This window comes from Neovison vison, chromosome 3, assembly GCF_020171115.1.
Source record: "Neovison vison isolate M4711 chromosome 3, ASM_NN_V1, whole genome shotgun sequence".
In the NCBI taxonomy this organism is placed as follows: domain Eukaryota; kingdom Metazoa; phylum Chordata; class Mammalia; order Carnivora; family Mustelidae; genus Neogale; species Neogale vison.
The window spans coordinates 51,556,503-51,628,591 of NC_058093.1; the positions used below are offsets into that span (position 1 = coordinate 51,556,503).

At 37.4% G+C, this 72,089-nt stretch overlaps 1 long non-coding RNA gene across 1 annotated transcript; it reads left to right on the top strand.

Moving 5' to 3' along the window:
- Positions 1-30,023: 30,023 nt before the first annotated feature.
- Positions 30,024-55,271, top strand: LOC122901811. Its single transcript, XR_006383679.1, has 3 exons — positions 30,024-30,069; positions 54,597-54,624; positions 55,243-55,271. It is a non-coding gene; the product is annotated as an uncharacterized LOC122901811 (long non-coding RNA).
- Positions 55,272-72,089: the final 16,818 nt, after the last annotated feature.

Consider the following 72,089-nt stretch of genomic DNA (forward strand, 5'->3'; position numbering starts at 1 on the left):
TTGAACATAATGTTATCTCTAGAAGTGTCCTCTAAAATAAGAGAATAACACAAGAAAACTTAGAATGGCAGTTTTTGCCTGAAAATAATGCCTTTGGGGCTATAGTCAAATTTGGGGGTTTAAGGGCCTGCTCATCTAATTTATGAAGAATCCATCTGATATCTCTTATTCCATATGGCTCATGATCCCTTGTCAGCTTCACTCTAATCAGCCATTTATGAATAAGGATCAAATTGTGAATTAAACTCGTTCTCTTTTCCTTCAAATTTCCTTTAAAGAAAAGTCTGAAATACTGTATATTCCTTGGCCTATTTGACTCCTCAACACTTGGTTTCAGGAGATAGACTTAATGGAGAGGAAATTTATGGCAGACTGGTTCCATTAATGAGCATATATAAGAGGTTGGCAAGGGGCACTTGGGTGGCTCAGTTGGTTAAGTGTCTGCCTTCGTTCAGGTCATGATCCCAGAGTCCTTGGATCTACCCCCACATCAGGCTCTGTGCTTAGCAGAGGGGGTCTGTTTCCCCCTCTCTCTCTCCTTCCCCCACCCCCGCTCTGCTTTCTCTTTCACTTATACTCTTTCTCTCTCAAATGGGTAAATAAAATTTTTAAAGAAAAAAAAGGGAGATGTTGGTCAGCTGTTATGTCCTGAATGGAGTGGGTCTAACTAACCTCCATCTTATAGATGGGGAATATGAGGTCAAGGAAGAGAGCTATTGTTTTTAAAGATTTATTTATTTATTTATTTGAGAAAGAAAAAGAGCAAGAGAGTGAGGGGAGGGGCAGAGGGAGAGAGTATCTCAGGCCGACTCATGCTGAGCATGAAGCCCCATGTGGGGCTCAATCCCATAACCGGAGATCGTCATGACCTGAGCCAAAAGCAAGAGTCAGATGCTTAACAGACTGAGCCAGGATCCCCTCTGGAGGAGAGCTATTACTGAACTGTGACATTTAGCACCCTGCCCTTTGTTAGGTATTCTTTTTTTTTTTTTTTTTTTAAGATGTATTTATTTATTTGACAGAGACAGTGAGAGAGGGAACACAAGCTGCAAGAGTGGGAGAAGGAGAAGCAGGCTTCCCGCTGAGCAGAAGTCCAATGCCGGGTTCGATTCCAGAACCCTGGGATCATGACTTGAGCTGAAGGCAGGCACTTAACGACTGGGCCACCCTGTCGCCCCTTTGTTAGATATTCTGAAACCTGTAAGAAGAAACTCTCCCCAATTTTCCTAATTGTACAAATGACGGAGGAGGGGAACAGCTTCTCCCCAGGGAAACATCACAAATGGGATGTGAGAGTGGTAGCTGACATGGAAATGACTACATGCAACATTAAGTTCAGCTGATCATATTAGGGTTCTGTTGGAAAATCTTAAGAAATAGCTTTATGTCTTAGCACTTTCTTCTATTAATTTCATCTATCCTTTAGTGACATCTAGATCAGAAACACATAAAGCTGGACTTTTGATCTGAGATACTTTCTAGTCCGGGTTTCTCACTAATATCCTCACTTACGTGTTTTAAACACATCCTCCCTCAGCACATATGTCCCCAGAAAGGGTAGACTTAGAATATATCTTCCGTAAACACTGATAGAAGTTGAATAAAGTTGTATGATTCATTTATTTAGGGGGAGGGGGTATTTTGGGGAGAATAATGAAAGGATTAGGTACCCCCCCCAATATAGTTGTTGTTGCCATCAGAAACCTCAGGGTTTGATTCTTCTAATAGACTTTATATACATCACCTTTCCCTTCTTTTAGAGTTATGTTGGTCATTTAGCATTGAAATCTCAGTACCAACCTGACCATTATCCAAACCCCTGCTCAAGATTTATTTATTTAACAATTACCAATCCAGATTCTATGGCTGATTTATTTGACTGCGTATTTTTGATACATAATATGCAATCTAATGTTGATTTCGGGTGTGCAACATTACTCACTGCTCACCATGATAAGTGCAGTTACCATCTATTACCATATAACGTTATTAAAATATTACTGACTATATTCCCTGTGTTGTACTTTTCATCTCCATGACTTATTTATTGGACATTTGTACCTCCTTAGCCCCTCGATCTAGTTCACCCACCCCTTCTCTGTGGCTGTTTAGTAACTGATCTTGGGTTAAAGGCTCAGGGCATGGTACAGCTGTGTTAAAGGATGAAGATGTAAAGATGCTTCTTCCTTTTCTCTTTGTGCAGAGGTAGAAGCTTTTCTGGTTTTGATAGAAAGTAAAAGTTGTGCCACGTTGACAGGACAGACGAGGCAAGGCACAGCATTAACTGTTCCATCTGGTGTTTCTTAAGTAGGACAAACTATTCTTGGAGCTCTGCGAAGTGCTTGCTTCATCTCACAAGAGTTGGAAATGACTGGGCTTTTCAGTGAACTCAATAGGTGGGAGATGTGACTTGTAAAACTAAATGAAGAAAAAAAATGGAGACATAAGGCCTACAGAGAATAAATGTCTAGCAAATGATTCTGTTTCTACAAAAGCTCAGCAAACAGGAGGTTTTACGATAAGCACAGTTCTGTTCCCAATCCACAGGCCTTATTTTTAATAAAAAGCCTCCAATTTCTCTTTAGTAATCCTCCTGAGATTACAACTGCAGTTTATCATTCACGATGATAAGCTCACCAGTCACCAGGTTTTTAGCACCGGATTTGGGGAGGTGAGTAAAATTGAAATTTCAAAGCCACTATCTCTGCATGTGCCTCATAAAACTTTTGGCAACTGTTGCAGGAATAAAGCTTCCCTTCCATCCTCTTCCCTTGGCCCTGACAAAACTAGAACATTGCAATGAGCTCTGTGTAACTGGATGTTCTGAGAAGTTATCTCAGCTTATTTCTTGTTTTTCTGTCTTACAACTGCTGTTTCAAGCTCGATATAAACATTATTAGGTTGCACATATGTTTCTGATCAGGAGGTCCTGGAATATTTTGTTGGGATCACCATCTTCTTATGTAGTTAAAAAGACAAGTTTAAAAAAAGCCCTCCTGGATTGTGGCTTAACCCGATGAGTCATGTTGATAATCAAGTTCAGTAACATTAGATGTTACATATAATTTCCTTTGGTTTCTTGTATCCGTATGTATTTGCAGAAAGAATCCTTTTACCGTGGCACCAAAAACTTTAAGATACCTAGAAATAAATTCAACAAAAATTGTTTAAAGGTACATATTTTCCGAGGAATATAAATCTATACTGAAGGATACAGAAAATACTGAAAAACAGAAAGGTATAACATGTTTCTGTTGTAGATGATCTAGTATTGTAGCCATATCAGTTAGTCGGGAGTTAATCTATAAATTCAATGTAATAATTGTAATAAAATTCCCAATTTGACTTTTGATTACCTTGAGTACCTTGATTATAAAGTTCACATGGAAGAGAAATTTCGTAAAAATAGTTAAGAGAATGTTGAGGAGGAAAAAGAGGAAAGTGCCTTTTAGTTTTCTATTTTGGTGATTGTTGATATTGACAATAATTTTTTGGACAGTTCAGTTTAATAGTAACTCATAAGTTTTTTAAATTAGTGCACCAATTACTTTTTGATGGATTAAATCAAAAGATTAATGTCATACTTCATTGTTGCCTTCCTGGTTGAATTAATTCTATATAAGTCAAATTGCCCTTAAAATCTTATTAATAGGATTTTATGAGAATAGGACTATGGTATGCTTACTACAAAATAATGCTTTAAAGGTTTTATTCTTTTAATTATTTTACTATAAAAATCTCTAAGGCTAAGAAGTCATAGCAGTTTCAGTAATAAACTAAATATTGAAATTGAAGCTAAAATTATTTTTCTAATCTTCTGTACTCTGAGTGAGCCTATGACCAGAACAAATATTGTATTATTTTTGAGAACAGTGAATCCATGAAAAAATGGTCATCCGTTAATGGTCATGCTTAACTATAAGAAAATTAGTCTGTCCCAGTTTCTTAACTCTGTGTCAGTAACATCTTATAAAAGGATTCAAGCTGAGAAACAGATGCAGATTTGTGGTCTAATTCTCACCTAATGGAATGATGGGAATGAAAATGAATCCGTAAACTGCTTTGCTGCTTCCATGACCTATAACTTGACAGAAGGTATCCTGAAAAAAGCTCATGGTTTAAGAGCATGATATATTTATGAAATCTTCTATTGTATGATATCTTAAATTTCATCCTAGGCTGCTTCAATGAACCAACTAAAAATGGGACAATGTGGTATTTGAAATAATGGATGTTTTGCTAAAGATTCTAAGTCAGAGTCAAATTAAATCAAGCTGAGACAGCCTGATGTTCTTCTATATTAACTGAGTTTTTAATGATCACTGTGTTTGCATTAGAAATCTGTCTTGGGATGTGAAAAGAGCATAGCCACCATCCTGTGAGGCTCAGCCTTGTGAGTAAAATACAGTTAATAAGGAAGGATATAGAATTGGGATTTGGGCCAGAATTATAGGTAAGAGGAACTGCAATGATGTAATTGTACTCATTCACTTATTTAAAACTATTGAGCAGCCGCTATGGGCCAGGCATCTTGTTAGATATGGAGCCAGTGATGAGTAATATAAGCATGATAACTTCTTCAAGGAGCTTATAATCTAATTGAGGGAGTAAAACATATTCCATTTCCTGTGAAAATTCCTTGTAATGTTGAAATAAGGTAACATCTGTAAAGTAAGTGACATGCTGGAGCTAAGCAAATGTTAATTCTCTTCTGTTTTGTATTTTCATGTAGAGGAAACCTCACTATATTTAGTTGCGAAGAAGACTTAGCATTCAAGTGATACTGATTACCAATTGAATGTGGGTCATAAATAGTGTGAGTGATGCAGGGAAGAGGTCACAATACAAATGTATTCTCTGACTTGTGAGCAAATAAGAGGGGGAGGCCTGTATCCACAGAAGAAAAGCAGTCATTGCAAAGGTAGACATTTCAGAACTATTACAGAATAATTCTGAGGGAGTAAAAGAGAAGACTTAAGAACGTCTTCTGACCCAGTCAACTGAATATTAATGATGTAGATTTTCTTGCTAATATCAAAATGGTGCCCCTAGAGGTTGGTAGTTCAGATGAGAGTGAACTACCAAGTTTCAAGTTACTGGATTATTTATTTATTTAAGATTTTCTTTCTTGGGGCACCTGGAGGACTTAGTCAGTTAAGCATCTGCTGTGGGCTCGGATCATGTTTCCAGAGTCTTGGGATGGAGCCCTGCATCAGACTCTCTGCTCAGCGGAAACCCTGCTTCTCGCTCTCCCTCTGCCTCCTGTACTCTCTCTCTCTTTCTCTCTCTCTCAACTAAATGAATCTTTAAAAAAAAAAAATTCATTTGAGAGAGAGACAGAGCGAACCAGGGGAGAAGCAGAGGGAGAGGGACAAGAAGACTCCACAATGAGCGTGGAGCCTGATGGATGCTTGATCCACAACCCAGACTCCATGACTAGAGCCAAAATAAAGAGTCAGATGCCCAACCGACTGATTATTGTCGGCACCCCACAAGTTACTAGATTATTTACATTTGCCCTCTGGGTTCTCTATCCTTTCAGAGAAGGCATTGCTTCAAAGAGAAACGGAAACTGAGGGATTATGATCAGAGAATGACTGAAGAATCTTTAAACCAGAGGCAGTGTTTGTGCAGGATAGGATGAAAAGACTAGTGGGTTGACTAGAATGATCTAGATTAAAAAGCAGAAGAGTCCTTCAGGAGCAGTTACTACTGAAGTCTTCAAGTTCTTTTACTCTAACTTGGCCCCTGTTTGCTTCTGTGGCTCTGTATACTCCTTGTGTACCACTTGGCAGCTCCAGACCCAGATGTCCATCTCTGACCTGGGCTTGCTCTTACACTGCATAAAAAACCAATTTGCAGAACAGTGTTCATATCTTCTTGCTTTCATTTGTTTATTTAACAGCATTGGGTTTATTGAGTTTTTACTAGGCACTCATACCGGACACTCTTCTAGACACAGATGAGGCATCAGTGAAAAAAAAACAAAAAACAGATAAAAATTTCTGTCCATGTAGACATTACATTGTAATGTGTGTGTAGGGGCTTGGGATAGATAGGAATACATAAACACAATGGTTAAACTATATGGTATTTAAGACGCTGTTAAGTACTGTGTAAAAAATAGATCAAGGTAAGGTAATCAGGAATGCTGGGTGAGGGGATGGTGACATTGAGGTGATATTTGAACCAGACTTGAAGGAGCACAGGAGCAAGCCTCAAGGAGAGCTGAAAGGAACATTCCAAGCCAAGAAAACAAGTGGAGAGGCCTGAGACATCATTGTGTTTGGTGTGGAAAATATAATCCAGGAGGTGAACTTGGCTAGAGCAGGGGGAGAAAAGGAGACACTCACAATAAATGAGGCCAGCAAGGGACTGGGTTCAGATTTGTAGGGATTTGGAAGCCACAGTAAGGCTTTTCAGTTTCTACTCTTGCCTTGACTATGGACGGTGACCCTGATAGTTGATTGGTTGAACTTCTTTCAGTGCCTAATGAGGGTCCGCTCCTAGGTTCTGACTTGTAAGAAGATGGAGAGAACTATGGGAGAAGAGGAGGAGGGTTTGTGGTCCCACAGCTGATGACTGGCTTGAAGAACGCTAAGGCTGATTGTTCGTGTTTGAATATTGGTTTGTGATTGGATGTGCCCTCTGAAGCTGTGAATGTGCCCTTTGTGCTGTAGGCGTAAACCTTTGGCATGAAAGGATGGTCGGTCCTGCAGAGACTCTCAAAGCAGGAGTTCCCAGAGAGGCTGTCGGTCAGGATATACTGCCTCCACAGCATCTGAAGATGTCATTCACTGTTTAGCTATTTAAACACATCAAATAGTCACTTCTTGCTCAAGGGCTATTTTTGAATTGTTTGATTATGTGTAGTTTTAATTTTTAGTGGTTGGTTATCAAAATTTTCATCCATATTTTAGAATATTATCTACTGGTCTATTTTATTTAAAAAATCATAACCACATTTTAATGTTTTGCTTTTAAAATGAGGAATGAGGGGGGACACCTGGGTAAGTTAAGCCTCTGCCTTTGGCCCCCGTCATGATCTCAGGGTCCTGGGATCGAGCCCCGCATCGGGCTCTCTGCTCGGCGGGGAGCCTGCTTCCCCCTCTCTCTCTGCCTGCTGCTCTGCCTACTTGTGATCTCTCTCTCTCTGTCAAGTAAATAAATAAAATCTTAAAAAAAAAATAAAAATTGGGGCGCCTGGGTGGCTCAGTGGGTTAAGCCACTGCCTTCGGCTCAGGTCATGATCTCAGGGTCCTGGGATTGAGTCCTGCATCGGGCTCTCTGCTCAGCAGGGAGCCTGCGTCCTCCTCTCTCTCTCTCTGCCTGCCTCTCTGTCTACTTGTGATCTCTCTCTGTCAAATAAATAAATAAAATCTTGAAAAAAAAAAAAATAAAATGAGGAATAGGAAGCACCATAATAAGAGAGGAAGATCTGAGGATTTTATCTTTAATCCTAGAAACGTGAGAGACTTCCTCCTCCACCTCCTAACTCTGTAGGGGTTTTTCAATGATATCAAAACACATTTCTCATTCCAAACTTAGATGAAAAAAGGCAATTTCAAGAAGTCATCCCTTTAGGGAGTGTTGCAGATTCACTAAAACTAAATACAGCAGAACAAATAGCTGGAAACTTGAAGGAATCTGCAGACATATCTATTTCTTCATTTTTCTATTAACGCTTGCTACTTTGGAGCCCATAGAAATCTTGATATTAATATGAAGTTGCCATGTGTTCCAGGAACAATGTTCAGATACCATAACTTACACTAATATTGAATTCAGAGGAACCAAATCTAGTGAGATAAATATAAATGAATTAGTTCTGACCATGAGATTCAAATTCTTCCTAAAGGGTTAGGTAATTTACAAGATGAGGTAATGTGTATGTGACTTCGGTGACTTAGAGTACGCTGAGGTGACATGTTATCAACCCATATGAGTACAGATCAGGGCCAAGGAATCAGTTGCAGCTCAGAGAGGCTGGGTCATATGATGCTGTGCAAAATAAAAACTGTAGCATTTGAAAGGGGAATGAGGCCAGAAGAAAGGGCATTTGCAGGGGAACATTTTAAAACACTTTATTCAGAACAAAAATTTGTCCTACAAATTACTGTTTTCTCTATTTCAGCCTCCACTCATACTGCCAATTCTAGAGATTTGTCCCCTGTCTGATGGCCAGTTATATTATGTTCTTCATTTCTGGGAAGGCTGACTCTCTTTATGACAAAACAAGTCCCACTCCTCTGAATCCCGGGCTGCTGGTAAACAGAAAGGAAGCTCTCCTCTGAACTTAACCACCAGGGGGTAGTCTGAATCTAAGAGTTAGTGAATACACCAAACTGAGGTGGGTTTGGGAATTCGGATTTTTTGGTCCATTTTTGGTCTTCAGACTCTGGGAATCCAGTTTTTGGACTGCCTTCTTCCTTGGGAATAAAGAAACTTCTCAAAGCAGTTTTGCCTAATCACATTTTGAGAGGGTTCTTGACTCCTTCCTCAACAAGTGACTTCCTACCCTCTGCAGGGGTACAAACTAGGCTTTAGGTCTAGCCCAGATTACGTTCTTAACCCCAGAACCTCAACCCTTCAGAGTATGACCTTCAGAGTATGACCTTGACCCCAACAGGATGAATTTCTTGAGGTCATGCTAACCTCGAAGCTTTCAAAGCCTACATACTACACAGAAATCCAGAAAAAGCAATTAGCATTCTGAGTGGCAACCATCCTATCATTCATTTTGCCTCCTAAGGACATTTAAAATGTAGGTAGGCTGAGAAGCCAATGTAACTCCATAATTCTAATTAGCATATGACTTTCAGTGTATCTAATTCATTCAGATGAAGTCAGTTTCATTTTCTTATTTCTTTTTTCTATTTTTAATTGAAAAAAAGTGGAAAGGTAAAATTTTCAGATACTCTTAGAAGCTACAGATAAAGAGTAATATATATTTTTACTTCACAATTTGTCTTTCTTTGCTAGAGGTAAGTATTACTCACAGGTTTTTTTGTTTATCCTTCCAGGAAAAGGAAAAAAAAAAAGTGTGTACTAAAACATACATATATAAACCTCCCACTGTTTTGAAATCTCAGCATCTCATGTATATACACCTCTGCTTTGCCTTTTTTGAATTTTTTAATCTGGTATATTTTTGGAGGTTATCTTTGAGAAAATGTCTTTGCTCTGCTGTGTGATTGTAAATCTAAGCAGAACTGCTTGGTCAAGGTTTATGTGTATTTTGATTTTTTGATGGATATTACCAAATTGCCTGCCAAGGAGGATGTCCCAGTTTCTAGTCTCTTTAATATATCACGAGAGTGCCTGTTTCTCCACACTACAGCCAATACAGCACTTGCAAAACAGTGATCTTTGACACTATATTAGATGAAAAGTTATAGCTCACTGTTTGAATTAGTATTTTGCTAGTTAGATATCAAGTTGAGTATCTCCTGACCTGTGTAAAAGCCCAGTTCTCATTTGCGTTGCTGTGCTACCTTCCAGTGTCTTTGAGAACAAGAACAATACGCAACCTTTGAGATCAGGAATTCTATTGTCCTTGGTGTTGCCAATGTCATCTAGTAGTTGCATGTAAATATTTTGTTATGAAACTCTGTTGAGAGACAATGGTACTTTTGTTATTCAGTGTGAGAGACACCTTTTACTTCCCATCCAGCAGGTACGTTATTAATATACAATACAACATGACCTATGCGCTACAAAATGTTTGCACTTTCCTTTGAAATGAATTTTACTCTTTAAGTCAGAATATCCCTCACAATATATACATCATACACTGCTACAGATGGCCAAATTTATTGTTGCCAACTTATATTTGACAGTTTTTTTTTGTTGTTGTTGGTTTTTTTTGCAGCATTATTTTAGTTTTAAGAAAAAGCAAATTAGTTAACATATAGAAATTTCTTTTTGGTAAGCAAACATTTTCATTCAGTATGATCTCTGGCAGTGTTTTTTTATTTGAGCCGGTTGGCTTGCAAATACACAATAGACAATAATTGTGGAAACCAGGAGTCTGGCATTCTCTTACTTTGATAGAAGCTGCTTTGCATAGGTCTATTTATTAGCTATTTTCATGACACACATTGTCTGTGATGAATGTGGAAATTTAACTGATAGTTGATAAGAAACAGACAAAAGGATGTGACTCTGTTTAGGGTCAGTACATATGAAAAGAAATGCAGTCCTTTTCTGCAAACCAAGAGAAACAAAAGTAAAGTAGCAAAGATGTTCTTATCAATATATAGTCAAATATTTTCTTAAAACTTTCTTAAATGGTTTTCCTAGTAAATAAGGAATAATAGCCTCAGGGCAGGGGAGATAAGATGGGGTTGAAATGAAACTGGAGCCCTAATCTCAATGTCTAAGTAATCTTACATGTACAGGGTGCTATAATACAATGTTTTTGGTGAGAATTGGAATATTCTTGGCCATTTTTTAAAAAGATTTTATTTATTTATTTATTTATTTATTTTATTTTTAAAGATTTTATTATTTATTTGAGGGAGAATGAGTGAGAGAGAGCATGAGAGAGCAGAAAGTCAGAGGGAGAAGCAGACTCCCCAAGGAGCCGGGAGCCCGATACGGGACTCCATCCTGGAAGTCCGGGATCATGACCTGAGCTGAAGGCAGTTGCTCAACCAACTGAGCCACCCAGGAGCCCAATTTTATTTATTTATTTGACAGAGAGAGATCACAAGTAGGCAGAGAGGCAGGCAGAGAGAAAGGAGGAAGCAGGCTCCCTGCTGAGCAGAGAGCTGAATGCGGATCTCGATTCCAGGACCAATGATCATGACCTGAGCCGAAGGCAGAGGCTTTAACCCACTGAGCCACCCAGATGCCCGTTGGCATGGTTTTAAAGTGTATATTAACAGTATATTCCCTTGAGGGAGCCTAAAGTTCCCTCACTTATTATCTCTACCTGTGATGAAGAGACTTTAAGGTGGACCCCATGATCTCTGCTGGTGTTTACACCCCTTGTATATAATTCCCTCCCCTAAGTGTGTGTGGAATTGGTGAGTTGCTTCTAAACAAGAGAAGATGGCAAAGATAATAGTATGTTACTCCCATGGTTGCATTATGTTATATGGGAGTTTTTCTTCTTAGCAGACTTGTTTGAAGACTCTCTGGCTCTGAAGCAAGGCATCATACTGTGGGCTGCGTATGTGCAGTGGCCCACATGACAGGGAACCGAGGAAAGCCTGGGGGAAGCCAAGGGCCTCAAGTCTGCAGCTACAAGGAAATGAATTCCACCAACAACTATGTGTGAACTTGAATAGAACTTCAAGGCTCAAAGGACACCAAAACTCTTGATTTCAGCTTTTTGAGACCCCAAAGCAGATAATCCAGATAAACTGTTCCCAGACTCCTCACCTACAGAAACTAGGAGTCAAATGTGTATTATCTTAAGCTGTTAAATTTGTGGTGATTTGTTATACAGCATAGGAAATAACATACCACTAGATAAAAAAACACAGCCTGTGGCATATTGTATCTTTGTTCCAAATAGTCACTTCCCTGTTCTGGGGGCAAAATTTCCTTTCTTGCTCCATTGGCATCATGTAATATATGATGCCCATCCCAATAGGAGTGTTATACTTTCTTGTCCTTTGAACTCAGAAGTGATCATTTGATTTTCTTTGGCTGAAAGTATGTGGATGGAAGCAGAAATTTTAAGAGCCAGCTTGAGGATGTCCATCTTTCGCTTTTTCTTTCTTTGCTTAAGTACATCTGATCTACATTGGAGATATCGTAGTGCTAACAAAAAGTAAACATTTCTTTTTATAAGCCACTGAGATTTTATATTACTGCAACATAATTTAGTCTTTACTTCTGAGGAGGAATAATTCTGTCAGACACAATTGGGTCAAGTTATTGTGCAGAGTTTTAAAAAAATTTTGTCTCAGTGATAGACTCTCTTTAGATGCCTTCCCTCATTGTATTATCTTCCTTTGGTGATTGCTTTGCATTTCATTCTGTGTCTGTGTCTTCTAGGAACCATCTGGTGCAATAGAAAAGTCTGGAAATGGGTATTTTTAGGACCCTGATCTGGGAAGTCTTCTTGGGATTAGGACAGATTTCAAGGAGAAGGAAGGATGAAGTGCACTACTCAGGCTATTAGGAAAAGGCTCTTTCTGTGGGTTGACTTTTGCATCCTCCTTCTCACTTTTGTAGAAGAAAGATCTCAAAGATTAAGGTCAGTAAGGGATTCAGGGGAAAAGATAAAAGGGGATATTTTATCTGCCTCTTGTTTAGAAAATGAATTCCCAAGATCATAAATGGTGCAGCCAAGTTTACCAAGGCAGGGAACCAGTCTTAGTTGGTAATAAAGAGTGTTTCTCTTTCAAGAATGTCCACAATGCTTTGACTCCTCAAGATGTAGCCATGTTAAGGGGCTGGTCAAGGATTTAGATGGTTTTTTTGTTGTTGTTGTTGTTTGTTTTGTTTTGTTTTGAGATTTCTAGCATCTCTCTCTTTGGAGACTCAGTAATCATGCTGATGGCACTTAAATATTTAAGGGCAGGACAATAGAGGAAGGCAAGAGGATATGTTTCACTCAAATACTACCTTAAGTTGATCATTTAATGAAAGAGATGAAATTTCCAGAATTTGTGTTGTCTTGCCACAGAAGTATTTTACTGTGAAACAGGGTACAGAGGAATTTGTACATTCATTTCTACATGATAGTTCACTTTAGCTAATGTTGATTTAGGATCACCTTGGAATCAGACTTCCTGGGTTTAAATCCTCAGGCTGCCATTTAATTTGCTTTGTGACTTTGGATAAGATTCTGTAACACTCTGGTACTCAGTTTCCTCATCTGTAAGAGATACCGATCACCTGTGTTTATTGTGAGAATTAACTAGTACATGTAAAGTGCCTGCTTGGTTAACCTAACCTACTCTTAGTATTACCACACATGCTTCCTAATGGAAACACTTCTGGATATATAATTGAAGAAGAGGCCTCATATATCCAAAGTAACATTTCATTCATTTTCAGTTCTTTTCCTGTGTATCCAGATTGGCTATATCACACATGTATTAGAAGACCTGTAAAAATCACAGCTTTCTTTAAGCCTTCTTTCTTGTTATCATCCCCCTACCAGCTGTTTGCTCTCTAGCAACAAAGTTGGAACTACAGTTAAAAAAAAAATTCAGCTATGCTAATGAGGGGGGAGTTTTTTGCTTTAGACACAGTTACTTGCTTTCTTTGTACCAGCTGGTAGTGAGCTGACATTCATTTGCTGGCTATGAACTAAATGCAAGTGTCTGACATGCACCATTCCCATTTGTCGTTAGCAGGTCTGCCTAGCTGTGTGGCATAATACTGTTTCGTTCTTGAGCAACGGGCTTGACCTGGGAACAGGACAGAATTGATTATTAATTGGTGGAGTCTGGGGAAAGCTAGCCATTAGGAGAAGGCAAACAATCTAAATTATAGCCTGAAGTAGAGTGTGAAAATCGGGTTAGATCCAAATGAGATTAAAGTTTGAGAAGTTTCTGATCATAGTGGACAGGTATGGATTAATAGGAGGCCTTAGGAAGGCCAAAATCCTTGGTATTTGGTATCTTATATTCTAGATACCAAATACCAAGGATTTTGGCCTTCCTAAGAATAGAAGGTGTGGCTGAGATAAGAGAAAGGATCTGGAAGCATGGGCCAGCCCTAGAGAAAAAACAAACAAACAAACAAACAAATCTCTGTAGGAATTAAGAAAAACGTCAGGACCATAATTTTCCAGGGTAGACAGCTAAGCCAAAATAGGTTCTGAAGTCTTGAGTGTGTGGTAGGGATAGATGGGGAAGGCTGTTGGTCATTGATCATTTTGGAACCAAGGACCCTATTCACTCAGGGATGTTTACATATGCTAGAGAGAGGCTCAGAGAGAACCACCAGGAACAACTGCACTGGACCAGGGGCCTAGCTGTGGCTGAACTCCCAAGGAAAGTATTACTTCCCCACTATTGCCTCTATTACTGGCAGCTTGGGGGAGCCCGAGAAAGATACAGCTTAAATCTTTTTTTTTTGATACAGCTTAAATCTTAATGCAGTATTTTTGTTGCCTTCTCAAAGTAGACCTTATTTTATTTTTAAAGAGGTCAAAGGCACAACCTCTACTTTTGTTAGTGTCCAGCTGTTTGCTGACATGTGTGGAAATAGAAATTCGGAAGGAGCTGGTCCTCGACCTCATCAGCATGTATAATTTCACCTTTTTGTATCTAGAAAAGAATTTATGTAAATGCCCTTATCCAAAATTAGACTTGAATAGCATGTTTGTTTCTAACTAACTTTAATGTTTATTTAAGTAAAGCCAATTTAATGAACTAGTAAGGACAATTAACTGTTGCCTAATTTGTAAAATCTTACTAAATTTACTTTGGGGATTTAAGGAAAATGGTGTTTAAATCCTTAAATCTTAAGAGTATGTTTTATTAGAATCTACATCATTATAAAAGTTTAAACTAGGATCTTCTTAGTAAAAAATAGAAATGATAGAATAAATCTAATGTCTTCTTTAAATGTTTACATTTTTATACATGAAGACATTTGCTTTGAATGATAATATATCAAAAAAGATTCTTTTAAGCAATTTGTTTTTTAAATGGAAGAGTTTTTTCAAAAGAAAATCATACCTTCCTGGGATGTGAAGGATTTTACTGTTTATTAGGGGAATGAAAAAGATTCAACCTCTGACTTGAGGATTTTTTCTTTCTTTGAACTTTTAGTAGTCATAAAAAGAAATGTATGTATGGCTATGCAAACGTAAGTGGTATAGCCAAAGTCTGGAACAGGTGATTTTTGACAATAGACATCAAAATTTGTAATTAACTTAAATAGCTGGCTAAGAATCAAAGTGTCATACAGAAAAAAAAAAAAAATCTCTTATTGTAAGCCAAAGAACACTGCTAATAGCCAAATGCTGCATTAGTAGGCTAAACATAGATTTGCTGACTTTCAAATACATGTTGGTCATTAGCCAACTGAAACAACTGAAGTCAACATTATCATCTAACAAATGTTACCTCATTTGAAATTCAGACTATAGCTCATAACATTTTGGTGACAGATTGATTTTAAGTCAATGGGGAAATTGTTTTTGAAACACGCTAATGTGATTTCTCTTTTGCATTCCATGTACATGATCTTCTGACTAGTTAGTCTGATTTGTTCATCTGCCTAATATATCAGTCTTTTAGCTTTAGATTTATAAGGTTTTGAGTAGAGAAAATAATTATGAAAGGTGGAATTTATCAAGAGAGAAAATGATTTTATTTATTTAAATGGCTGGCTCAGTCGGTAGAGCACATGAATCTTGATTTCAGGGTTGTGAGGTCAAGCCCCACATTGAGTATAGAGATTACTTTTTAAAAAAAATCTTAAAAAGAAATAAAGTAATTTAAAAAATTCCTTTAGTGTAAATGTGTACTTTTGTTTGCCTATTCAATAACCAATAACTTTTCTTTCTTCTTTCTAACAGACTGTGATTTGGTGTAATTACCCCACTGGGCCATGAGCCTTAAGAAAAACATATGTCTGCACCAGGGCTGAATCATGACTAGTCTGAGCTGACTGTGGTATTCTAAAGATAGTTTAGGTATTGGCCTTCAATATAATTCAGAAAATGCTGAGGATAATTCTGATCAAGGCTTTCATTGCTATAAAAATTATAAAAATGTCATTTTAGCAACTAACTGAATTCATGAATTGGCTTATAATATACAAAATAATTATAGAGGAAGCACTGTGTATTAAATCTAATTAGCCTTAATTATTATTCAGGCAACACCCCCTTCCCCACCGCCACCACATCCATGGACACTGAGGTACTCCCTAGAAGGCCTAATAAAAAATAAGTGACATACAAGTATTTACAAGAATGTGGGACAACAGTTAATTCTTATATGCTGGTGGTGTATATTATACTTCAATTTTAAAAAGCTTACAAAACAAAGAACACAATAGAAAATAAAGGACAAAATATAAGAAAAAGCAGTTATCTTCTGCTGCAAGATATTACTGTACCTGCCTGGGACACTTGGGATGGTGGTGGCTGTCATGTGGTTGTCGACCGGCTAAAAATGGCAGGGAAGAAAGATGTAGGGAACCTGTCCTCAATGATGTAGTTGAGCACTGAATTAACAAACCTGCAATCAACCTACCTTGGGAATAATCACATTGGATAATGCCGTTTCTTTACCATCTCGGCAGATTGAGTTGGCATCTTCTACTAATTGCAGCCGAGGGCATTGCTACTGGTAACTGTTCATTAACATATCAAGAGCCCACCTGACCATCTAGAGTACTGCTTCCATAATATAAAGAAGATAGCCCTATCATCATGAAGAAGGAGTGAGGAGGGTATAACATGAGGGGAGATCATTTGAGAAAGGAGAAACTTAACCATTCTAGTGCAAGGAATTATGGGAGTAGAGGCAAAGATGAGATGTGGACTACTCCTGACAGACTGAAGTCCTGGATAGATGGAGGCATAATAGATAGGAAATGTAAATCAGAGCATCTTTTGCACCAATTTATATTTTATATTCTAGGCTAAGATTATACTGTAAAAGACGCCTAGAACTACTTGTGGTAGAATGCATCAGTGGTAGAGATATGGTGCTGGCAGAGGGAGGACCTCAGTATGGCTCCTCTGAGCCACTTTGTTTTTCATATGGTGGACATAAGAAATCCAAACCCCAGGATTCCTTTGAGGTAGGGAGACAGGAAGTTAGTCAGGAGTTTGTTGGGGAGCTTGCCAAGAAAAGGTAGTGACTGCAAGGACAAAAATGTTAGTGACTATAGTGTCTCTCTAGGATATATGGCTGGCCTGAAAAGGTTTTGCAACACTGCTGAGAGATGAGATGGGTTCAGGTCAGTAGAGAGGAGCACCAGGTCCTGACCATGGTGAAGGACAATAGGTCATGATTTAGTTCTCTAGTGTAGATACCAGAAATGGGTACTAACAAGGGCCACTAGTGATGAGACAGATAAGGAAATATGAGTATTTTAAAAGCAAAGGGTGCTGCATAGGGCACCTAGTACAACTCTTCTTGTGCCAACAAAGGATTCATTAAGCCATGCTCCACTGACATCTTGGGAAGACCAGGGAGAAGGTGACTCCTCACCTTCTCAAAGGCTGAAAGAGACTAAGGACCCCTATGAGACCGTCTAAACCAAACATCATGTTTTCTCTGACCCAGTTATAGATAGTTCTTTGTTTGAATCATGGGACTGTGACTTACTAACTGCATGACTAAGGTAGATGATTTAAACTTCATGAACTTTAGTTGATTCCTGTAGAGAGAATGAAAATAATAAATTGTATACTGGGGCTATTGTGAGCATTACAAGTTACATATAAAGTACCAAACACAAACCAGACTAGGTAGATTACTTTAACATGGGCCATTTGAGCATGCTTTCTCTTGTGAAGACTGGGGTAGAAGTATATTCTTTCAGATGTTGCACACAGGTAGGAGACTGGTTAGTGGGGTGTCCTGTGAGTTAAAGATCAGAGCGATGGTCACCACTGGGCTGATCCATTCTGGTTGAACCTCGCAGTGAGAGTGACTTGATATCAAGCTACCCTTGTCTGGCTCTACTGAAATCAAGTTATGATGGGTATGGGACCTGGAAACAAGAACAGAGCTTTAAGATAAAGAGAAGAATTTGGCCCAGCTTTGGTGGGTTGGGGTAGTGTAGACAATATGAGAGGAGAAGAAACCTCAAAGGTAGTTGCATCCCATATGGGTCTTTCATTCCTCCATCATGAAGAAAATGTCCTTCAACTTCCCTCATACTTTAGTCCCTAACATGCAAACCCTATCCTTATTGATAGTAACACCAACCTAACACCTCCAAATATTTATCAATAGAAAATATTTCAATGTAGGAGTTGACTGACTTCTGCTTTCACTTTCTAGAAATGAGAATCTGGCCTAGTTGGGGTAGATTTAAACACTGGAATATTTGACCTAGTTTTCTGTTTTGTAAATTTAGTATGTGGTTTTGGCTTGATTGGGCAAATGGTGTCACTGGGACAAAGAATTAATTTTACTGTTTTATTCGTATGTTAGGACTGCTATAACACAGTTATTTAAAATTACAAAAAATTACTATAGAAACTAGAAATCTGAAATCAAAGTGTTGGCAGGGCCACATTCCCTCTGAGACTCTGGGTAGAATTTTCCTTGTCTCTTCCCAGCTCCTGGTGGTTCCTTGACACCGCTGGCTTGCAACTTCATTGATCTAATCTCTGCCTCCACCAGCCATGGCTGTCCATGTAGTGCCTATCTTCATGTCCAAATTTTCCCTGATAAGGACACCAGTCATATTGGATTAGGGCCCACTCTAAAAACCTCATTTTAACTTATTAGATGTATTAAAAGCTTATTCCCCAAAAAGTCACTTTTTAAGTTACTGGGAAGTACCTTTTGGTGGGGGCGGGGGTGACAGAGTTGAACATATAACAGTTGACTCTTTGGCTCTGCAAAATTCATGTCCATCCCATATGCACAATATATTAATTAAGCCCGCCCCAGCATTCCCAAAGCCTTAATCATTTCAACATCAACTCTAAGTCCAAAATGTCACTTAAACATCACCAGCTAGAAGTTCCATATCTTATTCTCTAAATCATCCAAATTAACTACAGGTGACACTTGGTTTATGATTCACCCTAGGGAAACAGTCTTCTCTGTCCATGAGCTTGTGAAGCCAAACAAGTTATATGCTTATGAAAAACAATGTTAGGATCAACATGGAATAGATATTTCTATTTCAAAAGGGAGAAATCAGAAGGACAAAAGGAGTCACAGAGCTGAAGAGAGTCTGAAATGCAGCAGGGCAAATACATTTTACAGTTTGAGAATCCTCGTGGGCTTGATGCTCCTATTCAGGCACATGAAGATGGCATCCTCAACCCTTGGGTCTTGGGAGGTAGCCATGACCTCTGGAACCTGGGAGATATATCTCTGTAGAGATAAATATCTCTGTAGAGAAAGAGAAGATGTCTGTTTGTCTGTTTATCTATCTATCTATCTATCTAATCTGAAGGAATTGGCTCACACAGTTATGATGACTGGCATGTCCAAAATCTGCAGGGCTGAGTGGCAGTTGAAAACCCAGGGAAAAGTTAATCATGCAGTACTGAGTCCAAATGCAGTCTGGAGGCAGAATTTCTTCCTCTTCTGGAGATCTGTCTTTTCTTTTAAGTCCTTCAACTGATTCGATTAGGCCTGTCCACATGATGGTGGGTAATCTGCTTTCATCAAGCCTACTAATTTAAATCATAATAAATGGCCACCGTCACCAAACTGTGCAAAAAACCAAGATGCCCTTCAATAGACAAATTGATAAAGAAGATATGGTCCATATATATGATGGAGTATTACACCTCCATCAGAAAGGATGAATACCCAACTTTTATATCAACATAGACGGGACAGGAAGAGATTATGCTGAATGTAATAAGTCAAGCAGAGAGAGTCAATTATCATATGGTTTCGCTTACTTGTGGAGCATAAGGAATAACACGGAGGAGATTGGGAGAAGGAAAGAAGTGAGTTGGGGGAAACTAGAGGGGGAGACAAACCATGAGAGACCGTGGACTCTGAGAAACAAACTGAGGGTTTTGGAGGGAAAGGGGATGAGGAATTGGGTGAGCCTGGTCGTGGGTATCTAGGAGGGCACATATTGCATGGAGCACTGGGTGTGGTGCATAAACAATGAATTTTGAAACATGGAAAAAAATTAAAAGAAAAGAAAAGAAATAAATCATAATCAGACTGAATAATAGCTTCACAGTAACTTATACTTGTATTTGACCAAACCACTAGGCAGCATAACCTATAGCCTAGCCAAGTTGACACATGAAATTAATCATCACAACTGTATAAAAATTTTTCTTTCTGACATTTTAACTTTTAATTGAGGTTGAGTCTAGCAAGAGAAGTATGATCTAAATTTTGCTATGCTTCCACTTAATTTTGAAGATGCCCTCTCTACTCATTACAAAGAAGAAAGTACCTAGATGCAAGTAGCAAAATTAGAATCTTTTGCCCTTAAACTTTGTAGTCACAGTAAAACGAAGTCTTTGTATATATGTGTGTAGCAGGGTGGTTAAGAGAGAGGCAGACTGAAGGAGAGAGAGTCAGAAAAAGAGATACACAGGGTGTGATTCGCAAGTTCTTAAAACAAGGTCTCTACATTTTCATTTCTTTTCAAAATTGAAGTTTAGGATTAAGTAAGTAGAGACCTAGGTGGGAAGCTGTGGAGAGGTGGGACAAAAGACAAAATGCTGGCTGTTTTTTCTTTCATACTATGGAAAGCAAGCAAGTCATTGCTAATAATTCATCAGTCATTAATCTTCTAAGTATTAGAGAAGTATTCATAAGCAGTGCCATTGCTGTTTCATACAGAAAGTGATTTATGTGATTTGGCTTTCAGATAGGGTCAGTAAGTAGCAGAACAATGCTTTTTATGCAACTAGAAAAATATGATAAAAATCGTGTTTTTGAATATAATGGAGAGTTGTGAAAGCAATGAGAACTAGAGGAAATGTAATTCAAAAATTCTAGAGAAGGGCGCCTGGGTGGCTCAGCGGGTTAAGCCTCTGCCTTTGGCTCAGGTCATGATCTCAGGATTTTGGGATCGAGCCCTGCATCAGGCTCCTTGCTCAGTGGGGAGCCTGCTTCCCCCTCTCCCTCTGCCTACTTGTAATCGCTATCTCTGTGTCAAATAAATAATAAAATCTTTTAAAAAAATTCTAGAGAGGTAAGCTGTATATTAATGACTTTTGTCTGAGAGCATTTGGTGATTCAGGATGTAAGGTAAAGATTGAGCATGACTTTGGTGGAGGTATTCTAATAGGAGGAATGGAAATCAATGTGGTCATAAGAGAGGAAGAGGCTGGGCTGGAAGAGATAGTGAAATCTCTACTAATCTCAGTGTCTCAGAAGTCAGTGTCCTATAGGAGAGAGAGGCTTCATCAAACACACTGCTGGTCCCCCCTCAAGTAATTTGCAAGAGACTAAAGAGTAAGCCAATATCTCTGATGGAAAGAACTGAATATTTTGAAATATTTCTGGGAAGAGGAAACAGACTTGACAAACTTTGAGTCATAAACCCAGAAGGGTAATTAACCTGAGAAATAGGGATAAATAAAAGGTGGATTGAGTCTAATTAAATTTGCAACCCAGTTCTGTTTATTGGATTCTGGTTATTAGACCCTTAACCTATTTGCCTAACAGAAAAAGATTAACCTTCTTTGGTATAAAATAATATCATCTGAGGTTTCTAAGGTTCTTTCATACACAGTGTCCAGCATATAGTAACAAGGTAAAGGACATGTGAATAGAAAATAAATGTAGTGCCACAATGACACAATGTGTAGTTACTCAAAGAGAACTATAGGGATGCCTGATTGCCTCAGTCAATAGAGCATGTGACTCCTGATCTTGACTCTTGTGGTTATGAATTCCAGCTCCATGTTGGGTGTGGAACCTACTTAAATAAAAAAAAAAAAAAAAAAAAAAAAGCACAACTACAAAGTAATAGGATTAATATGTTAAAGAGAATAGAAGGAAAGATGGACAAAATTAAAGATATCAATAGAGAATTGCTGTTTATGAAAATATAATGCATATCCTAGAGCTAAAATGTATAAAATCTGAAATTAAGAACTCATTAGAGTAGGCACAGAAATAGAGAACTAGTGAACTCAGTGGCAGGTCCACTAAATTATCAATGTCTGTCTATCTAATATGTATATAATTGAATCCAAAGCAGAGCAGGAGTATCAACAGTTGAAGTTAAATGATAATATTCCAAAAATGGTACAAGATTTTAATCCACAAATTCAAAGAGCACAGAAAATTGCATGGAGATTAAATACAAATAAAAGTACAGCTCAAATAGGAAATTGACTATAAGTTTGAATAAGGCTGAATTTTCAGCAGTTACCATAGAGGTCAGAAAATAAATGATAAACCATTTTTAAATGATAAGAGAAAGCAATTACAAGCCTAGATTTCCATAATTTGTGAAAATATCTTGCAGAAAGAAGGTGAAATATTTTTCAGACAACAAAAGTTCAGGGAGTATGTCACCAGCAGACACATTCTATGAAAAACTCTAAAGGAAATGTTTCAGTCAGGAGAGAAATGGTCACATAACAACAAAAAAGAAATAGACTCATAAATATAGAGAACAAATGGTGGTTGCCAAAGGGGAAGGGGTTGGGGTATGGGTGAAATGGGTAAAGTATATTAAGAGATTAATTTCCAGTTATAAAATAAAAAAGTCACAGGGATGAAAAGTATAGCATAAAGAATATAATCAGTATTTTAAGAACTTCATATGGTGATGGATGGTGACTATACTTATTGTGGTGAACATTTCATGATGTGTATAATTGTTGAATCACTGCACTGTACACCTGAAACTAATATGTCAACTATACTTCAGTTTAAAATTGGAAAAAGAAAAAAGAAATGAAATGGTCATAGATTGAAGCATAGAAGTTCAAGAAGGAATGAATAATAATGGGGTACCTCGGTGGCTGAGTTGGCTGGTCTCAACTTTTGGTTTGAACTCAGGTCATGATCTCAGGGTTGTGGAATCAAGCTCCACATTGGGCTCCGTGCTCAGTGGGGAGTCTGCTTCAGATTTTCTCTTTTCTTTTCCTTCTGCCCCTTCCCCCACTTGCACACTGGGAAGGGTGATTATGCAAACAAATGCAAATAACAGTGATTGTTTAAAACAAAAAAATGTTTTGAGGCTTAAAAAATAGTAGATGTAAATATATCAATAGTAGCATAAAGGGCAGAAAAGGAGTAAAACGTTAACTATCGTAGGATTATCATACTGGGGGGAGTGGTAGTTGTACTAATTAATCCTTCTTGGATAGATGAAGTATGTTTACTGTAATCTCTAGGAGAACCAATAAAATCAATATAAAAATGTATAACTAGAAATGCAATAGAAGAGGTAGAATAGAAAAATTAAATAAATTCTTGGTTCTTAAAGAAAAATAAAGGAATAAGTACACCTAGAATAAATTAAAAGCAAATGGTAGGATGGCATGCTTAAGTGCAACTATATAAAAGTTACACTAAAGGTAAATGGACAAAATATTCCAATTAAAGGGAAATGTATTAAAAAATACCCAACTTCATGCTGTATAAGATGCAGTTTAAGTATAAGGACACAGATAAATTGAAAGTAAAAGTATGGGAAAAAAATATGCCATGTGGTCACTAACTGAAATTGAAGTTGGTGGATAGACTTCAAGGAAACAATATTTGTAGAGATAAAGGGGAATGTTTCATAAAACTAAAATGATCAATTTTCTAGAGAGACAGACAATCCTAATTTTTTGTAAACTTATTAAGATTGTCCAAAACATAGATACACAAAAACTTACAGAACTAAGAGAAGAAATAGACATATCCACACTATGTTAGGTGTGTTAGGTTACGTGTGTTAATAAACCTCTCTAGGTAACAGTAGAGTGAAGAAGACATAATATCATCAAGAACATGGAGAAGTTCAGCAGAATAATAAGCAATTCGGTCTAAATGGACCTATTCAGAATACTGAATCTGGGCACTACAGAATACATATCCTTTTCAAGCAAACATAGGTCAAAATAGACCTTATGCTAAATAGTACAGTAAGTGTCAACAAATTTCAAAGGATTGCAATCACAGAATATGACAGACTACAGTGGATTAATCAAGAAGCCAAGGACAGAACAATAATGAGAACATTTGTTAATGCTTAAAAAATTAAGTATCACATTTCTAAATAATCCACAAAAAAGAAATAATAAAACTGAAAAAAGATTGAACCGAATAATCTGAGACCAGTTAAAACCCATTGGAATGATGCTAAAGTAGAACTTAGAGGGAAATTTAAACCTAGGAAAGTGTAAATAGAAAAGAAAAAAGATTAGGAACTAGTAATCTAAGTTTCTGTCTCAAGGAAATTTTGAGGAAATGTGATTTCACCTCCTCTTGGGGGGAATTTAAATCATCTTTTTAAATATAAAAATGATGGGTTTATCAAGAGGTCTGTTTCCAGAGGTAACTACAGTACTTTAAATACATTTTGAAATATTTAAGATTGAAAACACATTAAATAATAATGGCATTAAAGTAATCATAAGGGCAAGTCAGGTATAATTCTAAAATGAGTTAAAATTCAGCTTTAGTGTAGTAACAGAACAAGAAAGAAAATGTAATGTTCAAAATGTAACTCTCTCCATGGAATTTGCATAGGTGATGGATGCTAGTCCAATAACAACAGCTTGAAGCAGATATGTCCAGCTTTGTCCAGTTATGTCCAGCAATTTTCCTTCTGGTATGACTGAAAAAAAATTGTAAGCTCTACACAGGAATACTTATATGCCTAAAATTAACTTTTGAAATAATAATTTTTAAAACAATAAGTTTAATTAGGAGGTGGAAAAAGGCTGAAATGATGAAAAGAAGATATTGAAGAGGGGGAAATGTCTTTTTCAGTGCAATATTTGTTCTCTCCAGCATGATTATAATTTATCTCTTCCTTTTCTGCTATTTCTTTGCAGATTCATAACTCAGTATCAAGTTCCCAATACCTTACTTTCTTTTCTGCTTTTACTTTTTAGTGCCTTAGGCTTATTTTTCTTGATAGATCAAGAATAATAAAGCAAGACTATGGTAATTGCAGGTTTTGTCTTTCTCAGAAAGTTCAGGATGATAAGATCAATCATCAAGAATTTTATTTGCATATTCTGTTCTCATCTAGCAGTACTGCCCTTTGATCTAGGCAAGCATGGCATCTCTTTCTGAGGCATAGACCAGGGACCCTGAGCTTTTGAGAGTCTTTATCAAAATTTTCTAAGTCCCCTTTCAAAGCCTGGGACTGAATAGAGCTACCAGTGCCTTCTAGATGAGATAGCTCAGGAATTTTTTTAAGTCCATGCTCCTGCTTTCTCCCTTTAGGACATCCTCAGACCTCTATTCTGTAAGGATAGGTTAACCAGATTCCCAGAAATATTTGGGGGTCTGGACCTATGGGGTCATCCTTGGGTCCTCTGGCCTGGAACTATTTCCTGAAGAGCAGCCCAACAGGCAGATTATTCCTGCTGACTGGTGTGGTTTTTCGTACATGGGGACACATGTTATTGAGCAACAAGAATGGAGTAATCTTTTGGTTGGGTGACTCTCATGTCAGAGTCAAGATGGGTTTAGAACTCTGGGCTAGTAGTGTTCTACAACTTACCCTTTAGCTTGAATCACTTGTGTGAATCTGTGCATTAGGTCTGACTCCTTGTTCTGACCTGACTGCACTGATTCTGATCAATATTTCCCAAGGGATGGAGCCACTCAGAGGACTTTGAGACTCCTCTTTCCTCTGATTAATGTGCCATCAAGCATGCCTGGGTTGGTCTTTAGCCATGCTGAAGACAGGGGTGTGATGTGGTCAACATTGAAAGTGATCATTTTTAGGAATGATATGATTACTCTCTTGTACTCAAGAGAAAAGCTGGTTGGAAGATATGTTGCCTTATGTTTATGCTATAAAATTGAGAACAGTAAATTTATCAGTCTCAGAAAATTATCATTCACATTTTTCTGCATACTGTGACTAAAACTTGCATTTATGGTTGTCATCAAGGAAGCATAGTAACAACCTTTGAGGAGTCATTGAAAGTCAATATTCATGGGAAGCATGAAGAGTGATGCGCTGCCATAACTAATGATATAACTAGCATTAAATAAGTAATATTTATTTATAAGAGGGAACAAGATCTATGTTGTTTCCATATAAGCATGTTCTGAAGAGCCATGATATTATGGATAATAACAGCATTATTACCTTTTTCTTACAATGAGATATGTAAAATTAGACAGGAATGACGTATTTAACAGGAATGACATACTGACAATAAAGAACATGATGGAATGGTTCTTGGATTTAATAGGAGTAGGTGGTACCTGAACACTATGAAGAATCTTCTCTTGCACTGAACTGAAAATAAAAGAAAATTAAATACTCTTTCACTCATATTTTAAAGTCTTTATTGATAAGTAACCATACCTCATATGGACCTATACATATTATAATGCATTTTAAATAAACTTGCTTTTATAAACAGGGAAGCCCTGGCTGAGAGAAGCAAAGAGGACTTCGGAGTTGATGGTTAATTGCCTGGCCTCTGGGCTGCATCTGTATTCTGAGTCCTGGGGACAAAGTGAACCAGAAAGGGCATACCTAAGATAAACTAATGCTGTGTTGCCAGGGTGGCGGTGAAGAATTGTCACTCAGAAGAGCAAGATCATAACCAGGAATAGAGCAGTTTGTTTCAAAGACGTGATAGGGTGTCAGGCTAGAAATGTAAGAACTAGTGATGAAGCTGATGGTCATAAGAGTTGGAAGCAGGTTGTGCACTGTGATGGGCTGTTCATTTGCACAGTTCAGAATAGACAATTAATAGCTCTCTAGGCTCTATGAAAACTCTTTCATGTAGGATCTGGCCGATAGATGGAGCAGAAGAAGTACCTTAGAGAAACAATTATCAGTTCAACCTGGGACTTAAGTCTGTGTGCCCCCTAAAGACAGAGACTGACTTCGATTTCTCATTGGAATCACATGCTTTATCTTCATGCCTAAGATATAACAAAAGCTTAGGAGATGCTTGTTGGATGGATGAATAAAATCACTCAATAGAAAGAATGAAGTTTTGTCATTTTGAGGATTGGAAAAATGCAGAAGCCGCACCTACCAAAGCTGCCTTAAATTCCCATGGGAATATTTTCTTCTACTAACATTGGGAGGGGGGAAGTGAATTGATATAGTCAAATTGGAGTGTGACTACAACTGGGTCATGAGAGACAGATCAGTACAAAGGCACTGTCCTGAAGGAAAGTTAGGAGTTTATTTCTCCTGAGAGCACGCATTTCCACACACATGTACACATGCAGACACACTCACATACACATGCATGCATAAAATTGAATCCAGAGGCTTACTAAGATGTGATGTAGTCTCTTACCGTTAGTTGGACCATAATTTTTATTGTGTCTCAAGACATAAGAATTAACTACAACTTTCTGTTATGGTCTTCCTTATATTCCTCCCAGAGAGTGAACAGATCTAATTCCATTAGTAATTCCCCTGTTTTCCTGATTCTGTTGATAAGACAAAATCATACAACTTCATCTGGTCTGACATCTGCTTGTCCCCATCTGCATTTCCCTGAAGTGGGAATATTCTTGTTCTCTGCAGTGCTTTGTGTGGCTGGCTTTGTAGATGTGGCATAGAAGACCTTGCCTTGGGTTGTGCTGCTTGATACGTCTGTTATCATTTTGAGTTGGAATGAGTACTTATTTCCTATAGGATGGAGGTAAAGAATGGCTGCTTGTCTACTCTGACAAAGTGTTTAAAAGAGAGAACTATAGAGAAAGGAAAGTCAAAAAGTGAACTGATTTGCATGCTAATTCCCTCTACTCCCATACACCTATTTCTTTACTGGTGGTAATTATGGGTTATATCATCTTGGTGATGCTTTTAAGTTGATTTATGTTATCATAGAGTTAGTAGATGCTTCTATTTTATGTTAAAGATCTATTTCAGGGTGTGTGTTTTTCCCAAATGTACCTTAGATGGCATGTAGGGAACATGCCACTCTGTAACCTTTCGCCCACTCTTTTTTAGTCTATCTTTCATGACTCAACTTACTTCAAAACACAAGCAATGAGATCATTTTGCAACTTAGACTGAGAACTGTATTCTTTGAATGTGATTTCACGTAATAGTGTGCTTCCCCACAAGGTAGGTACTGGTCACCATCTTGTTCTTGCCCTGGGAAGGCTGGTGTGAAGCCAACCATTTACTGAACAATACTTCCCTTTGGAATGTAGTTCTTAGCTTACTCAAGGCAAAAGTAGCTGAAATTCTGGGACCTAAGACTATTCTCTTCACCTCACTCAAAATAGTTGTCTTTAAGATTGGGATTCCATGGAAGTGACCCTTCTTCTACTCATTTTTGGGTTATTTTTAAGGTTTTATTTATTCATCTATTTTAGAAAGAGTGGGAGCATTCATGAGTGGGGGGAGGGGCAGAGGGAGAGGGTGAGAATCTCAAGCAGACCCCCTGCAGTGCACAGAGCCAGATACAGGGTTCTACCTCATGACCCTGAGATCAGGACTTGAGCTGAAACTAAGAGTCAGAGACTTAGCTGACAGAGCCACCCAGGTACCCCAACTTCTCGCTTTCTTTATGAGAATCAGACTAAGTCTTCTATCCAATGCACCGATTCCTTTGCTATCTTCATTTGGCATCCACCCTCTTCCCCCTGATCCACACCCCCGCCCATAGCTCCCTAGGCTTGATGTAAATATATAGGTGTACCCTGGAATTTATAGAAATTTTTGAACACTACAGAGAATAAAACACTCAAATCACTAATCAAAGAAATGCAAATCTAGTTTACCTCACACCTGTTAAAAAAACTATTATAAAAAACAAAAGACAAATGTAGGTGAGGATATGGACAAAAAGAAACCCTTGTATACCATTGGTGGCAGTGAAAACTGGTTCAGCCATTATGAAAGACAGTATGGAGGTTTCTCAAAAAATTAAAAATAGAACTACCATGTGGTCTAGCAATCTCACTTCTAGGTAAATAGACAAAGGAATGAAATCAAGATCTCAACAATATATCTGCACCCCCATGTTCATTGCAGCAGTATTCACAATAGCTGAAACATGGAAATCACTTATGTGTCTGTTGATGGATGAATCGATTAAAAATGTAAATGCTTACAGTGGAATATTATTCAGCCTTAAAAAGAGAAGGAAATCCTGCCATTTGCAACAACATGCATGAACATGGGCATTATGCTAAGTCAAATAAGTCCGTCACAGAGGGACAAATACTGCATAATAACACTTATATGAAGAGTCTAAGACAGTCAAACTCATAGAAACAGAAAGTAGAATGGTGGCAAACAGCGGAAAAAGGAAATGGTGAGGTTAGTGGGTACGAAGTTTGTTATGCGAGATAAATAAGTCCTAGCGATGTACTATGCAACATAGTGCCTCCTTGATAAGACTGTACTATGTACTTAAAATTTTACCAAAGGGCAGATTTTATGTTAAGTGTTCTCATCACACACAAAAAGAGGGTAAGAGGAAACATTTGGAGCTGATAGATATACTTATGGCATAGGTTGTGGTGATGGTTTCATGGATGTATACTTCTTTCCATCTCATCAAGTTATTACGTATGTATAGTTTTTTGTATGTCAATCATACCTCAGTAAAGTGGTTTATAAAAAAATAGAATGCTGGGAAGCAGTACGGAAGGGCACCCTCCTTAGGCAGTGGGGTGTATAATCCCTAAACATGGAAATTGTCACACATGGTATCTGTGGCTTAACTGACAGAAGCCTGCCACAATCCTTGCTTAGCTTCTAGTTATATTGATCCTGGACTCCAGCCTTAACCTTCTGTGTTGACAATGAGAGCCAGTATGCTGTTTGTCACTCAGAGACAGTGCAAAAACATGTAGCTTCATGTTTCTGTAATGCTATCAGAAAGCACTTAATAAAGAAAAAAGGCTGTTTTTACCTTCAACTTGATTGTAAATTATGATCTCCAAAGAGTGTGCTGGATTTTTCTAACCAGAATTGATGAGAATATTAAGATTTTGATTCCATTTTAAAAACATTCTATTTTTTAATTTTCTAATAGTTTATTTAAATTTAAAATTCATATACATATTAGGAGGGTTCTCTTTAATAATTTACTATAATAAAATTCTAAGGTATAATCTACTTTCTCTATTTGTTTTTATCTCATAATCAATACTTTTATTTTCTATTGTTTTCATTTTGTGGGCCAGTATTGATTGCCCTCTTCTTTTATTTCCCAGTTGCTTCAAAGTTCTCCAGAGACTGGCCAGTGTGCTTTTTGGTGCCTCCTTGGTTTTCAGCCCCAAGGCCATCTTTTGAATCTGACTCAGAACTCAGGACGGATGTTACATGTCTACTTGTAGAAAGGTAAGGTCATGTGTTCATTCTTAGAACAGTAGGATTAATGATGTAGATTACTCTAGATGGTATCTTGAAGAACCTGAAACAGTACTTGTTGCTCTTATACCCTATCCAAATAGATTTTCTTTTCCTGATAGGATAAGGTCCATTGGTCTCTTCCAATTTCTGGAAACAGAAACTTTAGCTAGGATACTTTCACCCAGCAATTCCTAATAAATTACAAGCAATGTAATTTAAAGCAGCATCTTGACATAGATATACAAACTTGGCAGGCAATAAAGTTAACATTTCTTGAAACTTTGTTTTGAACCAAAACCTAGACTAAAGACATTCCATGGATTAAGTAATTTATCCTTTATTGGGGTGCCTGGGTGGCTTATTCAGTTAAGCGTCTGCCTTCATCTCAGGTCATGATCCCAGAGTCCTGTGATCAAGCCCCTCATCGGGTTCTCTGCTCAGTGGGAAGCCTGCTTCTCCCTCTGCTTGTTGCTACCCCTGCTTGTGCGTGTTCTCTCTCTCTCTGCCAAATAAATAAATAATATCTTTTTTAAAAAATTGTCCTTTACAGTGACTTTATGTGTAGATACTCTTATATGAATTTTACAGATGAGCAAATTGAGGGTTCAAGAAGTGATTTTGCCTATGGAAGACAGGTAATGGGTAGTAGGGTAGGGGTTCTAATGCAGGCAGTGTGACTCCTTAGCCACACTTCTAATGACTGTGTTATGTAGTTATCTTGAACTGTTGCCTGAGACTAATTTCCCAAGTGGATTAAGTAACTAGTAAAATCATGAGCAATCACTTAACCTAGCTGTGTCTCAGACTCTTCATTTATTACAGAGAGGACTGGTCAAAGCATTGATTTTTATCTCTCTCAGTGTTATAACTGTGTGAGGTATCCTAAATTAGAATCCTCAGAATTTATATCTGCTCTTCTAGAAAATTCCTGCCACACCTAGTATCACTTAGTTGCTGGATATGCTACTATGTGTGTTTTAGAACTAGAATATAGTACAGACCCTGGTGAAATACTACATGCAGATGTGTTACTTTGACTGTTTTCTTTCTTTCCATTGCAACTGTTCTCACAAAACATTTATTTAAAACTAAGGAAACAAGACTGTAATATGTAGAGTGTGAGTATACATGAGAGAGTGAAAAAGTATAAGAAAGTAAAAGACTGTATCTGAGAGTACAAGAGAGTTGGGTAAATAAGAGTGTGTAGGAGTGGGTGATAATGGGTGAGAGTGAAAAATAATGTGTGATAATGTGTGAGAGTGGAAGAGTGTGAAGCTGAGGGCGTAGGAGAGAATGTATATATGAGAAAGTGTATGTGAGAAGGAGTTCACAGAAGGTGTAGGTGAGTGTCCAGTGAAGGGTATGCACCAGAGTAAAGCATGAATCTAGCAGAGAATATGGAAAGTGAGGAGGTGGGAAGAACACGTGTAAGAAAATGTTGGACAGATCGCGGATATGAGAAAAGGATGGAGAACGGGTGTGAACATGAATATGTAAGTGTGTTTGTGAATGAATCTTTGTGTGAATGTGTGTGTGAATGTCTCACTAATTGGGCACAGGGATATTCCTGAGTGCTAGAGGCCATCCCCATCCCCTGCAAACAGGCACCCCCCCCCATATATGTTTCATCATTCTACACTAGGTCACATAGCCACCACTCCCTGTAAGGGGTGTCTGGGAAATGAGTACCTGGAAAATGGATTGACACAAGTGGCTTATATGAATCAAGATTACACCCCAGGGTTAACAATATTGCTGCCCTGAAACAAAGGCTTTTTTTTTCCTTCTTCGGTCGAGGTAAGGGATGGCCTTTGGTTTGTCAGTGAACAGAATGTGCCACAATAGGAATAACCATTTTGGGGAAGGATAGAAATGAAAGTATCAAGATGTAGGGTATGGGTTTTAGTTCACCATATATTCTCATGCATTGTTCGAATCTTTTATATGAGCATGCAATATTTTTATATTTGATAAATACAAAAAAGAAGCCTCATAGGTTCTTTTAAGTTGGTGAGTGATGCATAAGATCATTAATTTCTCTTCTGAAGCATACACATCTTCAATACTAGTTCTGCTACATTCAATTATATTTTACGTACCTTTGTTTTGGGTGGGAATCAAGGGTAATGATCGTTTTTCACATTTGGGTTGATGCCAGGATGGAGATAAAGTAAATGTTATAAGGCCCGGAGTAGAGAACAGAGATTCAGTTAACAGTGAAGAAAATCCAGGGGTGCCTAGGTGGTTCTGTTGGTTGAGCGTCTGACTCTTGCTTTTCATTCAGATCATGACCTCAGGGTCATGAGATTGAGCCCCGCCCCCACCCCATGTGTGCTCAGCGAGGAGTCTGCTTGAGATTCTCTGCCTCTCCTTCTTCGTCTGCACTCTCCTGCATGCACTTGTGCCCGCTTTCTCTAAAAAATAAATAAAATCAGGAAGGAAAGAAGGAAGGAAGGGAGGAAGGAAGTCCAAAGGTAATGGTAACAATGAGAGGCCAAGTACCTAGGAATTTGCAGATGTCTCAGAGAAGGTACCAAACTTACAATTCGAATTAACATTAGACACATCTTAAGGAGTGGCATCTGTGTTACAAATGATGGAATAAAAGCCCCGTCATCCACACCTGGGACTCATCTCTGTTTATTGTCTTGATTCCAGACACCTGGGTGGCTACAGATCAAACAACATTTCATTATCCCTGATTTTTAAAACATTTTATTTTTTTTCAGTGTTCCAAAATTCACTGTTTATGCACTACACCCAGTGCTCCATGCAGTGCGCCATTATTCCCGATTAACTTAACTTTTAAAATAAGGCCCAGATCAAACAAAGAGTATTTTGTTTTTATAAGAAGTATCCATGCCTTGGGGAGGGTATGTGCTTTTGGGTAAATTGGAAGGGGAGGTGAACCATGACAGACTATGGACTCTGAAAAATAATCTGAGGGGTTTGAAGTGGCGGGGGGGGGGGTGGAAGGTTGGGGTACCAGGTGGTGGGTATTATAGAGGGCACGGCTTGCATGGAGCACTGGGTGTGGTGAAAAAATAATGAATACTGTTTTTCTGAAAATAAATAAATTGGAGAAAAAAAATGAAAAAAAAAAAAAAAGAAGTATCCATGCCTTTCACATCTTCAACCAACTTCTCTAATCCTTACTATTTTTATGAAACAGTGCTGGTGTTAAGAAGTTAGTAAGGAAGAAGATTTTGCCCTTGCATTTGAACACAGAACAAGTATTCAAATATTCTAAGGGGCTTCCCAGGATACATACCAAATGATGAGCCTATGAACATTCAGAAGATGAGTATTTCCCAACAGGCTGGGGAAAATCAGAGACCACTTTATCAGAAAAAATGCTCATATACCTATTTTTAAGATTTCATGTTTCTTGCATCCCTAAATTTTAAATTGCAAGAAACAACCCAAAAGATTATAGATAACTACACTTTGAATATGTATTCACAGGGAAAAGTTGCATAAGATATTTTTACATTAAAAAAACTATATAATTCATTCAAAACATAGCGACTAGCAATGAACTCTGTAAAATTAGCAGTAAAAACGTTACTTACTGTTGTGATCTCCACCAGTTAGAATTCTTGCCAGCTGCTAGTATAGTCTTCAGGCTCCTCCTTTCAGGATAGAAGGATTATGTGACACATCCTGCTCCCCAAGAAAGACTTGGGCAAATAGTATATCATGGAATTCCTTTCCAGAAAGATGTTGTTGGAGAAGGGGGAGGTATTCCTGGAACTTGGGGGGTTCAAGTGAAACATAGCTAAAGCCTTATGTGGGAATGACAGATACTAAGTAAGGCCTGCTGTTTTTGAAGGCAGGAGGGTGGGTAGAAGTGGAAGGGCAAATGCATCACCTAGTGTGGCCCAGGAGAAGAAAGGAGACTCCTATAAAAAGGGCATGCCCTATAGCACCAGAACTGAGCAAAGCGTGAAAATGACTTTCTCTTTTCTAATGGGTTTTGTTTGCTTGCTTGCTTATCAAATAAAAGTATTGTACCAACATGGACTCTTACTGTTTTTCCATGGAGAATGTATAATAGTTCAAGCATACTATGGATTAAATAGTTTATAATGCAGTATACTAGTTAACCTAGAAATCAGTAACATTAGGTCTGTGGGTAGGTGTATTCGGCCAACAGTTGTAATAGAAATGTGTTCTTAAATACAACTAGATAGTAAGTCAGAACTACTTGTAAAAAACACAGTAATTCTGAGTAGCTTATGCTACACACAGTCCATTTTTAAACTCACATAGTGATTCTAGGTCTGTAGAGGCTTTAAAAATACTGCATGTATTTTGCTTTTATTCAAGATGTATATTTTACTTTATAGTAGAAACAATTTAGAGTGCTGGCATTTGTGGAAACATTCCATCTTTAGTTGTATCTTCTTCATTGGTCAGTTGACTAATAATCAAATACAAATAACTTCACTTATTTGAGTAATCATGTATGAGTCATTTGACTAATCTAATACAAATAACTTCATTATCTAGTATATATTAGATGTAGGGTTCCACTAAAACATGTTTCTTCATTATACACTAACTGCCTTCCATGGTGCACATATAAAGATATGTGCAAAGATAGGGAAAGAATACACAGATGAATAAATAAAAGCTTGCACATATAAAGAAATGATTAGATCTAGTTATAAGAATACAAACTGAATATTTGGGTTCAATTGTTCATTAAGTGTTCCTGGGAAAAATCAGGAAGGAATTGGGGAAGAATCCAAGCAAAATTCTGCTTTCTAGTCAAGTCCAGCCTAATTCCTCCTTGGACTCTGGAGCGTACCTTGCACATCCATTTTGCCTTTCCAGAGAAAGTGAATTGGATGTTAATAGTTAGCACAGGTTGGGAAGGACATCACGCTCCTAGACACCTTCGGTTCTCACCTGCAGGTAGCTCCAAAGTCCACCGACAGCCCTAAGAACAAATCTAAGGTTTTCATAATGACCAGTTAGCAGCAAAGCATGTAGAATCTGGAGGGCAGATGCCCAATGCCTCTGAGATGGATTGACAGGACCCAAGTGAAGTGGCAACAGTGTTTGTTTTAGCCAGAAAGTAGCATGGCCAAGATTCTAGAGTGAATCCTTAGTTTGAAAGAATGAGCTTTTAAAGGACATGATAGTGACCCATTTTAAAAAAAATCTAAAGTGTAACCATGTTATTGTTTGGTTAACAAGGTCTAAAACAACAGACTACGAAATTCATCTTTAAACACAAGTAGTTTCTATGTTTGTGATCTCTTTATTGTTGGGGAATATTTTACATACTTTTAACCAATATGCATAGACCATTCTGTAGTCCTTTTTTCCCCATAGTAACATACATCATAGTGCCTGCGACTTTTTTAAGTTTTAATTTAAATTCCAGTTAGTTAACACACAGTATAGTATTAGTTTCAGGTGTACAATACAGTGATTCAACACTTCCGTACAATATCCAGTGCTCATCACAAGTGCACTTCTTAATCCCCATCACCTATTTAATCCATTACCCTACCTCCCTCCCCTCTAGGAACCATCAGTGTATTCTCTGAGTGAAGAGTCTGTTTCTTGGTTTGCCTCTCTGGCTTTCCCCCCTCCATGCTCATTTGTTTTGTTTCTTAAATTCAACATATGCGTGAAATCATAAAGTATTTGTCTTTCTCTGACTAACTTATTCCACTTAGCATTATCCCCTCTAGTTCTATCCATGTTGTTGCAAATGGCAAGATTTCATCCTTTTTTATGGCTCGGTAACATTCCATTGTCCATATATACCACATCTTCTTTATCCATTCATCAGTTGATGGACATTTGGGCTGTCTCCATAATTTGGCTATTGTAGATAATGCTGCCTTAAACATTGGGGTGCATGTATCCCTTTGAATTAGTATTATTGTATCCTTTGGGTAAATACCTAGTAGTGTGATTGCAGGATAATAGGGTAGTTCTATTTTTAACTTTTGAGGCACCTCCATACTGTTTTCCAGAGTGGCTGCACAAGCTATCGTGCCAATGACTTTTTAACTAGGGTTTGCTGGGCTCTGCCTCTGTCCATCTCTGTCTCTCTAGTCTCAAGCCTCCTATCTCCCTACACTTTAACCACACTCATGCTCTTTTAGTTTCTTGGAATCCACTAACATTTCATTCATTTGGGTCCTTACTCAGGCTGGACTGAGCTGCTTCTTTCTTCAAATGACTGGCTCCGTCTCAGCCTGTAGAGCTCAGCTCACATGTAGCCCACTTCAAGAAGCCTTCCCTGAGTACTCTGCCTTTAGAAGGTCAGACGGAAGTTACCTACCACCTCATTTCCTTCTTTGACTCTGTGGCACACACTATTGATATTATGTATATTTTTTCTGGCTTATGCACCCATCATCTCTCCACTTTAGGCTCTGTAAGGGTAGACACCACCTCAGTTTACCACTTTATACCTAGCATGGTGCCTGCACAAAAGAGGTGCTCAAAAAACATTTGTCAAATAAATAAAAAGTAACTATCCATTGATATGACCTTTATTTAAACACACTGAAGCTTTGATCTCCTCCTGGGTGTGTTTCCATAAGTAGTCTCACTGAGATGTTACACATTTATTTGAACAACACTCTCATTGTTCAAAATGTTTTTGAAGCTCCTCTGTTAGAATTAATCTTTGGAGTATATCCCTTTGAATATCCTTAATAATAAATTATATCATTTGAAAGTTTTTTTTTTTGTAGGAATAGCCAATTTTCTTCAGTGCTCAAGACTGAAGAATAAAATTAATATTGTTTTTGGTGACATTTAAAGTACTGTGGCAGGTGGATATTTTTCTTTTGAGAGTCTCGGGAACTTATTCTAGAGGCTTTTCCTATGGGAAAATTCAGATAAGATTTCATGCAATGGTGAGTACTGGGAATGGTTCCTGGTATCTCTGGGTGAAGGATAATGTGCATTTGAACATTATTCTGATTTTTTGTTAAAAAGAAATTTCAGCTTCTTTATTTTAGAATTATAACTTTACTGAATTAAACTGAATAACTTTTAACCTGTCCTTTAGTGTTTAAGTCTATTCAGATGAGTAGTCCTCTTAATTAGCTTGAGAATCTAAATTAATTGTGGTTGACCAAACCTGCATAAAGGGAAAAAATAAGGTGTGGAATCTCTAAAACCCTGTTTAAATGCAGTAAAACAAGACTAAATTATCCTAATTAGAAGGAAAACCTGCCCGTTTTAGTGACAAGTTCACTTAGAACATTCATTTTTAAAATGCAGATTTATTATTTTTAAGAACCTATAGTTACATTGCTGACAGGGGCAGGGAAGGGAAAGTAGGCTGTACCTTAAAAATCATATCAGTGTATTTTTGGCAGTTATTTTATTCATGTTTGGCAGTCTTTACTCATGAAGTCATTTTATAATTATCTGAAAAGAATTTCTTGCCTTCAACCTTTATCAGGCTTAAATTAACTGCCTTTAATAGGTAGCATCCCTACCTGGCTATGTTTTAGATGAAGTAGAGTAAAATTTTAGCTGGTACTAGTTACAGGTCTCCAAATTTCTAAATGCATATGAAGGAAGCTTTTTTTTTTTTTTCCCCTTTTTAGTTTAGCCAGTAAATTCATTAGGAAAATCTCTGAAGCTTTTCTATGCATTCTTCTATCCTGCAATTCCGCTGTCCTCTGAATAACCCTATACTCTGTAGACGGCCTATTCACCCCCCTGTAAATATTTCTTGCTCTGTCTGATATTTGTGCTTTGTTGGGAGCAGGATTTGGGAAGCGGGGCAAAGGAGTTTAGGGTACTGAAAAAGAATAGTTGAGCTCTGGACTGGTTTAACTATGAGGTTATAGATCAATTGTGAGAGTATTTGAGTGAGCTTTCTGGAAGGATAGGAGAAAAGAGTGTGAATGGGGCATTTAAGTTAACAATTTTATTTTTTGGTCATGACACATTTCAACACTATGTCCTTCAGGATTACGGGAAGTCATAAAGCCAGTGGAGTGGAACTGATGGACGTTAAAGATGGATGACATGGCCAAGGGGGTGGGAGGTTAGAATACTGGCTGAGTTGTCTGTATGGGCATCACATTCAGTCAAGATAGTGGCAGGGTGGGTTGGAAGGGAACACTATGAATCTGGTATCACCTTTTTCATAAATGGAGGAGAGACAAGGAGATGGTAGGCGACGGCAGTAGAGAGGGTTGGATGGCCTTGAGGAGTGGGACTTTAATGACAGGTGTCAGTGTATTGGAAGTGGTACTGGAGAATGAAATAGGTCTGGCTCCTTCTCTGTGTGATCTCAGTAGTGTGGGGGATGTGGTATGTTTAGCCAGCTCCTGTTGAAAGGTGTGTCCTCAGGATATTCAGGTTTCAGGTGGGCAACCAACCATCAGTGAAGAGAGAAGACACAGAGGAGTGTGCTGACCGTTCTTCCAGTCCTCATGTAAGCAATGTGCAGATGGGAAAAGAGGAGAGGGAAGTTGGGCAAGGGGAGAGGAAATGAAGGGTGGTCTGGGTGTGACGAGAGTATTGGGAGTAGACACAAGATGGGAAAGCTATGTATTTATAGGATAGGCTGACAGAAAGAGGAATGAGATGGAGGGCTTGTGCGCATGACAGTTCCTTGGACAAAGGGGCATTGGGGACTCACTGAATTCTGCTGCAGTTGGGAGGGAGGTCTGCAAAGTTGGCTTTCATTTGAAAGAATGCATAGGTGGCTGTGGGAAGCTGTGGTCTACAGGGCAGCCACAAGCGAGCCTTGAGGTGTAGACTTCAGAGGAAGTCTGTGGTGTGGGTCAAATTCCCCCCCCCCCTTTTCTTTGGCTGCTTTGCTCTTCTAGAGGCAGGAATGGGAGAGTAGATGAGTCCTGGCTCTGCCGCCTACAGATACAGCCTGGTATTTGGCTTACAGCTGGTGTCCTGTCCCCACTGAATGTTTCTAACAGGCACTTTTCTTTCTTTCAATTTTTCTACAAAGACCTACAATGGACATGTACTACTTTTTGAAGGAGGGAAAATATTTAAAACAAAGTTAATTCTTTAACAAATGCTGGTGAATGGCTCCCATGCATCCAGGTTGGCCAGGCATGGGAATATAAAGACAAAAAGACAAAGTTTCTGCCATTAAAGAGTGGGCAATTTGGGAGAGAGAAGAGCCAGGGTATACGAGTCTGTCTCCTTTCTCCAGAGTGCAGTGGAGAACAGCAGTTATGTGAGAGATTCAGGCTGCAAAACAAATTAAAATCACTTAAAAAAAAGATTTTATTTATTTGACAGCAAGAGACACAGCGAGAGAGGGAACACAAACAGTGGGAGAGGGAGAGGGAGAAGCAGGCTCCAGGTCGGTGACCAGGGAGCCTGATGTGGGGCTCCATCCCAAGATCATGGGATGATGACCTGAGCCAAAGGCAGATGCTTAATGACTGAGCGACCCAGGCACCCACAAAATCACTTTTTAACATAAGCATCTTTATAATTAAAGAATGACAGCTGTTTGAAATATCCAGACTTTACCTCTGTCTTCTATATCACTGTGGAAACTTCAGCCTTAGACAACCTTCTTCAGTGTATCATTTGAATTTCTTTATAGGGTATTATTATAAAAATAATCAGAGATTTAGGAAAGTTATTAATCATGACACTGTTGTAACCTAAGAAAGTCTTTTCAAATTTTAAGAACTTAAGCTTGTTTATATAAATATATCTTCTAATTTTTTTCATTTTATTTTATTTTATTTTTTTCAGTGTTTCAGAATTCATTGTTTATGCACCACACCCAGTGGTCTATGCAATATGTGCCTTCCATAATACCCACCACCAGGCTTACCCATCCCTCTACTCCTCACCCCTCCAAAAGCCTCAGTTTGTTTCTCGGAGTCCACAGTCTCTCATGGTTTGTCTCCCCCTCCAATTTCCTCCAACTCACTTTTCCTCCCCATCTCTCAATGTCCTTCATGATATTCCTTATGCTCCACAAGAAAGCAAAACCATAGGATAATTGACTCTCTCTGCTCGACTTATTTCACTCAGCATTCTCTCTTCTGGTCCCATCCATGTTGATATAAAAGTTGGGTATTCATCCTTTCTGTTGGAGGCATAATACTCCATTGTATATATGGACCATATCTTCTTTATCCATTTGTCTGTTGAAGGGCATCTTGGTTCTTTCCACAGTTTGGCAACTGTGGCCATTGCTGCAATGAACATTGGTGTACAGATGGCCCTTCTTTTCACTACATCTCTATCTTTGGGGTAAATACCCAGTAGCACAATTACAGGGTCACAGAGAAGCTCTATTTATAATTTCTTAAGGAATCTCCACGTTTTCCACGTTCTCCAAAATGGTTGCACCAACTTGCATTCCCACCAACAGTGTAAGAAGAGTTCCCCTTTCTCCACATCCTCTCCAACACATGTTGTTTACTGTCTTGCTAATTTTGGCCATTCAAACTGGTATAAGTTGGTATCTCAATGTGGTTTTGATTTGAATTTCCCTGATGGCTAATGATGATGGACAGTTTTTCATGTGTCTGCTAGCCATTTGTATGTCTTCTCTGGAGAAGTTATCTTCACTACTGTATCCATCAATATGTATTGAATAAAAGAATCAAACTCTCTCCCATAATCCAGACCATTCCAATAGACAGTGATTAATTTTTTTCATGACTATTCAAAAATGCACAAGATTGGAAATTACTTTTAAAGAAAATTATAGCTCTTTTATTAGCAAGTGAAATATGGAAATCTCTTGAAATAATGTAAACAGATTGTGAATGCAATAGAATTTTTCATACTAAATATTTCAGAGTATCGATAATACTCTTGCATGTAGAATGTACACACATTGTTGGGGCACTCACCTTACCAAGGGGTTGGGTATCGCTAGTAAAGACCACATCAGCCACAAAGAGCATTATCCTTTACATGAGAAGCATTATATTGTACTGCTTTGAGCTATGCTGACCAGACATATGCCCTGATCTGTATTCCCAGTTACCACCACATTCAGCGCTCCTCCATACCTTGGTTCAGGCTTTCTTGTTAGTCCTTAGAACACACCTCCAGCAGCTCCCTGGGCCCACTGTCTGGGGCTCTAATCTGGCCAGATGATAGAGCCCCTCTTTGGCTGCAAGTACTAACTACATTTTCATGGAACATCCAGTGATGAAGGTATGTATCTCCTGTGGGGTGGAAAATAGGGCGTTGGCTGTCCAGGGCTCTGTCTACTGTGAGAAATGAAGGGATCACTATTTTGTGGCATGCCTGCAATTTATTCATTATTCACCTTATTGGCAGCTCTGTCTTTACTACCCAGAATCTTGCTGTTTTCATAGTCTGTAATGCCAGCACATGTAACTGTAGACTTTCAGATCTCTACTGGAGATTCCCTTCACTTCCCGTAACTTTAGGAGACCCCCAAGATTATCTAGCAAATCCTTGAAGCTCCCTGAAGCTGCTGTTGGTTTTACTGTTGTCCCTTAACCCTGGGCTATTGCTTGATCCCTCCTTTGGTTACTGTAGTCTGTCTTGACTCCACAGGGGTGCCTATTTTTACCAGTATTTAAGCTCTAAGTAATTGGTTCCCCCCACTGTTTCTAAGGAGAAAGACTTGGACACCAAGGTTGAAGACTAGACCCAAATACCTCTTTTATTTCTACTTACTGGCTTTTCTAAGACACACACTCCAGGATGGCTGGTTTAAGTCAAGTTCAGTAACAACTACCATGCTACACTATAAACTAGGAATGTCTTCAGACATACTTGAATCCAGTTCACCTGCCTAAGTCCTTTTTCCTCCAAAATGAATGGTCTCCCAAGAACTCTACAGTGGCCCTTGGTAGGGTCTCTTAGATCTTCCTTCTTTATGCTTTAACTACCAATATAAACTATTTTGAGCTCTTTCCCCAGGAAGCTTCTGTCCCCTTTGAAAATTAATGGATACAAAGAGAAATGGAGTCTGAAAAAGGAGTGTCAACTCTCTAGAATTCTGGGCTATGGCCCATTTCATACACTTTAAGGAGTATTCTTTGTTGAATAACTCTGCGTGTCGGTCCATAAAGAAAAGAGAATGGCCGGTTTATTTTATTTACTAGTGCTGACACCTGTGGTAAAAGATGACTTTAGCCTAAAATATTTACCAAGTAAACTGACTGTAAGATTACGTTAGTATTGATTGCTAGAATTTTACTGTAATATTTTTTGGTATAAAACAGAGTTTGGTATAAATCTGGTAACTTTGACTCCCTTGACTGAGATCTAACGTGGGTCTCAGTCAAGGGAGTTAAAGTTACTAAAACCCTGGCAGCTTGCTTCTCAAGACTGGCTTGGGTCCTTCTCTCTTCATGCCTGAAGGAACTCAAGGCTTTATTTTCGCTGATCTCTGTCACTTCAATCTGTTCCTCTTCAAGTTTGTCCTAAAGCAGCTCCCGAAATCATTTTGCTAAACCAGAATTATAAAGTTAATCGTGCCTGCTAGAATGTGCTCAGTAAATTTTTATTTAAATTTGAATCAAAGGTTTAGTTTTGTGAATCATAGTTTAAGAATGCATGGCTCTTTTCAGTGATCTGACAGCTAAACCCAAGCTCCTTGCTTGACTGTCTCATATGTACCCATCTTCCTAATCTCTTTACTTCCCAGAAAAGGCTCTTGCCTTTTTTAATTATACCAAATCAGTTAAACTCTAGCAACCCAGTCAATGCAATCAGTCTAATCAATACAGTTGGTCCAATCCAAGGCAGTCTTTTTCACTCTATTTCATCCCAATAAGACTTATCCAGCACATTGTACATCAGGAGTGGTTTCTTAAATTTTACTGATCTCCATTTTAAAATCTAGTACTGTTTCATTTTTCCATGAAAGTTGTTCTGATACATCTTCATCAACTGAAATAATTTAATTTTAAAACCTTGGGCAAGACCAGTTTTTTCCAAAGGTTAGCCAGAACCTTTAAGATTAGCTAAATTTACATATCCTTTAGACTAAGTAATGATTAAGTTACCAATATAATAGTTTTACAAATACTTTTCTTCTCTACTATCTAATTAAATTTAAAATAATGATTGCCTTCCTCTTCAGACCCTTCTCAGAACCCTCAGTAGATCCTGAATGTTGCTGGGTAAATGAGTGGAACAGTAATGTGTATTCTCATGGCAATGCCATTGACTAAGAAAGGGAAAAAAGAAAGAATAGTAGGCTCTTCATTACAAATGCTAGTAGTGCTTTTAGTTAGTAGAGCCAAAAGAACAATGTCACTGTAATAAGAAGCAACATTTGGGTTAATTAATTAAAGTTTTTATTTTGATTCTAATTAGTTAACATACAATATTATTAGTCTCAGATATGTAATATATAACAGTCCTGTACATCGCCTTTTGCATTTGGAATGATTTATAAAGAAATTTGAGGGTTTGTTGTGATATTTAGACATTAGAGCCCACTTCTTAGTGTAGACATTTTTACAACCAGTTGCATAAAACTGTTTAGTTTTATTACTAGCAGTGAGAGAGTAGGGTTGAGAAGCAAATTGGTGGCAGTAAAGGTCATTTTGAAGGGTCATCCTGAAGGACCTTGGTTTTAAAATATTGAATGATAACTGTTACTGAAGAGCTCATTTGTTACAAGATTAGAAAGGGCACAGAAAATTTATATTATCTGAAAGGAAAAAGTAATAAATGTCAAACCTCTTCCTACCTTCATGTGTTGGCTATAGTAAGGTTTGAAATTGTGGTGTGATTATTAGAGCCAGATAAAATGAGCTCAAGAAACATTTTATTTTTTCTGTGCATTTCTGTATCTCCTTAAAAATTTGTTTTTTTGGGGGCACCCGGGTGGCTCAGTGGGTTAAAGCCTCTGCCTTCAGCTCAGGTCACGATCCCAGGATCCTGGGATCGAGCCCCGCATCGGGATCTTCGCTCAGTGGAGAGCCTGCTTCTCCCTCTCCCTCTGCCTGCCTCTCTGCCTACCTGTGATCTCTGTCTGTCAAATAAATAAATAAAATCTTTAAAAAAAAATTTGTTTTTTTTGTTATGAAAAGTTATAAGTACTTAAAAAAGCTGTCAGGGTAGTTTAATGAACCCCCATTGTACCTATTGCCCAGATTCAACAGTTAAAAATATGCACCGATCTTACTTTATCTATATTCCCAGCTCTTAACTCTTTCATTCATTTCTTACATATTTCAGTATTCATCTCTAGAAAATAAGGACTTTTTATAATCATAAGTTCCATACAATTGTCAGACATCATTAGGAATACTTAATATTATCTATTGTTTACATTATCTCACAAATGTCACATTTTATTTATAGTTTGTTTGAATTATGACCTTAAAGTCTACACGTTGCAAATGACTGATATGTTTCTTAAGGCTTTTTCAGTCTTTAGATTATTCCCATTCTCATTTTCCCTTATAATAAATTTGTTTTCCACAAAACAAAAATTGTTTTCCACAGTCTAGATTATGCTGATTGCCCTCCCACATTGTGTTTTACAGATTCCTCACTTGCTTGTAGTGACAGAATCATCTGAGTAATGTTCAGATTGTGTCTGTCATGTATTTATTTTTAATAAGTATTTTCTTTTTTTGGGGTGCCTGGATGGCTCAGTGGGGCCTCTACCTTTGGCTTCAGATCATGATCTCAGAGTCCTGGGATCAAGCCTGGCATGGGACTCTCTGCTCAGCAGGGAGCCTGCTTCCCCTTCTCTCTCTGCCTGCTTCTCTGCCTACTTGTGATCTCTGTCTGTCAAATAAATAAATAAAATCTTTAAAAAGTATTTTCTTTTTTCCAGCAGCACATACAATTGCCTCTTTTGTGATGTTAAAAGTCATTGATGATAAATCCCTAGATTCATAACATACTGCTAAATGGTGATACTTTTAATTTTATTGTTCCTTCTTCATTTATCAGCTATAACACTTCTATTAAGAGAAGCGTCCTTTCATCTGCCTTTGAATTATCTAGGGTACTGTTCATATAGGAAAAACAGAATAAATAATTATATCATTTATTTACACATTCAAAATGATAATTTGGTTTACAGGTGTCTTCCATGGTGACTAATAATTTGCACTATCATAAACTCATTTGAATTTTATGAAGTGTGTCAATTCATTAGAGTTATTATCCTTATTCATGCTCAAGTAAAAATGTTTCAAATGTTGCTTTCATGACCTTTTGATGTATCATTCAAATATTTGGCGGCAACAAATATGACACTATTAAACAAGGGTTGTATGCAATTTGTATAATTTAGGTAACAAGAGAGCTAACCCTCCCCCCCATTCATATTCCTTCTAGAACTTTGAAGGATGTTTTGTTTGTATCAAAGGACTGAAATTTGTAAGCAAGCATACACTCTCAATGAAGGAATACCTATGACTTCCTAAAACATAGCAGCTTTAGGCAAAAAAGAAAAGTCTTTTATCATTTCTTTTTTAAAAGATATTATTTATTTATTGAGAGACATTTAGAGAGTGAGAGGGAGAGCAAGAGCAATGACAGCAGCAGAGGGAGAGCAGCAGAGGGAGAGAAGAAGCTGGCTTCCTGCTGAGCAGGGAGCCGCATGAGGGGCTGGATCCCAGGACCCTGAGATCATGACCTGAGCTGAAGGCAGATGCTTAACTGATGGTGCCAACCTGGTGCCCCTTTATCATTTCATTTTAAAAGCACCTTCATGTTCATTGCAGCATTATTTACAATAGCCAAGATATGGAAATAATCTAAGTGCCCATTGATGGATAAATGGACAAAGAAATTGTGGTATATACCAGATATATATGTGTATATATATATATATATATATATATATATATATATATAATATGTATAAATACAGCCTTAAAAGGGAATGAAATCTTCCTGTTTGAAATGACAACACAGACTGACCTTAATGGCACCATGCTAAGTAAAATAAGTCAAACGGAGAAAGACAAATACCATAAGATCTTATATGTGGAATCTAAAAATAAAAACAAAGAAAAAACACAAACAAACAGACCAAACTCATAAATAACAGAGAAGAGCAGATTAGTGAATGCCAGAGGGAGGGCTTGAGGGGTAGAAGAAATGTGTCAAGGGGGTTGAAAGGTGGAAAAAAAAAAAAAAAGAAAGAAAGAAAAAGGGATTAAAAAATTTACAATTTCCTCTTCCCTCCCACTTACTAGCCTTGGCTATTTGTACAACAGAAAAGAAATCTCTTAGTGGGTTTGCAATTCACAGACATTCAGTGTAACTGTGGAGCTATCCAGGATGGATTAACCCATTCCTGCCTGACAAGTCAGTGGTGACAGAGCCAACCTGGGAGAGAGGGTAAAGCTCTGGGGACCCTCTTAGCAAAATAGGAGGATAGTACACTGTATTAATTATTCTTTAGAGCCTCAGGAAAAACACAGTTAAAAAATAAATCAACATTTTGTTCCAGGTTTCTCTGGTGAAAAAGCATAGGAGAAAACAAAACAAAACAAAAAAACCCAACAGTGCAATTATTTAATTTTATCAGAGAAAACTCTTTGTCTTTGTAGTCCGAAACTACTTAAGACCATCAAGGAGAATGAATCTTTTCTTGGCAAATTTTAGGTCATACCAGATTCTTTGCCATGCTAGAATTTTGTGTCTAAAGTTAATGCAATGACTAGGCCCTTGACAATTGGAATTTGAATTTCTGGGAGAACCTGAAAAGATGGGTAAATCTAACATCTGGGCCACTCCAAAACTCTTCCTCTCCAAAAAAGAAAAAAAAGAAAAAAAGATTTATGTAGTGCATGTTTTAATGTACATGTCAATGAGTTTTAACAGTTTAAGTATATAGATTAACATTTGATCAGAGTTGTGTAATAACCACACCAAAGACAAAATATAAAAAAATTTTGTTGCTCCAGTGTTGTCCCAAACTCCTTCACAGTCTACTTGCCTACATCCCAGGTCCCTGGCAACCACTGATCTGATTTCTGTGCCTACCGTTTTGCTTTTTCTGAAAGGTTATATAAGTAAAATATAGAAACTGAAACTTTGAGCTTTTTTGTTGCCTTTTGTGTCTGGATTCTTTACCTAGCATGATACTCTTAAGATTTTTCCAAGATAGGGCACCTGGGTGGCTCAGTGGGTTAAAACCTCTGCCTTCGGCTCAGGTCATGATCCCAGGGTTCTGGGACTGAGTCTGCATCAGGCTCTTTGCCCAGCAGGGAGCCTGCTTCCTCCTCTCTCTCTGCCTGCCTCTCTGCCTACTTGTGATCTCTGTCAAATAAATAAATAAAATCTTAAAAAAAAAAAAAAAGATTCTTCCAAGATATTGGGGCGCCTGGGTGGCTCAGTTAATAGCAGCTGCCTTCATTTCAGGTCATGATCTCTGTGTCCTGGGATGGAAAGGGGGGGTCTGCTGCTCTCTCTCCCTCTGCCCCTCCCTACTGCTTGTTTATAAATAAATAAATAAATAAAATCCTCTCAAATAAATAAATCAATCTCAAATAAATAAAATTCTAAAAAAAAATTCTTCCAAGGTTTTGCACATATCAATAGATAGTCCCCTCCCCCTTTTTTGGGAACTATTGAGGAATATTCCATTGTATGGCAGCAGCGTATTTTGTTTATCCAGTTGAATGTTTAACCTGATTCCAGTTGTTGGTAATTATGAGTAAAGCTACTATAAACATTTGAATATGAGTCTTTGAGCATTAATTTTCATTTCTTTTGGGTACATATCTAGGAGTGAAATGAGTGGATCATGTAAGTGTATATCTAACTTTGGAGATAAGCTATTTTCCAATGTGGTTCACTGTTTTGCATTTGCATCAGCAGGATATGAGAGTTCTGTCGCTTTGCTTCACCACCAGCACTTGGTATTATCAGTTTTTTAATTTTAGGGATTTTATTAGGCTTGTAGTGATATCTCTTTGTTGTATTATTTGAGTTGTAAGGTTTTTTGTGTGATTTTTCCTAGAAGTTTTGTAGGTAGGAATTTTGTGTCTGTGTTCAGGAGACACGAACATGGTCTATACTTTTTTGTGGTGAAATTTTTGTCTGGTTTTGGTATCAGGATAATGCTGGTCTAAAAAATGAATTAGGACAATGATAATTTTTCAAAGGCTGTGTCTACATATAGCTAAATAGAGTTCTATAAATGTAGTGGGCAATTGTACATTGTGATCAAAATTTTTACAAGTCAATAGTGGAGCTACTTTTATTGTTGCCATGATGATATTTAGTGACATTATATTATATGATATTTGAGAAATCCCTCATCCTGGCCCTTCATTCTTAGTAGAATCTTGGTAAATATTAGCTATAGGTAATAACAGTGTAATAATAATTACACTGAGCTGACTACCTACCATATTTTACGCCTTGTGCTTTGCAGAATATGGTTTTAGATAGAACATCTCAGAGAAGACCAGATACAACATATTTATACCCAATTTATGTGGCAGTTTACTACATAATCATTTTGGCTTTAATGGAATTTTATTTTATTTTTTTAAAATATTTTTATTTATTTATTTGACAGATAAAGAGAGAGTGAGAGCAAGAATGCAATCAGCGGGAGTGGGAGAGGAAGAAGCAGGCTTCCCAGTGAGTCACCCAGGCACCCTGGCTTTAATGGAATTTTAAAGGTCAAAAACAACTTGAGTATAGCTCTTGGAATTTTAGCATTGACCATTCTTTTTGGAAACTTCTTCCAAAATGCAACATTTTTCTCTATAGCTATCATAGTGATAAGATAGTATAAAAGCCACGGTTTCCCTCTCCCCTTCCCCCACTAATATTAATCTTCATGAGGAGAAAAGAGTAGAAGTTGGAGCCCCAAAGCCTGGTACATTTCCTACTCCGCACTCCTGATAATGCGGTGTGCCACAGTGATCCTTAAGGAACCTGTGGCCTCCACATTGCCTCAGAGCTGTTAGCGATGCAAATCCATGTCCCCACCCTGCACTGAGAATCAAGCTTTTGACAAGCTCTGGACAAGCTCTCCCCGTGATTCTGATATTCAGTAAAGCTTGGGGAGCACTGGCTGAGTAGGCATTTGACAGCATAAGAGGTGGTGGGAAGCAGTAAAAATTAAATGCGGTGCATGCATTAAGAAGAGGGCTGGTTCCCCTCTATTGATTTTAAAATACACTCTGTTGTCAGCTGCACTGTGAACCATAGAAAAAAGGCACAGGATATTTGCAGCAGGCAGCGTGCTCTTGGGCACCTTCCTTCTTTATTACTCATTTATGCCTCCTGCCTAACGTGACCCTGAAAAAAAAAAAAAGCAGACTTAATGGAGAGCATACAGAAATTTTTTTTTTTCAAGACCAGATATTCAGGAATCTGGGTTCTGGGTCTCTCCTGCATTTTTCATAATAGCCAGCACATTCAACTGTCAAATGCCCACTAAATATTCAAAAACTTGCCATTATTTAATGGGCCTGTTCTTTTCTTTCTAGGTATACATTCTTCTCCACTCCCCTTCGAATTACTAGTGTAGTGGAATTTTTTAATTCAAAAATTCAAAACCTGACCTAGAAAGGAAAAGATGAATCATACTAAACGCCTCTAATATCAGCTTCTTGATTTTATCCCCACCCTCACTCAAAGCCTGTTCTTCATTTACCTTAACGTTGTCTAATGTCTGTTATTACTCTGTACTCTCTTCTGAAGATGTGTGATCTTTCCATGGTACACGTTGCATCATTATACTCACAAATTAAGTCAAAGGATTTTAAAGATCAGAATCCTTTAATTTAGGGAGAAAATACAAGAATAAAAGAAATGAAGGATGATTAATTCTTGCTAATAGTATTTGCAGTTTAAATGGCCTAAAAACAATAGCAGGTCATGTGTGACTCAGCTGATGTGAGGACCTTTACTAGGCAAATAACATATTTGAAATGATGGTAGGGAAAAAAACTATTTTTTTCCAGAGAGAAATAATATATAATGTCTTTTTATAATGAAACACAATAGAATCTGAAATCCAATCTCATTGGCTTTGGGCCGTGGGAGTCAAGGAGTCTCTTTCTTTATTATTACAATTATTGATCTGATAACCCTAATTAGATTACACTAGGGTCTGGCTGCTTGGAATAGAAAATGGATTTATTTACCTATTTATTCTGATAGAGATTACTATTCAGTTTTATAAAAGAGCTAGGGCATTTGTGTGTCTGCTCAGTCAGTTATATAAAGTTTTGTTACTGTGTATCAGAAAATGCATTCTCTGCCTAAGAAAAAATATTCTTTAGTGAAGTATCATAGCAGATTTTTAATGTGTCCGTGGTTCCCTAACTTGCAAAATACTGAATACTGCCTAACATGCTTTCAGAAGTCAATAGATAGCACACCTGGGTGGCTCAGTTGACTGAGCATCTGACTCTTGACTTTGACTCAGATCATGATTTCAGGGTTGTGAGATGGTTGTAAGATGGAGGCCTGCATCAGGCTCAAGATTCTCTCTTTCTCTCCCCTTACCCCTCCCCACTGTGCTCATCCTCTCTCTCTTTCTCTCTCTCTCAAAAATAAGTAAATCTTTAAATAAACAGATAAATATAAAAAGTCAACAGATGTATCTGCTATTGAGGGTCTGCAATTCTGTTCACTTACAAGCTAACAAGTTAACTAGCCACCTAAGACCACTGGGACTTTATTACTCAGGAATCATGAGCTTCTATCCTTGGTTATGTTTCCACTGGTTCAGTTCTACTCCACCCCACAAGTCCCATGGGGGACATGGGAAATGACCCAAATGGATGAAGCACACATAATGGTTTTGTGTCAAAGATTGAGGACAATGAGCTTAGGAAGGCTGCCCCCTCCATTGCCTCCAATCTTCTAAAAAGACTGCTAGCAAAACCTTGCTTACCTTTCTCCATAGGAAGACATAATCTCTATTATTCTGGACAGGAAACAAATATTCTTCTGCCCCGGAAGGAGACACTATCTGTCTTTTTTGTACAAGCATCATTAGAATGATAGTCCAAGGATGTACAGAAATGCCATGAAGAATTGTCTGTCAACATTATGTGCTTATAAGATCAGGAACTATAAAGGATAAGAAGAAGTCAAAAGACAGGTATGATGTGCTGGTCTTGAGGGAAGGAAACATTCTATATAGAAAGAACCTATTTTGAGAATCACTGAGATGGAAGTTGCAATCCTATTTCTCCTGTTTATATCTGTGTGATTTTGATCCATTTTCTTCAGTTCTCTTTTCTGTAAAATGGACACAATAGCTGTCTTCCAGAATTTCTTGGTGGTTGAAATGAAATAAACAGTGTACTCTGGAACATTCATTGGTTGGTACAATGGGAGTACTGAGATGTTACTGAGAATTAATATTCACTAAGAGGAGTAGAGCTTTCAAATAAATATAATTAGAGAAGGCAATCCTATGTTGAACATAATTCGGTATATTGTTGAAGGAGGGAATCCTTAGTTATGATGTAACACTGATGTCAGAGAAAATGAATAATTTATTTCTTTTCTAGTGAGAGAAGTTCTCTGCACATGATTATGTTCACTAAAGCATTTGTTATTGATTCATTTTTTTTTCTTTTGTTCACCAAATGTTGAATGGATGAAATGTTTTTAAATAGTGATGTGTCTGAAATAGCGTAAAATGTTGGACAGGACTCTAGATAAGGGAATGCCACACAGCATGTCATACCCATGAATTTCCTAGGCAACGGTAGACTTCAGCGACAAAATCTATATTGGCAGAGCTAAACCAGGAAAACATTTGCCTTGTTAGGACAGCTGACAATAGCTGACGAAGGGCAGCTTTCTATACAGTCTTCTGTATGGGAGCACTTCTGTGATCATTCAATGACAGCTTGAAATGGAAAAGGGAGGGTTTGCCAGGAGGTAATAAGAAGCTATATACTCTATCATCATAATTCCTATTGCATAAATCTGCCCACTTTTTGCAAAATCAATTGTTATGAAACCAGATGACATGGTTTTGACTGACCCACGGAATTACATTGTCATGAGAAATTACAGCATGCTACATTAAATGCCCATGTACTGTGTTATATGACAGGCCACCATGCTGAAATGCTGTCTTTTTTTTTTTTTTAAGATTTTATGTATTTATTTGACAGAGAAAGAGTGAGTGAGAGAGAGCATAAGCCCAGGGGTGAGGGTGGAGAGACAGAGGGAGAGGGAGAAGCAGACTCTCTGCTGAACTGGGAATCCAGCGCGAGGCTCCATCCCAGGACTCTAGGATTATAACCTGAGTGGAAGGCAGACACTTAACTTACTGAGCTATCCAAGTGCCCCTGAAACGCTGTCTTTTAATATTGCTAAAATGAAGTTAGGTTTTTCTTTACAAGTAAATGGGACTTTAAGTATTTCCTCAAAACTTTACGTTACAAGGCCAATATTTTAATGCTTAGAATAACACAGTTTGATTATTTAAGAATAAGCCTTAGAAGTTGATTTGTGGAAAAACATTTAATTAAAAAATAGATAATCTTCTGCTAGATTTCAAAAATGAGACAAGAGCAAAATGAGAGTAAAATGTCTGCTTAATAGAGATGTTCTTTTAGGGAAGTCTTGATTAGTAAATATCATTGACAGTTACCTAAAGGCTATGGAGTACCTAAATGATATCCTCCAGTGAGACTATACTCAGATTATTTTTTGTGGCAGTACTTGCATGTTAGAATGAACCCCCTCCTCTAGAATCCTGTGTAGACTAGCTTTATTACGGCAGTGCCCACTGCCACCACCACCACCCCTGGAATACGTTTTAAATGCCTTCTGAGAACCAGGTTCTGGGATGGCTTCTTTATTTCTTATCTATTTAAATTTTTATTTGTATTTTGGATATTTCATTCATTCACATTATTTACTACTATTTTGTTGTACGTCTCCCTCCTGTTCTTTGCTCCTTTTTACCAAATTCCAATTGTTTACACTTCCACAGAAGTAACCACTGTAATCAGTTTATTATCCATCAGAGATTTTTTATGTCTGATCAAATATAGAAGATGCCTATTTCTACAAATGGCCTCACCAAATACAGTGCATTAGTAGACTTCATTTACACATCAATATTTTATTGCCATTTTATAGATGAAAACTGGTACCCCATAAAGTTTCATAACTTTGTCAACATCATGTAACAAAAAATTGCAAGTTAGAGGATTTGAAATGAGGCCAGTTTATGCAACTGAAAAATCCATGTTATATCCCTACAAAATACTAGCAACTTATTTTACCGTGGATGAAACTGAGAGAGTCAAGGGATTTCTCCAAGCATACACAAGAAGGTGGCACAAGTTTAAAACTGAATCTTCTGATATTTTCTCTAATGGTCTTTCTATTACATTATGCAGTCTTTTTGGATATTTAATTTTCTGTTTGTATGGGTGAATTTCTATACAGTCTGCCTTCCAATGAGATTGAAAATTCAAAATTAATTTCTCTAGTATTTTTTTCATTCTTTGAGCCTTTAAAAATTACTTCATCTAATTTGATCTCTATTTACTTAAAAAATCTTTTTTAAATGTTCGTGATGGTAAAATTCATACTTTGTGGTGTATGACTCTATAGATAGAGCACTGTATTTATACAATGATCATGATACAGAACAGTTTTATCAACCCCTAAAATTTCTTCTGGCTGCCTCCTTGAAATCAGCACTTTTCTTCACCCCAACCCCTGACAACCACTGATATTTTCTAGAAAGTCATGTAAATGGAATTGCTCACTATGTATTTTGGTTGGACTTTTTTCAATTAATAAGTTGCAGTGAGATTGACCTATATTGTTTCATGAATCAATATTTCATTCCTTTTTAATTGATGGGTAGTATTCCATTGTATCAGTATTCCCCAGTGTTTTTTTTTTAAATCCATTCATTAGTTGCATCAGTTTTTAGTAATAATAGATAAAGCTGGTATAATAACTTCTATACAGGTTTTTATGAGAGAATGTTTTTATCTCTCATGGGTAGGCACCTAGGAGTGAAATTGCTGGGGTGTATATTTACCTGTATGAGAAACTTCCAAACTATTTTCCAAAGTGGCTGTACCATATCTTCCCATTAGCAGTACATGGGATTTCAAGTTGCTCTGTATCCTTGCCAGCATGTGGTAGTGTTGTCTTTTTTTTTTTTTCCTAATTTGATCATTTTAATAGGCATATAGTACTATCTCATTGTGTTTTTAATTTACATTTCCTGAGCTATTGATGAAGTTGAAGACTTTTTCTTGTGCTTATTCACCAACTATGTAACCTCTTCAGTGAAATGTCCTAATCATTTAACCATTTTTAGATAGGATTGTTTGTTTTCATACTGTTGCCTTTGAGAGTCCCTTATGTATTCTGGAGTCAAGCCTCTTGTCAGTTTTGTGATTGGTAAATATTTTCTCCCAGGCTGTGGCTTTTTTGCCCTGTTCATTTAATAATGTCTCTCACAGAGTAAAGGTTTTTTATGTTAGTGAAGTTCAATATTTTTCTTCTATGGGTCATACTTTAGTGATATACCTATGAAAATTTGGCCTAATCTATTGTCACAATAATTTCTCTGTTGTTCTCTCTTACAGAATTCTTTTGGAGTCTTAGCTTTTAGAGGTAGGTCTACAATTTGAGTTAATTTTCATAGATGGAATGAGGTAATGATTAAATTTCCTTTCCTTTTTTTTTTGCATATGAATATACAATTTTCCGGCACCATTTGTTGAAAAGACTCTCTTTATTCGTTCACTCGCCTGCATACCTTTGCCCAAAGTCCATTGTCCTTACCTGTGTGGATATATTCTGAACTCTATTTTGTCTCTTTGATTTGTTCATCTTTTTTTCAGATTCTGACTCAATAGATTTGTTTTATTTCTCCCACCTTTATTGAGATATTATTGACATAAAACACATTTTTAAAGTTTATTTAGTTAAGCAATTTCTACACCCAGCGTGGAGCTCAAACTCACAATCTTGAGATCAAGAGCAACATGGTCTACCAACTGAGCCAGCCAGGTGCTCCAGCATGTGTTCAGTTTTAGATGTACAACATGATGGTGAGATTTATATATATATATTACAAAATGATACCGCAATAAAGTTAGTAAATTGCTCTATCCCCTCATACCCCACACACCTTGTGTGTGTGTGTGTGTGTGTGTGTATGAGTTGTGTAACATTTAGGATCTATCGTCTTAACTTTTTTTTTTTAATTATTATTTTTTTATTTGACAGACGGAGATCATAAGCAGACAGAGAGGCAGGCAGAGAGAGAGAGAGAGAGAGAGAAGCAGGCTCCTGGCTGAGCAGAGAGCCCGATGTGGGGCTCGATCCCAGGACCCTGGGATCATGACCCGAGCCGAAGGCAGAAGCTTTAACCCACTGAACCACCCAGGTGCCCCTATCGTCTTAACTTTTAAGTATATGATATAGTATTGTAAATTATATTCACTCTATTGTGCATTAGATCCCCAGATCTTATTTATCTTATAGCTGGGAGTTTGATTTGGCCAGGGTCTCCCCATTTTTCCCCACCCACTCTGGAAATCACCATTCTGCAGTCTATTTTTGTGAGTTCAGCTTTTTTTAGATTCCACATATAAGTGAGAACATACAGTATTTTTCTTTCTCTGTCTTACTTCACTTAGCATAATAGTCTCAAGATCCATCCATGTTGTCACAAATGGCAGGATTTCATTCTTTTTATGGCTAATTAATATTCTATTTTTTTGTATATAGCACATCTTTATCCGTTTATCTGTCAGTGGCTACCTAGGTTGTTTTTAAGTTTTGGGAACTGTGAATAATGTTGCAGTGAACTGGGGTACTGATATCTCTTTGAGATGGTGATTTTATTTCCTTTGGATATATCTCAGAAGTGAGATTCCTGGATCACATGGAAGTTCTATTTTTAATTTTTTGAAGAACCTCCATACTGTTTTCCACAGTGGCTGAACCAATTTACACTCCTACCAACAGTGCACAAGGATTTCCTTTTTTCCACATCCTTGCCAACATTTGTTATCCCTTGTCTTTTTGATGTTAGCCATTCTTACAAGTGTGAGGAGATATGTCGTTGTTTTAATTTGCATTTCCCTGATAATCAGTGACATTGAGCAATGTTTCATGTACTTTTTGGCCATTTGAATCTCTAATTTGGAGACATGTCTATTCAACTACCTTACCCATTTTTAAATCGTTTTGTTTGGGATTTTTGCTGTGGAGTTGTGTGAGTTCCTTATATATTTTTGGATATTAGTCCTTTATCATGGCTTGCAAATATTTTCTCTCATTTAAGTTGCCTTTTCATTTGGTGATTATTTATGTTGCTGTACAGAAGATTTTAAATTAAAAATAGTCCCCACCTGTTTATTTTTGCTTTTGTCACTTGTGCTTTCTGTTTCATATCCAAAAATATTATGCCGAGACTAATGTCAAGGAGATTTTTTCTCTGTTTCTGATGGTAATTTTACACTTTCAGGTCTTACATTTAAGTCTTCAGTCCATTTTGAGTTAATTTTTGTGAGTGTTGTACAATAGGGGTCCAATTTTATTGTTTTGCATATGATTGTCCAGTTTTTCCAATGCCATTTATTGAAGAAACTATCCTTTTGCCATTGCATCTTTTTGGTTCTCCTGTCAAATTCTTGATTGTATTTGAGTGGGTTTATTCCTAGAATCTATCTTTGTCTTTCATTTTAGGCAGCTTTTTATGTGTCTCAGAGATCATTTGGGGTGAAATTTCAGGGTGACTTATCAGCTTCATGAACTTGGATGTCTCAACCTCTCCCCAGATTTGGAAAGTTAGCCATTATTTCTTCAGATAAGCTTTCTGCTCCTTTCTCACTTCTCCTGGGACTCCAATATATAGATTGTTTCTTTTGTGGTATCTTATTACTCATGTAGGCTTTTCTCACTCTTTATCATTGTTTCTTCTTTATGTTTCCCTGATTTCAAATAACCTGTCTTCTAGTTCATTAATTCTGCTTGAATTTGTCACTGAAGCTTTTTAGTGAATTCTTCAGTTCAGTAATTGTAGTCGTCAACTCCAAGATTCTGCTTTTTTTAAAAAAAAATGGGTTGTTTGTTGCATTTCGCAGATTCTACATTCATTGTTTTCCTAATTTCATTTAGTTGTCTCTTTGTGTATTCCTATATTTCACCAAACAATTTCAAGAAGATTAATCTGAATCATTTGTCAGATAGTTCATAGATTTCTCTTTAGGTCGGTCATTGATATTTTATTAGTTTTCTTTGGTGATGTCTTATTTCTTTAATTATTCATGAGTATTATATCCTTGCATTGGTGTCTACACATTTGAAGATGTAGAGACCCCTTCTAGTCTTTATAGACTGGCTTCTTCTGAAAGGAAAACCTTTTATCAGTCTGCCCATCTAGTGATTCTGGGTGGGCAGTTTGGTGATGTCCATGGATGGGCTTGCTGTTTTAGTCCATAGGTGGCCTGGTCCTGATACAGGTCAAACCCTGGGAAGCTGGTAGTCAGCTTGGCACTGGGCCCCTCAGGGACCCTGGAATCATAGGCACCGGCTGGAACCTGGGTTTGCAAATGTTGACTGGAAACCTAATGTCACAGGAGCCATTCAGGACTATGGGGATGTTGGGCTCCAGTAGCTAGCAGATGCCAGGTGAGGTAGAATTTGATATGCTCACCATTTTTAATTTGTTAAGATGAATGATAAAATTATTAATTTGGTAACTTTATTTTTTTCTCACATAGATATTTAGTGCCATGACTTTTCCATGGTATCTTATAAATTCTGATTATGTTGTATTTTCATTTTCTTTCAGTTCAAAATATTTTAAGTCCTCTTGGTGTCTTATTTAATCCATGGATTATTTAACATTTCACTGTTAACCTAACTATATTTCGTATTTAAAGTAAAATTCTTTTAGTTGGGTATATGCTAAAATTCTTTTAGCATATAGTTGGGTCTTGCTTTTTTATTCAACCTGAAAGTCTGTCTCTTAATTGTTATTTTTATATTAAATATTTTGTGTAATTATTGATATGCACTGATTAAAATCCACCATCTATATGCCATTTTTTTTCAACTTTTCTGCTCTTGCTTGGTCTGATTGAGTCATTTTTTCTTATTTGAGTTACTATTTTAAAAAAGTTCAGCTGCTACCCTGGACTTTACAAAATAAATTTTTAAATAATCAGAGATTATTTTCAAGTTGCATTATACAATCTTTCATATAACGTAAAGATCTTACAACAGTACATTCCCAGTTTCTACCTCTCATTCTCTATACTTATGTTGGCAGATATTTCACTTTTATGTATGCTATAAACACAGAATACACTACTACTATTTTACATGTTTACTTTTTAGAGACTTTAAATGCAAGAAAACACATTTCATTTTTATTTTCATTTATTATCTTCCCAATTCTCTTTATTTTTGTAGATCCACTGTTCCATATGGTATCATATTCCTTCTGCCTGAAGAACATCTTTTAACAGTGCAAGTTTTTTATAAATGTGTATTCTAAATTTTTGTTTCTTCAGAAAGTTTTCATTTCTCCATTTTTTGAAAGATTTTCTTCTAGGTATAGAATTCTGGGGTGGTAAATTTTTTCTTTGAGCTCTTTAAGATTGTGATGCCATTATCTTCTGTCTTTCACTCTTTCTAACGAGAAGTGTGCTATAATATTTCCTCTGTATATAATGTGTTATGTAATAGTGTCTTTTTCTATCTACTTTCAATATTTCCTCTGACTTTGTTTTTAGTAGTTTGAATATGATATGCTTCTGTGTGTTTGTTCATATTTGTACTTTTTGGTGTTCTTTGAACTTTTTGTATCTGCAGTTTGATGCATGTTATTAATTTTGGAAAATTCTATTTCATAAATTTTTTTCAAGTGTTTCTTCCACCTTCTTTCTTTCATCTCTATGATTCCACTAATGTGTGTTTTAGAATATTTGCTATTATCTCAATGCTATGTTTTATTTTTAATATTTTACTCTTTCTTTTTGTGTTTCATTTTATTAACCTATCTTCAAGGTCACTGATTCTTTCCTCAACTGCTTTCAGTGTAAAATTATCCATTTTATCCTACATTTTTTCCACTTTTTCCATTAAAGTTTTAAAATGTAAATTATAGTTATTTTCAGTTTCAATACTATTGGATATATATTTTCATTATCTGTGGTGTACATAAGTCTGATTCTATTAGATGTCTTTTCACATAGTAATGTGCTGGTTTTTCTTGCTTTTTCATATGCCCCATCACTTTTGTTGTTAAAATTTTATGTATTATTTATGGCAGTAAAGATTCAGGTAAATAGTTTTTATACCAGAAAATGGTGATGCTTTTCCTTCTGTTAACTCTGTAGTGTGGTGATGTTAGTCGATCTAGTTTGGAATTGAGCTGAGTTAGGGTTTGCTGTTGCTATGGATACCTTAAGAGAACCATGGTTTTAAATTTTTCTTAGGGTATTTTGTATTTAGGGCTGGAGATTATTTACCAGAGAAATTTTCTTATTATATAGTCATTTATGAACTCTGGGTCTTTCTTATGAGTTTTTCATTGTTGTTGTTGTTGTTTCATTTGGTTTTTTTGGAAAGAAGAGAGGGAGTGGGAAGTGGCAGAGAGAAAGAGAGAGAATCTTAAGCAGGCTGCACCATGTGGAGCCCTATCATGACCTGAGCTGAAGTCAAGAATCAGATGCTTAACTGACTGAGCCACCCAGGTGCCCTTATCTTATTTTTTTAAAATATGTTATTTATTTATTTGAGAGAGAGTGTAAGAGAGATAGAACAAGTGTAGGGAGGGGTAGAGGGGTTAGGAGAGGGAAAGCATATCAAGTAGACTCCTTGCTGAGTGGAGCCTATCTCAGGGCTCAATTTCATGACCCTGAGATCATGACCTGAGCCACAATCAAGAGTCAGATGTTTAACTGACTGAGCCACCCAGGCACCCTTTCCTATGAGTTTTGCCTCAGATAGCTTCTCTCTCCAACCTTTTGTCTCTCTCCTATCCCTCTTTCCGCAACACTTCGGTGTTGCTTGTAATATTTGTTTTTCTGGTGGTGGTGGAGAGGGGAGAAATAGTCTCTTGTTCTAAAGAAGTCTCAGCTTTGGGTAAGTGCTGTGCCCTTGGAACTCTGGAATGCAGCACTTTTGTGCTCCCGATCTTCTTCCAGCTATTTTTCTGAGTGTAGTGTGCATTTCTATCTCCCTCCCATGGACAGGATATTTTTGCCCCTATTTTCTTCTCCAGGTGGAATGGGTTTTACCAGTGTCCTGAGGGCAACAGTATTTGTCTTCCCTCCACAATCCAAAACATTTTTTCATTAGTGATGATAGGGAGAAAGAATCTAAGTAGGGTTTCATGCTCTCCTATAGTGCCTGATGTTACCCCTTTCTAAGCCTATATCTTTAGGGAATTGCCCAGCTCTTTCTGCTCTTCTTTCCTTCCCTCCTTCCTTTTTTAATTTTTAGTTTTTTGTAAGTATTTGGTGAGGTTCGTGAAGAAGAGATTATAAAAATTTATGAACTCATTCTGTATCTCTAGCCCCTAAGGTCTTCACACTTTCTCCAGCCCACACATGACCTCTGTCAGTTTGTTAACAGTTCTGACAATTCTTCTGTCTGTTTTGTAGCAACATCTGCCCCTTGGTAAGAAAATGCTCATGTTCTGTACTTTATCTCATTAGACTCTGGACTATTTGATTGTCCTGTGACCTCAACTCTTTGATTGGTTGAAAAAAAGTAAAATACAAAAACAAAAACTTTGTGCTTTCTTTGGCTTTTGTTTTTGTTGCTGTTATTTTAAAAGGAAGGAAGGGACGCTCTTTACAGCTTTCTACATTCTAGGCAGAAACTGCATGTAAGTCTTAATTTCAGTTTACAGATACAACAAAATATTTGTTAATTTCAGGGTCCCTCTCTGGGATGACCACCTAATCAGGTAATAAATAGATTATGCATCCCAAGGCATCCAGTCCAATAAGGAATTTATCCTTTACCCATTAAATCATCACTTCTGAATTTTCTTCAGGAAACTAACAGGGAGCTAGGTGCTCTGGGATAGTAGCATTGTATTGCTAAGCATAGATGGAAACTTAAAAATTTAGTTTTGAAGATGTTTTTGGTAAGACAATATAATCTCCCTGTGAATTGAATGCAATCTGGTGCATTGGCAGAAAATGGGTAACTCCCCTTTGAAGTCTAGATCATTTTTCTCACTCACTTCATGTCAAATCTATAACCTGTTTTTTCATTGTATGTAGAGTATTATGATCTTCAGTAAAGAGAAACTAACTGATAATTTAATTCATTATTTCCCAGCAGAGTAGCTATCTCAGAAATTTTAGAATTGCCTTTTTTGCACTGCAGATGATTTAAGTGCTGAACTGAGTCCAGTTTTCCAATTTTATACCCACTCCTGTCTATGTTGGTATTTTGACTCCTGTAAGATCAAGTTTCTCATTCATTTTACAGTGTACAGTCTATTCTCTACATTGGGTATGGTTCCGTTTAGAACTGGGAAAAAATATACTAGAACAACTAGTTATTGCAATATGATCATTTTTCATTGGAAACTTTTAGCTGATGTATAAAGCTCTAGATGACAAATTGTGTTTCAAAATAATATGGGAAATTTTTATCCTTTTCTGCTTGAAAGTGCTCTAAGATGAGTGATTGCTGAATCTTAGAGGAAAAAAAATACAATCTCTCATTTTGTTATATAGGAGTAAGAATATTTAATTTGAATCATTAGGAGTTGCTGTAAAATTTATGTGTCCTGAAAATTGTCTTTTTTCTTAGAGCTGATTGTAAGAACTTGGAAAAGTCAGTTGTCCTGCTTGATAATCATTTTTCTTAAAATGAAAATAATACTACTTGCTCTTTCTGCTTTTGAAGATCAAAATAACAAACTAAAGCTGTGATTAAGTATTAATAATGCCTTACCCCAGTGCTAGCCAAGTAATTGGGTGCTAGATCAATATTGGTTGGCTAATTTATTAATAATTTTATTAGGAAACAATACTTCAGACATTCCTGTTATACCTTTTCTTACTCTCTCCAGGCAGTTAGATGCAACTAGTATATATTATAACAATTATCATTATATTTATTTATCTGTTTAGATCTGTCTTCTGGACAGTCAGCTCCTTGAGAGCAGTTTTGGTTATTTATATATTCCTCAAATATAATGTAGGACCTTGAGCTGTTACTATAACAGTAAAATTGGCCATTGAGAATTATGTACCAGTAATAAGGTCAATGACTTAGGTACAGTATCATATATAATGTTTTCAATTACTTTGGGTGATAGCTTAATCCTAGGGCACAAAGGATGCCCTTTGTGTGGGTACCCCCCACACTTTCATCATCTCTAGCTCCAGGAATTCATAGTGAAGATCTGAGAAATATCCCCTTATGGCTGTGGCAAGGGAAACTAGTGAGGAGTATTTGAAACACATCCAGAGCATTCTCCTTAAATAACAAAGATGTGTGTAATCACTAGGCAAAAGAGAGCTGGGGAAAGGGAGTTGCTTCAATCCAAGGCCCCTCTGGCTTTCCTGGATCAACAAAGGGAAGAGAATAGTCAACATAGGTTAGGGCTTCAGATAAATAGATTGTGAATACTGCTGCCGGAGAAGTGGGTAGAGGGCTGGCACTGGAGAAGCACATGTGAAAGTCATAACCCAAAGATACGGGCCACAAAAGGACTGAGATTTGGGGACACCTGGGTGTCTCAGTCAATTGAGTAACTGACTCTTGGTCTTGGCCTAGGTAATGACCTCATGTGTTATGAGAGCAAGCCCAGCTATGGGCTCCACATTCAGTAGTGAATCTGCTTGAAAATTCTCTCTCTCTCTCTCTATTGTGGCTTCCCCATTTTCTCTCTCTAGAGTAAATAAATAAATGTTCCAAAAATATTTTTAAAAGACTGAGATTTGCTCAGATTTTGGAATGCTCACCTCCCCTATACCTTACCATCATACCAGCAGGGCTCTAGTATAAAAACAGTGGATTGTGGGGCTGCTGGGGTGGCTGAGTCAGTTAACTGACCAACTCTTGATTTCAGATCAGGCATGATTTTAGCTCCTCATCAGGCTCTGTGCTCAGTGGAGAGTCTGCTTCTCTCTCTTTCTCTCCCTCCTCTCCCTCTGCTCCTCCCCCACTAGTGCTCTCTTTCTCTAAAATAAATAAAGAAAGAAATCTTTAAAATGAAATGAAACAAAAACAAAAGGCAGTGGATAACAGCTGAAAGAGCTGCAAGATTCAGACTTTCTCTGAGGGAGGAGTAGTTAGGGAAGCCCAAAGTCAAGAGAAGACCAAAACCAAAAAAAGAAAAGGATTTGAGAGAAATTCAAACCCTCTGGCAAACATTAAACACAATTTAACTTATAGCCAGATTAATTTAAATCCTCACTGTAAAAGCCTATTTAGTTTGGGGTCCCTATAAATGGGATACACACACACTCACACACACACACACACACACACACACACACACCTTAGTAGCTTTACCACAGAAAATTACAAGGCATGCCAAAGGCAAGAAAAAACATTCTGAAAGGCAAAGCAATCATCACAATCAGACTCAGATGTTAAAGTTATCAGACAGGGTTTTAAAAATAACTACAATTTATGTGTTAAGGGCTATGATAAAAAAAAAAAGTAAACACCACACAAGAACAAATGATTATGCAAGCAGAATGAATTAAAAGGAATTCTATAAATTAAAAATAGTGTAACAAAAATGAAGAGTGCCTTCTAGGTTCACATCAGTAGACTTGATATGGCTGAGGAAAATAATCAGTGAGCTTGAGCTTGAAGACAAGACAATAGAAACATTCCAAACTTCAATGCAAAGAGAAACTAGAATAAAAGTAATCTAGGGGAAATATCAAAATGTATAACATAGGGGAGGCATCAAGATGACGGAGAAGTAGCAGGCTGAGACTACTTCAGCTAGCAGGAGATCAGCTAGATAGCTTATCTAAAGATTGCAAACACCTGAAAATCCATCAGCAGATCGAAGAGAAGAAGAACAGCAATTCTAGAAACAGAAAAACAACCACTTTCTGAAAGGTAGGACTGGCGGAGAAGTGAATCCAAAGCGACGGGAAGATAGACCCCGGGGGGAGGGGCCGGCTCCTGACAAGAGGCAGAGCAACGGAGCACAAAATCAGGACTTTTAAAAGTCTGTTCCGCTGAAGGACATTGCTCCAGACGCTAAATCGGGGTGAAGTCCACACGGGGTCAGCATGGCCTCAGGTCCTGCAGGGTCACAGAAGGTTCGGGGGTGTCTGAGTGTCGCAGAGCTTGCGGGTATTGGAACAGGAAAGCTGGCTACAGAGACAGAGCTGGCAGTGAGCTCACAGCTTGGGGTTACCTTGAACCAGTCCCAGGCTCGGTGAGCTCGGAGCACGGCCGGAGGTCAGGCAGACGGGAGATACTGGGCGCTGTTCTCTGAGGGCGCACTGAGGAGTGGGGCCCCTGGCTCTCGGCTCCTCCGGGCCGGAGACCAGGAGGCCGCCATTTGTATTCCCGTCCTCCCGAACTCTACGGAAAGCGCTCAGGGAACAAAAGCTCCTGAAAGCAAACCCGAGCGGATTACTCAGTCCGGCCCCTGGTAAGGGCGGTGCAATTCTGCCTGGGGCAAAGTCACTTGAGAATCACTACAACAGGCCCCTCCCCCAGAAGATCAAGAAGAAATCCAGCCAGGACCAAGCTCACCTACCAAGGAGTGCAGTTTCAATGCCAAGGAGAATAGCAGAATTCCAGATGAGGAGAAAGCGAAGCACAGAACTCATGGCTTTCTCCCTATGATTCCTTAGTCTTGCAGTTAATTTAATTTTTTTCTTTTTTATTTTTTTTTCCTCTTCTTCTGCTAAAATTTTTTTTTAACTTTTACCCTTTTCTTTTTTAACGTTTTTAAACTAGTTTATCTAATATATATATACATATATATATATTTCTTTTTTATACTTTTCTTGATTCGTTTTCTTTTTTTAATTCTTTTCTTTTCTTTCTTTCTTTTTTTTTTTCTTTCTTTCTTTCTGAACCTCTTTTTATCCCCTTACTCCCCCCTCATGATTTGGGATCTCTTCTGATTTGGTTAAAGCATATTTTCCTGGGGTTATTGCCACCCTTTTAGTATTTTACTTGCTCTTTCATATACTCTTAGCTGGACAAAATGACAAGGTGGAAAAATTCACAACAAAAAAAGAACAAGAGGCAGTACCGAAGGCTAGGGACCTAATCAATACAGACATTGGTAATATGTCAGATCTAGAGTTCACAATGACAATTCTCAAGGTTCTAGCTGGGCTCGAAAAAGGCATGGAAGATATTAGAGAAACCCTCTCGGGAGATATAAAAGCCCTTTCTGGAGAAATAAAAGAACTAAAATCTAACCAAGTTGATATAAAAAATCTATTAATGAGGTGCAAACAAAAATGGAGGCTCTCACTGCTAGGATAAATGAGGCAGAAGAAAGAATTAGCAATATAGAAGACCAAATGACAGAGAATAAAGAAGCTGAGCAAAAGAGGGACAAACAGCTACTGGACCACGAGGGGAGAATTTGAGAGATAAGTGACACCATAAGACGAAACAACATTAGAATAATTGGGATTCCAGAAGAAGAAGAAAGAGAGAGGGGAGCAGAAGGTATACTGGAGAGAATTATTGGGAAGAATTTCCCCAATATGACAAAGGGAATGAGCATCAAAATTCAGGAGGTTCAGAGAACGCCCCTCAAAATCAATAAGAATAGGCCCACACCCCGTCACCTAATAGTAAAATTTACAAGTCTTAGTGACAAAGAGAAAATCCTGAAAGCAGCCCGGGAAAAGAAGTCTGTAACATACAATAGTAAAAATATTAGATTGGCAGCTGACTTATCCACAGAGACCTGGCAGGCCAGAAAGAGCTGGCATGATATATTCAGAACACTAAATGAGAAAAACATGCAGCCAAGAATACTATATCCAGCTAGGCTATCATTGAAAATAGAAGGAGAGATTAAAAGCTTCCAGGACAAACAAAAACTGAAAGAATTTGCAAACACCAAATCAGCTCTACAGGAAATATTGAAAGGGGTTCTCTAAGCAAAGAGAGAGCCTACAAGTGGTAAATCAGAAAGAAACAGAAACAATATGCAGTAACAGTCTCTTACAGGCAATACAATGGCACTAAATTCATATCTCTCAATAGTTACCCTGAATATTAATGGGCTAAATGCCCCAATCAAAAGACACAGGGTATCAGAATGGATAAAAAAACAAAACCCTATATGTTTTGTCTATATGTTGCCTCCAAGAAACTCATTTTAAGCCCGAAGACACCTCCAGATTTAAAGTGAGGGGGTGGAAAAGAATTTACCATGCTAATGGACATCAGAAAAAAGCAGGAGTGGCAATCCTTATATCAGATCGATTAGATTTTAAGCCAAAGACTATAATAAGAGATGAGGAAGGACGCTCTATCATACTCAAAGGGTCTGTCCAACAGGAAGATCTAACAATTTTAAATATCTATGCCCCCAATGTGGGAAGAACCAACTATATAAACCAATTAATAACAAAATCAAAGAAACACATCAACAACAATACAATAATAGTAGGGGACTTTAACACTCCCCTCACTGAAATGGACAGATCATCCAAGCAAAAGATCAACAAGGAAATAAAGGCCTTAAATGACACACTGGACCAGATGGACATCACAGATATATTCAGAACATTTCATCACAAAGCAACAGAATACACATTATTCTCTAGTGCACATGGAACATTCTCCAGAATAGATCACATCCTCAGTCCTAAATCAGGACTCAACTGGTATCAAAAAATCGGGATCATACCCTGCATATTTTCAGACCACAGTGCTCTGAAGCTAGAACTCAACCACAAGAGGAAGTTTGGAAAGAACCCAAATACATGGAGACTAAACAGCATCCTTCTAAAGAATGATTGGGTCAACCAGGAAATTAAAGAAGAATTGAAAAAATTCATGGAAACAAATGATAAGGAAAACACAACAGTTCAAAATCTGTGGGACACAACAAAGGCAGTCCTGAGAGGAAAATATATAGCGGTACAAGCTTTTCTCAAGAAACAAGAAAGGTCTCAGGTACACAACCTAACCCTACACCTAAAGGAACTGGAGAAAGAACAAGAAAGAAACCCTAAACCCAGCAGGAGAAGAGAAATCATAAAGATCAGAGCAGAAATCAATGAAATAGAAACCAAAAAAAACAATAGAACAAACAAACAAAACTAGGAGCTTGTTCTTTGAAAGAATTAATAAGATTGACAAACCCCTAGCCAGACTTATCAAAGAGAAGAGAAAGGACCCAAATAAATAAAATCATGAATGAAAGAGGAGAGATCACAACCAATACCAAAGAAATACAAACAATTATAAGAACATACTATGAGCAACTCTACACCAACAAATTTGACAATCTGGATGAAATGGATACATTCCTAGAAACATATAAACGACCACAACTGATCCAGGAAGAAATAGAAAGCCTGAACAGACCCATAACCAGTAAGGAGATTGAAACAGTCATTAAAAATCTTCAAACAAACAAAAGCCCAGGGCCAGATGGCTTCCCGGGGGAATTCTACCAAATATTTAAAGAAGAACTAATTCCTATTCTCCTGAAACTGTTCCAAAAAATAGAAATGGAAGGAAAACTTCCAAACTCATTTTATGAGGCCAGCATCACCTTGATCCCAAAACCAGACAAGGATCCCATCAAAAAAGAGAGCTATAGACCAATATCCTTGATGAACACAGATGCGAAAATTCTCACCAAAATACTAGCCAATAGGATTCAACAGTACATTAAAAGGATTATTCACCACGACCAAGTGGGATTTATTCCAGGGCTGCAAGGTTGGTTCAACATCCGCAAATCAATCAATGTGATACAACACATCAATAAAAGAAAGAACAAAAACCATATGATACTCTCAATAGATGCTGAAAAAGCATTTAACAAAGTACAGCATCCCTTCCTGAACAAAATTCTTCAAAGTGTAGGGACAGAGGGCACATACCTCAATTTTATCAAAGCCATTTATGAAAAACCCACCGTAAATATCATTCTCAATGGAGAAAAACTGAAAGCTTTTCTGCTAAGGTCAGGAACACGGCAGGGATGTCCATTATCACCACTACTATTCAACATAGTACTAGAAGTCCTAGCTTCAGCAATCAGACAAAAAAAGAATTTAAAGGCATCCATCTTTGACATCTTCAGCAAAGAAGAAGTCAAACTATCACTCCTCGCAGATGATATGATACTATATGTGGAAAACCCAAAAGACTCCACTCCAAAACTGCTAGAACTTGTACAGGAATTCAGTATAATCAATGCACAGAAATCAGTTGCATTTCTCTACACCAACAATAAGACAGACAAAAGAGAAATTAAGAAGTCAATCCCATTTACAATTGCACTCAAAACCATAAGATACCTAGGAATAAACCTAACCAAAGAGGCTAAGCATCTGTACTCAGAAAACTATAAAGTACTCATGAAAGAAATTGAGGAAGACACAAAGAAATGGAAAAATGTTCCATGCTCCTGGATTGGAAGAATAAATATTGTGAAAATGTCTATGCTACCTAAAGCAATCTACACATTTAGTGCAATTCCTATCAAAGTACCATCCATCTTTTTCAAAGAAATGGAACAAATAATCCTAAAATTTATATGGAATCAGAAAAGACCTCGAATAGCCAAAGGAATATTGAAAAAGAAGGACAAAGTTGGTGGCATCGCAATTCTGGACTTCAAGCTCTATTAAAAAGCTGTCATCCTCAAGACAGCATGGTACTGGCACAAAAACAGACACATAGACCAATGGAACAAAACAGAGAGCCCAGAAATGGACCCTCAATTCTATGGTCAACTAATCTTCGACAAAGCAGGAAAAAATGTCCAATAGAAAAAAGACAGCCTCTTCAATAAATGGTGTTGGGAAAATTGGACAGCCACATGCAGAAAAATGAAATTGGACCATTTCCTTACACCACACATGAAAATAGACTCAAAATGGATGAAGGACCTCAATGTGAGAAAGAAATCCATCAAAATCCTTGAGGAGAACACAGGCAGCAACCTCTTCGACCTCAGCCGCAGCAACATTTTCCTAGGAACATCGCCAAAGGCAAGGGAAGCAAGGGCAAAAATGAACTATTGGGATTTCATCAAGATCAAAAGCTTTTTCACAGTAAAGGAAACAGTTAACAAAACCAAAAGACAACTGACAGAATGGGAGAAGATATTTGCAAACGACATATCAGATAAAGGACTAGTGTCCAAAATCTATAAAGAACTTAGCAAACTCAACACCCAAAGAACAAATAATCCAATCAAGAAATGGGCAGAGGACATGAACAGACATTTCTGCAAAGAAGACATCCAGATGGCCAACAGACACATGAAAAAGTGCTCCATATCACTCGGCATCAGGGAAATACAAATCAAAACCACAATGAGATATCACCTCACACCAGTCAGAATGGCTAAAATCAACAAGTCAGGAAATGACAGATGATGGCGAGGATGCGGAGAAAGGGGAACCCTCCTACACCGTTGGTGGGAATGCAAGCTAGTGCAACCACTCTGGAAAACAGCATGGAGGTTCCTCAAAAAGTTGAAAATAGAGCTACCCTACGACACAGAAATTGCACTACTGGGTATTCACCCTAAAGATACAAATGTAGTGATCCGAAGGGGCACGTGCACCCGAATGTTTATAGCAGCAATGTCCACAATAGCCAAACCATGGAAAGAACCTAGATGTCCATCAAGAGATGAATGGATAAAGAAGAGGTGGTATATATACACAGTGGAATACTATGCAGCCATCAAAAGAAATGAAATCTTGCCATTTGTGACAACGTGGATGGAACTAGAGCGTATCATGCTTAGTGAAATAAGTCAAGCGGAGAAGGACAACTCTCATATGATCTCCCTGATATGAGGAAGTGGAGATGCAACTTGGGGCCTTAAGGGGATAGGAGAAGAATCAATGAAACAAGATGGGATTGGGAGGGAGACAAACCATAAGTGACTCTTAATCTCACAAAACAAACTGAGGGTTGCTGGGGGGAGGGGGGTTGGGAGAAGGGGGGTGGGGTTATGGACATTGGGGAGGGTATGTGCTATGGTGAGTGCTGTGAAGCGTGTAAACCTGGCGATTCACAGACCTGTACCCCTGGGGATAAAAATATATTATATGTTTATAAAAAATAAAACATTTAAAAAAATTTTTAAAAATGTATAACATACATGTAATTGGAAAACCAGAAATTGAAGAAAGAAAGAAGGAAGCAGAAGAACTATTTGAAGTAATAATAGTTGAGAGATTTCCAAAATTTAGGATAGATAACAAACAATAGATCCAAGAAGCTCAAAGAACACTAAGCAGGATAAATTCCAAACCAAACCAAATCAAACATACCTAGGTATACTGCATTTACACTAAAGAAAATTAAAGACAAAAGGAAACTCTTGAGAGATGCTAGAATATCACCTATGGAGGAGTTAGGATAAGAAGCAAACTTCTAATCAGAAATCATGTAAGAAGGGAAGAGTGAAATATTTGGTATTTAAAAACATAAAAACCACCAACTTAGAATTCAACATCTAGCAAAATTATTCTTTAGAAGTAAAGATAGATACTTTCTCAGACAAAAACTGAGGGAACGTATCACCAATAGACCTTTCCTGCAAGAAATGCTGAAAGAAAAATTTTAGGAATATGGAAAATAATATGGGTCAAAAATATCGATCTATATATAGAAAGGTAGAGCATTGAAGAAGTAATGAGAAAAAGAAAGTATTTTTCTCATTCTTAGCTAAAGATATCTCTGTTTAAAGCAATAACAGTAATAGTGTTTTGGTGATTATAGGATAAGGATAATTCAGTGTCAACAATGTCATAACAGATCAAAGGGAGGAATTGGGAATATTCAAAGGTACTCGTACTACAGGTAAAGCAGTATATTATTATTTAGAAGTGGACATAGATCAGTTCAAAATATATATTGTAAAGTTAAAACTAAAAGTTTGCTTTTTATTATTGAAATAAAATTAAGTTCCATAGTAATTAAAAAAAATAAAATATATATTATAAACTCTAGGGCAATGACTAAAGTAATTTTTAAAAGTATAAGAGATTATGCTGAGTGAAATAAGTCAAGCAGAGAGAGTCAATTATCATACGGTTTCACTTATTTGTGGAGCATAACAAATAGCATGGAGGACATGGGGAGTTAGAGAGGAGAAGGGAGTTGGGGGGAATTGGAGGGGAGGTGAACCATGAGAGACTATGGACTCTGAAAAACAATCTGACGGGTTTGAAGTGGTGGGGGGGTGGGAGGTTGGGGGAACCAGGTGTTGGTTATTAGGGCATGGATTGCATGGAGCACTGGGTGTGGTGCAAAAATAATGAATACTGTTATGCTGAAAATAAATAAAAAATTTTTAAGAAGTGCATACACTAAAAAAAAAAGTATACTTGATAGACAAAGAAGAGATGAAATACAATTATATAAACTCTTCAGTTTAAAACAGAAAAAGAGGGAAAATAAATGAATAAAAACAGTAATAAATATGGTAGATATCCAACTATACCATTAATCACTTTAAATACAAAGGATCTAAACAAACTAATAAAAGACATTGTCAGTGTGGTTAAAAATAAGACTCCACTCACTATTGTCTATAAAAAAATAATTACTTTAAACATAAAGATGTAGAAAGGTGAAAAGTAAAGGGGAGATAAACATACTATGGCAACACTAATAAAAAGATAGTCAGAGTAGCTATATCAATTGTAGACAAAGCAGCCTTCAAAGATAAAGATGATCATGACATAATGATAAAAGAGTAAGTTCCACAAGAATATAAAACAATTGTAAAACTCTATGCCTTTAACAAAAGAACATCAAAATGTAGGAGACAAAAACTGATAGAACTGAAAGGAGAAACAGACAAATCCACTGTTACAGTTGAAGACTTCAATACCTCCCTGTCAGTAATTGATAGATCAAGCAGGCAGATA